A 71,508-nucleotide genomic window follows, 5' to 3' on the forward strand; every position below is an offset into this window, starting at 1 on the left:
CATTACTGATCAATGTTGGTCAACAGGTAGCATTCTGGTATTTTTAATATTAGATGATTAGCAAATAAAATAGGAGGGGACCTACGTTTTTTTAGAGCACTATGATCTTCAACACTGGCTTTAGTTAATGTTTGAGCAGTTTTAATTTCAGAGGTTATTTATTTCTTCCAATCCCAAAATAATTTCTAAAACACCGTAATATTTAAAAAGGAAAGAACCTGAACTATGCATTTCTCACCCAAATATTACTTTTCCTTTATTTTTCTCTTACGGACAATTTTTTTCCCCCAGTGGAAACTTACTAGAAGAAATAGCATGGGGAGGAATGGTATTTTGCATTACAGGAAGGAATGTAGATTTAGGTTTAAAACAGAGAAGGCAGGAAGTGGTAATTGGGAAGAATTTTTCAGTGCTTCTTTGTCTAAATTACTTCCTTCTATTTCCTGTCTTGGTTTAGTGACAAGGGGTTAGTTAGTACCCATTAGCGATTCCCACCTTGTGCTGATTTCGTCAGTCAAATGTACTCATTCACTGAGAGCAATCTGTACCTACCAAGGTTACAACCTACAAAGCTTTCCTGGTTATTTTTTTATTAAAATGATAGTTGTTAAATTGGTTAAGGAGGAAAGAACAGCTGTGTTTTTCAGCTTCTCGTGATCTGGATCTTTCTAAATTGTTCGGTAAATGGTTATGAATGAATCCAGAAGAAAGTCTAAAACTTTGGGGGAGCAGTTTTAAAAAATCAATTAATGTTGATTGAATATAAAAGAGAAATATGGTCCGTTCACCTGTCCATTCAGCAACTCTCCCACCCTCTGGTTATCCAGACTACAGGTTTTTTAAAAGTCAAATACAAGTAATGAACTTAATTCCTCCCCCAAAAAAATTATTATTGACAATTTAAAACAGAGAAGATGTGATAAAGTGATGAGAGGAAATGAGTATCCATTTTTCCATTCAAAATGATTCTTACTCTATATTTCCTGAGACTCTTTCCCCCTTTTTATTTCTAGAGCAAAATATGGTCTAGGACCTTTTGGGAGCCATCTCAGGGGTCTTCTAAATCAAAATAATTTGCCAGCCTAGGTTGGAAAAAAAATACAGTATTAAAACACTACTGAGAAGCAGTAATGGCAATGAATAGGTCAATTTGAATGTTTAATATGGTAAATATCGATAAACATAACCCACACAAAGAAAAGCTCTTTTGGCGTACACCATATTTTTAAAAGCAGGGAGGTGTCCTGAGGTAAAAAAAAATAAGATATTTAAGAAACTCTGCTCTGAAGGGAAAAAAACCATTTAGGAAGGAATTTAAAGAGCAAAGAACTCTGGTAGCAAATGGCTTGATTATCAGTTTTTCTGCACTGCATTTCTATTGCTGCTCTTAATTAAAAATAGATTTAATTTTCTTCTATACTGTACATTCTTCTGTAAAGTGAAATTTATCTCTGACTTTTAAGCTATTAAGCTGAAGACTGTAAGTAACTGCTGGAAACAGAAGATTGTTGAGAAGAAAAATGTAAGGGGTACCAGTCATTTTTTTAATCTGACATCCAAGCAGGGGGGAAAGAAAGAAAGAAAATAAGACTTAGACCAGTTTGCTTGTTACAAACCTACTACAGCACCCAAATGTGCCCATTCATATTTCTAGAGCGTGTGTGAATATTCGAACATCCAGCTTGTCTCTGAACATCTGGCGCAAATTTAAGCGTGATAAAAATTGTATTTTAGCAACAGCATATACGTGAAGTGAAGCCATTTTCTCAGGATGTTGATTGGTATAACTTACACTTACCAATTCGATTGTTGGGATTTTTTTTTTTTTAATGTGAAAACGTGGTCTGGTTCTTCCCATTAAAAAAGTTTTATTTGTTACGGATGAGCTGTTTTCAAAATAGGGAACAGATTTTCAAACATAAATGAGGAACGACTTGTTATCCGAGCTGGAAATGAAATACATAAAAACCTTACCTCTTAACCAACGATTGGCAGGAAGAGTGTTTTCGGGAGCCTGTTTGCTGCAGCACTTCGTCTCGAAGTATATTCAAAGTAGGTATAAAATCAGCTACCATATCCAAGGTAGTTTTAGCTGCTTCTGGCGCTCTATTAAACGAAGCAGTAATTTCGTTTCTTATTTGGGGGTGAAATTTAAGCGTCCTTCATTGTGGACCATATTCTATTGGTCTCTCTATAAATTAGCAAGGAAATCAGCCAATCCTAGAATTCAGAAGACAAACCTTGGTTACCCCTAGCCCTGAGGACACATTTCAGTCTGTTAAATATTAGCTTGTAATGAACTCATTAATACTTGAATGGTAGGAGTCCAATCTAGCATTGGTCTCTTACTGAAAGTCAGTGGATATAATGAAAGTCATTTACATGCTCATCAAAATCTTAACCGCTACTGTTTTAAGTTTATAAATGACAGATGAAACAGCAACAGCATATTCCCAAGCAGTCATGTGCTACTGAAATAACTTTTATGCAGTGGTGTGAAAAAGTCCTTAAATATTCATGGTAATACATTTTATTTTTATTTTTACCCTTGAAGCAACGAAAGGTTATTGGTAGTCATTATTCTCCAGGCTCGGTTTATGTTAAATTCCTTCTGACAGATGGATGACCATACACACTTGTTTAAAAATGAAATGAAAAATGGACAGCAATAGAGCAAACCTTGCCCCCACAATAGGACAAAATAATTATGATCGCAAATATTTCATATTTCGACTCTCAATTATTGCTATTCATTTGAAATTTGCTTGATCAAGTATACGATCAATAGTTTAAATCTAGACAGTCAGGCACCATTTAAATCATGTAATATAAAACGTTAAACATATTTGAAGGGCGATGACAGTCATTAAAAAGCAGCAGAATCAAATTTATTTTTTATGTTTGTTTCAATGTCTTCGGCCATCGGGACAACACTAGATATTTATAGGCTTTTATTAGAATTGCAAAAATGCAAGGTCAAATCTAAAATCAGTGATCGGAAAGAGAATCACACTGCAATCCTAAACCAGTTAATTCACCACTATAGTTAGTTACTGTAGTGGCTCAGTGGCTAAGACACGGTGGCTCAGTGGCTAAGACACTGAGCTTGTCAATCGAAAGGTCGGCAGTTCAGCAGTTTGAATCCCTAGTGCCGCGTAACAGAGTGAGCTCCCATTACTTGTCCCAGCTTCTGCCAACCTAGCAGTTCGAAAGCACGTAAAAAAGGAATGTAGAAAAATAGGGACCACCTTTGGTGGGAAGGTAACAGTGTTCCGTGCGCTTTTGGCATTTAGTCATGCTGGCCACATGACCATGGAGACGTCTTCAGACAGCACTGGCTCTTCGGCTTTGAAATGGAGATGAGTACCGCCTCCTAGAGTCGGGAACGACTAGCACGTATGTGCGAGGGGAACCTTTACCTTTACCTTACAGTTAGATAGGCTTGGCTTTGCAGATACACAAAGAATTATAACTATTGTGTTGGATTTGGAAAATAGATAGTGAAGAAGGATTTCTTTCCTGTTGCTCCAAGATTTCATGTACATGTGATTGTTGCATTTGATGGTGCTTAATTTTCCTCTGACATCTCACATTTTGTATAAAAGAATTCTATCTTATATTATAATGTGTGAATTGACCTAAATGTCGTGGATTCAAATCCTGAAACATAGTTCTTCCATTTAAAAAAAAAAAGTGTACAAAATGCACTTAACTAGTGGCACATCCACACAAAATCATTCTTATTCGATTATTTACCCAAAAAAGAGAGATGTTTCTAGCTCCTCAAATTCTAGGTTGTTTACAATAGTTGTGAAAGATTAGACAAAACATATTCAAGGAAGCTGCTTGTAAAACGCATGTATTACTAAAATCCCATTCAGAAATCTAAGTATTTGTAGGAATAAGCACAAAAATGGACATACATTTTGCGTGTGCTTTTAAAACAGTACTGTGCTGCATTCTATTCATATTTCTGGCTTCATCTGAGCCTATTTTTGTACTATGTGTTCCTCTTGGCTTTCCTTGTAAAATTCTGGTACGATTTGAGTGGCATTTCATTTAGCCGACAGAATCACAAATTCCCTCAGTTGTCATCTGTCTAGATTATAAAGCAAACGGCGCAATATTAAATTATAGAGATGAGGAGCGATCTGTCTGAGCTGATTGGCCTTATCAGAATAGTTCTTAGAGCACACTTTAATGAAAGTTAACAGTGTTAAAATGAAATGGTGGTTGGTTCCAACAGTTCTTAAAATGGAGTAGAAGAGCTGTCCAAAGCAGTTTTGGCACTTCTGCCCCTCCTATCTGTGAGCAGAGAGGTGACCTTGAAGTTACGTCTGTTTTTAATGATTCTAAAACAGGTACAGGTTGTCCTTGATGTACAAGCCCACAAACGAGCCCAAAATTTCTGATGCTAGGCGACACATCAGTTAGGCCAGTGGTGGAATTCACATTTTTTTTACTATCGGTTCTGTGGGCTTCGCTTGGTGGGCGTGGTGTGGCTTGGTGGGTGTGGTATGGCTTGGTGGGTGTGGTTTGGTAGGCATGGCATGGGAAGGATACTGCAAAATCTCCATTCCCACCTCACTCCAGGGGAAGGATATTGCAAAAACTCCATTTCCACCCCACTCTGGGGCCAGCCAGAGGTGGTATTTGCCGATTCTCTGAACTACACCCCTGAGTTAGGCGAGTTTTGCCTCATTTTGTGACCTTTCCACAGTGCCACAGTTATTCAGTGAATCATTGCAAGACACTGCAACCGTCATAAATATGAACCAGTTGTTGCCAAGCGTCTGAATTCTGGTCACATGACCATGGGGATGCTTGCAACGGTCATAAGTGTGAAAAACGGTCGTAAGTCACTTTTTTCATTGATGTTAAATGTTTGAACGCTCACAAAATGGACTGTCAAAAATCGTGGACTACCTGTCCTTCTATATACGGTATGTTATGCTTCTTTGTGTTCTGTTAGGATTTCTTCTAAAGGGTTTGTGTGTTCCTGTTGTGATGTGTATAAGCAAAGAGGATAGAATAGAATAGAATAGAATAGAATAGAATAGAATAGAATAGAATAGAATAGAATAGAATAGAATAGAATAGAATAGAATCACAGAGTTGGAAGGGACTTTGGAGGTCTTCTAGTCCAACCCCCTGCTTAGGCAGGAAACCCTGCATCACTTCAGACAAATGGTTATCCAACATCTTCTTAAAAACTTCCAGGGTTGGAGCATTCACAACTTCTGGAGGCAAGTTGTTCCACTTATTAATTGTTCTCACTGTCAGGAAATTTCTCCTTAGTTCTAGGTTGCTTCTCTCCTTGATTAGTTTCCACCCATTGCTTCTTCTCCTAACATTAGGTGCTTTGGAAATTAGTTTGACTCCCTCTTCTTTGTGGCAGCCTCTCAGATATTGGAACACTGCTATCATGTCTCCCCTACTCTTTTTCAGATCAAGGGGTCTGAGGGGCCTTTGACTTTTGTGTTTTGGTTGCGTTCCACAAAGTAAGGTCAAGTAAGGTCAAAGTAAGGTCAAATCTAGATTTAAAGATTTAAAATTAAATTTAAACCAAATTAATTCCAGTTAATATCTCAATATGCCATGTATAGAATATTTCCAAAGACAAATTCCTTGTGTGTCCAATCACACTTGGCCGATAAAGAATTCTATTCTATTCTATTCTATTCTATTCTATTCTATTCTATTCTATTCTATTCTATTCTATTCTATTCTATTCTATTCTATTCTCCAAATGAAGACCCCCGAAACATCTCCCAGTCAAAAAAACCCCCCACATCTAATGATGTAAGTGGTTTCATTGAGTCTGCCATAAAGCTTTATTTAACCAAAAAAAGGCTACCGCCACAAACATGGCTGTCAATTACAAATGTTTCGAATTCCACCGCTTCAGGAAAAAAAAAATATCAGAATTAAGGCAGGACACGTTTTGAGGATTTTGCTTCATGCAAGAGCATATTCAAATGTCCCTTTATCGAGGCCTTCAACTTCGCCCTCCCAGGTGGAGGAAGGCATACTGCTGTAGGGATCCAATAAGATTTTGAAGCATCTGATGATCAAAAGTCCCAGAAAGACACACAGGATCCCCACAAAGGCGAAACCGGTTTTCTGCTCCAGGGTCAGCGGGAAACTGGACACCTCATTGACGCTCATGGTCACTGACACGTTGTTGCAGTAGCTACTGCTCATCTCTGGGCTTCACATTCTGCTGATTCAGGATTCGCGCTTCCTCTGTACAAAACACAACAACAACAACAACGAGAGAATAGAGACTGTTTTGGATCTGAGGAAGGGGTCTCAGATGTCTAGCCACTCCCACCCAGCATCCAAGGATAGGAGGGACAGGCCAGTTTTGAGGGGATTCGATGGTCTCCTCAGGTTGGATTTATGAGAGGGTGACATGGATGGGTTCACAAAATGGCTGCCAAGACATCTACAATCGGACATCTCAACATTCATCAGACACAGCAACCTCTCCAGGATGCCTTCCCTTGACCCTTATGAGTTCTTGGTGTGACCCAAACATTAGTTTTTGAGATGGTGACATGAATGGGTTAAAAAATGGCTACCAAGATGTCTACAATCAGACATCTCAACATCCCTCAGACACAGCAACCTCTCCAGGGTGCCTTCTCTTGACCATTATGACTTCTTGATGTGGCCCAAATGTTAGATTTTTTGAGCGGATGATGCAGATGGGTTAAAAAATGGCTACCAAGATGTTTAAAATCGGACATCTCAAAATCCCTCAGACACAGCAACATCTCCTGGATGCCTTCTCTTGACTCTTCTGAGTTCTTGATGTGGCCCAAAGGCATTCTGGGAAATAAATATGAAGCTAGAGACTGGTGCTTTATTTTGCAGTATACCAGCTTCCAATTTTTTTTTAACATGTCAGATGAATCCAGGACACACCAAGGAAGGTATCTGAGGACCCATTATATCTCCGAGCCCACCTTACCTTCCCCCATGTGGCAGCAACTCTGCATTTTCCACCCATTTGTTCAAATCCTGCACTCCAACATGTCTGAAGGAAGCTGACATATCTCCTCTTAATTTACCCTCCCTCAGGTGCCTCCCAGATATATTGGTTTCCATTTCTTGTGTGGCAACCGAGGCACCTCTGTCTTACCAACTACCCTATTCATTTCCTATATCAAAATTGCATATAAATGCTAATACAGAATGGCATAACACATGATTAACTTATGACAGCTGCGGTGATGGAATTTGGCACTTAAGCACTGATTGAGACCCAGCTTTGGAGTAAACTTGATCTATTGGTGGCAGCTTATTATGAGCTGCCTTCATTCCTACAACAATTTCATTCCTGCAATAATTTTGCTAATTTAAATCCTCTACTGGATTCCTTCCTCAAGATTTGCTCCGCGTTCCTGCTTTCTTTTTCCCCCTGCACTCCTGCTTTATTCTTCATTTCATTCCGAATGGAGCTCAATCCAACTGATTCATGTCAAAAAATCCTCCTCCTCCTCCTTCTCCTCATTTTTTTTCTTAATAATCCTTCCTTCAAGAACTGAAAGGAATGGTGTATTTGTTTTTAGCTGATGAGCTAGGAGTCCCAGTTAAATGCAGTGATTAAGGTGACTCTATATGTTGATATAATAAATGCTACCTGATGCATTCACGTAAGGCACAATTCCAGAGTTTTCTGAAGTTTGAACAGCTGTAGAGACATAAAAAAGAAAAAGAAAAAGAAATTGTGAGACTTTTGGGTTAGGATGGCATTCTTTAAGTACTGAGCTGAATTCCAGATAAGAATTCCATGTAGAAAATCAAGCAACTGTTTATGACTTTATCATTATATTCAACCCACATACCTGAGTCCTTTCCTTTCCTTCTCTTCCCTTTTCTCCTCTCCTCTCCTCCTGTCTTCTTTCTCATTGTTTCCCTTTTCTCTCTTTCTCTCCTCTGTGTGCTTCCTTTCCTTTCCTTCTTTCCTTCTTTCCTTTCCTTTCCTTTCCTTTCCTTTCCTTTCCTTTCCTTTCCTTTCCTCTCCTCTCCTCTCCGCTCCGCTCCTCTCCTCACCTCACCTCACCTCACCTCACCTCACCCCACTTCACACCTTTCTTTCTGCTATTCTTCTAACCAGTATTTTCCAACCTTGACAACTTTTTAAGATATGCGGACTTCAACTCCCAGAATTCTCATGGCTGGCTGGGAAATTGTGGGAGTTGAAGTCCACATACCTTAAAGTTGCTAAGGTTGGGATGCATTGATATAAACCTTTCAGCTGACATGTTTTTCTTCCTTCTGCCTTTCAAGTACCGTAGCTTCAAATCTACAGTGGCCAGGCTTATATGACCCAAGGGGATTCAGCAAGCTGTCAATTCCGAGATGGCAGGATATGCTGGGAAAATTTCCGGCTGCCATCTGCTGTATATTTTTCACAGCCAATTTGCAGATGGACCTTCTCGGATTCCCCGTGTCTTTCGCCTGCCTTCATTGGTTCCGAATTTTCCTTTTTAGCTGCATTCCTTTCTCAAGATGATTAACAGTGGACTAAGCACTGTTATTAACATCTGCTGCTTGCAATTACTGCAAGTTCAAATCTCACCAGGCTCAAGGTTGACTCAGCCTTCCATCCTTTCAAAGGCAGGTGAAATGAGGACCCAGATTGTGGGGGGCAATAAGCTGACTTTGTATAAATATACAAAAAGTATGAAGGCTATTGCTTAACGCATTGTAAGCTGCCCTGAGTCTCCGGAGAAGGGCGGCATATAAATTAAAGCAAATAATAATAATAATAATAATTGGGATAACCCAGTCCAAATATCAAGACACTGTTTTCCACAGTGGTGTTTTTTTCCCTCTGAAAAATCATAAGCAAGCATAAAAAAAATCCGATCTGTGTTTACTATATATTTCCCAGGAAAATCATCTTAATGGCAGCAAAACCTAACAATGCCCCCGAGTATGGGCGCCCCTTAAATGGGGAAAGGGTGGTAAGAATCTCCCGGTCTGCTAGAAGCATGATAAACCCAAAACTACAAAATACTTCACTTAATCCTCCAGGGAAAAATTGAAGACAAACAAGGAAGAAGAAGAAGATCATGGCTTCAAAATCTAAGGGACCGGTTTGGACAAAACTCAGCAGCACTTTTTCGTGTGGCTGTTGATAAAAATAGGATCGTCAACATGATCGCCAACATCTGATGATGGATATGGCACAACAAGAAGAAGAAGTTCCCAACATCCCTTGGTCATCAGGTTATGGTTAACTGTGTTATTGTCTTGAGAGGTTAGAATAAGAGGTTCAAAGAAATTAGACCAGGGGTCGGCAACCTTAAACACTCAAAGAGCCACAAAGGTCCTAACCGGAAGCCCCCCGTTCAATTCTGGAGCTGACCAGAAGTCCAGTTCCCCCACCATAGAGTCTCCTCCTAGCGTAGCGTCCTTTTTCCTCTACCTGTTCTAACCAAAAGTCCTATCAATTGTGGAGCTGACCAGCAACAGGGAGCTGCAGTAGAGGGATGAAAGAGCCACATGTGGCTCCAGAGCCACGGGTTGCCGATCCCTGAGCTAGACCATAGTAAATGTTTTGCTGACGGATTGCTGCTCTTTTCCACATGGTCAGTGGTCAGGGATTCTGTGTGTTGGCAACAGAAACAAACACCCACACACCCACAAACCACAGACTTTGGAGGAGGACTTTTAGAAGTTCTTCATCTCTTCTGACCAGACATTATTACTCAAGCTCAGAGTTTCACCTGTTGCTCCACTGTCATCTCGTTCAGTTTACCGCTTAATAATTAGATTTCCTTTATTTTTAAAAAAAACAAACGTTGGAAGTAGTATCCAATCATGGACTTTTCCCCTACCATAAACTAATCCCACAATTTCCTTTTCCTGAAAGAGAAGGAGCAAGTTTTAAAAGATATGGAAGTATTTCATCCTGAGTTGTCTCATATTTCATCATTACTGGAGTTTGGAAGAGTGGTTTCGAAATGAAATTGTGTGGCCGTGAAGGTCAAAAGCAGCCTGTACTTCTTGCTCCAGTTCATTTGTATATTATGGCACGATTAAAAAAAACAACTCTGGACATTTAACAGAACAAAACATGCGCGCACACTTTTATTTTTTCCTTTAACGGAAGCACTGAATGGATGAAAATTGGAGTTCAGCCATCAAGTCAAGGATTTCAATTCTTTAGCCTTATTATTATTCTAGGACATGCCATGATAACATATAACATTACATTATGTTCCTTTCCAGGCTTGGTAAAGATTTCAGTGGTTCATTAGTGAAAAGAGGAATACATGAGGAAAAATGCTGCATCTTACTCCTTATTCATAAATTAATGGAATTGAATGGGATAGTGTAGTCCTATTACTTTTTAAAAGGCAATTTTTAATATGCTTATCAGATTTTTATGCCACCCTTTAACTTTCTTGAAAAATATAATCTCTCTCATCTATCTATCTATCTATCTATCTATCTATCTATCTATCTATCTGTAAGAGCCTTGGTGGCGCAGCAGACTAAAGTGCTGTTAAATAGCACCAGCTGCCTGCAATTACTGCAAGTTCAAATCTCACCAGGCTCAAGGTTGACTCAGCCTTCCATCCTTTTGAGGTAGGTAAAATGAGGACCCGGATTGTGGGGGCAATAAGCTGACTTTGTATAAAAAGAACACCACCTGAGGGGGGGGGGGGCTGAAAGCCCTATTAAGCAGGTATATACAAAAGTATGAAGGCTATTGCTTAACGCATTGTAATCCGCCCTGAGTCTCCGGAGAAGGGCGGCATATAAATTGAACCAATAAATAAATAAATAAATAAATAAATAAATAAATAAATAAATAAATAAATAAATAAATAAATAAATAAATCTCTATCATAATCTCCTTTTAACAACTCATAACGAAGTTATGAACGGAATTGAGTATTTACTGGCCGGATGCCCTTCCTGTCACCAATGCAGAGTTATATTCAGCAGATATATTCTCAATCTGCCCAAAGAAAGAAATATCTGCCTAGGATACCTAGGATCGAACTCACAGCCTCCTGATTGTGAGGTGAAAGCTCCACCTGTAGGCCACTGCACCACTCATCCATCCATCCATCCATCCACCCACCCACCCATCCATCTGACAACCTCTCTCTCTCTCTCTCTCTCTCTCTCTCTCTCTCCCTCCCTCTCTCTCTCTCTCTCTCTCTCTCTTCCTCACTCTCTCTCTTTCTCCCCCCCCTCTCTCTCTCTGCCCCATTCTCTCTTGCTCTGAAAGTGATGAACATACCTACTCCTGCCTCCTATTTTCCCCACAACAGCCCTGTGAAGTGCATTGGACAGAGAGAGTAACTGGCCCAAAGTTACCCCACTGGCTTTCATGCCTAAGAACTCGTAGTCTCCTTAAATCGAAACATACAGAGCTACTGTGCTGCGATGCACACAAAACCCACTTTTAAGACCGAAGGGCCAAGCCTGGTTAGTTGGGATATGAACCTCACTAAATATGGTGGGAATTACACAAAGCCCGAGCATGGACACAACCAGGCAGTTAGGATTCTTAACCACGATTCCAGACAGTCCAAGCAAGACACTTCCTGGTGAGCAAATCACGTTTTCCCCAATAGCAGGCTGCCACTGGCCTTGGAGTGCTGGGAAAATGCAATATTTGCCACAACTCAGATGCTAACATAGAAATGATGTTTTGCTTTACAGCAAGAAAGGAGCCACAATTCTCCACCCATTGAATGGAATTGAATTAGCATTGTTTCTCTTCTTCAGAGAGTTAAAATCCAACACCGACTACTTTCTCTGTTGTGTTTCCTGTTGTTACCCTGTAAATCGCCAATGTGTCTTCAAGGAAATCCACTAAATGGCTATTGTGTTGCATGTTCTAAGGAAGTCTCCTTTGAGTCCCGGGACATTTCCAATCAGGCAACATTTGTGTTGTTTTCACCACGCCATTATCCAAATGATTTGATACGGCCACCTCTCAGGATCCTCAATCTAGTTACAGTCCTAGAATTTGGGGGGGGGTGTCTCCCTTCCAAGATACTAACCAAGCCTGATCCTGCTTAGCTTCTGAGCCCAGACAAGGCCAACCCGATGCCAACTGCTGGGTTTGTTCAAAAGGCCATAGAAAACCGTATATTAACAGGTAGCAATTCCTGAACTTTTAATTTCATGAATTGTTTTGCCCAGTGGTGAAATCCAAATTTTATTATTACCGGTTCTGTGGGTGTGGCTTGGTGGGCATGGCAGGGGAAGGATACTGCAAAATCTCCATTCCCACCTCACTCCTGGGGGAAGGATATTGCAAAATCTCCATTCCCACCTCACTCCTGGGGGAAGGATATTGCAAAATCTCCATTCCCATCCCACTCTGGGGCCAGCCAGAGGTGGTATTTGCCAGTTTTCCGTACTACTCAAAATTTCCGCTACCGGTTCTCCGAACTGCTCAAAATTTCCGCTGCCGGTTCTTCAGAACCTGCTGGATCTCATCCCTGGTTTTGCCCAGTATTCTTGGAGATGGCTATGCATGCCCTAAAACCATATCGTTGTACCCAGCCTGGACTTCAGCCTAAATAGGCTGCTTATGAACAGACCGATGGATGCCATATCACCACAACAAGCTGTGCAAAGGCAGGAAAAAAAAACAAACAAAAAACAAACCAATTGTTGATTCCCACTTCAACCCGATTCCCTCTTGGGATAACGACTCTCTCACAAATGCTGCAGTTGTCACCGCATCCACCTGGGGAAGCCTCATGGAAACCAACCGGATCTGTTTTCCAGTAACACCCGGCGAGGCGACGGGTGGTTAAATCTCTCTGGATCGGGCGGGGTAACGGTAACTCCGGCAGCTGGCATTATAAATGGCAAATATTTACATGCGCTACGCTACCCCCCCCCCCCAGCGTTGGGATCTGCTTAATGGTAAACGGATCCTTTCTCTCCCCCCCCCCCCCGCCTTCTTCAGGACTCCGCTGCCAGATCTTACCTGGTCATAACCAGGCAGAGGCAGAGCAAACGATGCAAATAGCCACGATCCTGGATTAGGAGTCCCCAAAAAACCCACAAAGCAAAGTCGGGACATCCTGTTGCGTGGAGCAGGGCTCCGATGAGCGACCCCAAGCCGACCCACCACCCTTCCTCTTCCTGGCCCATCAGGCTCTCCAGCCCCTTCCTCTCTCCTTGTAAACCCCCCCACCCACCCTCAGCCCACTCACCCCGGTTCCAGCCAGACATCCTGAGCTCAGCGCACCGTCGCCTGCTCGATCCCACCACGGTCGAAGTTTCAAGGTCTTCAAGTCGATCCGGCTGCGACCTGTCAGCAAAGCCCGGCTCTCCGCTCACCCCCGCCCAGCCGCCAGACCATCTTCGGGGCTCATCTTCTCTCTCCTTTCCCCCTCCCCTCCCCTCCTTCTTCTCCCGAGAGGCTGGGCTCCCACGGCTGCTATTGGGCGCGCCTTCCGCCGGGTCCCACCTTCAGGGTGGGGGTCTCCAGCTCGGTCCAAGGCAAAAAGCGGGGTCTGGATTGGGGGGGCGGGGGTCGCCGCAGCGTGGAGGTGGTGATGGAGCAGGGTGGGGTGCGTGTGTGTGTGGGGGGGGGGGGTCGAGGTGAAGGCGAGACCCTCAGCCTCCTTCCCAAAATTATTCAGGTTCGCGCCCCGAAAGCGCGTGGAAAGTTCCTGCCGAAGGCTCTACGTGCGAGGCATTCCCAAATTCTCTGCAGCGGAGGCGGCTGGCCTGGCCGGATGGTTCCTTGGTCTGAAAGCCAGATGCCAGCCAGCCCCAACCCCGGGGAGACTCCTCGGCTTCCTGCCTGCTTCCCTCGGGAGCCCCTCGGAAGGGATCGCTCGATCTTACTGATTTCATTGATTGTGTGCGGGGTCTCGAACCGGCCCGAGGGAGCTCCGCCTTGTATTGGGGGTTGCCAAGCCGGGAAGGTGCGGGGAGGGAGGGGGCTTTGGCAGGGAGTCACCCGGGGTTACTAGGGAGGGTCCAAGGGGCTCGGATTACTCCCCCTCCCCAGTGCTGGGAGTGGTCGAGCTGGCTTTTGAATCCCACCTGGGGATTCCTTACAGGTAGTCCTCGACTTACAACAGTTTTGTGGGAAGCCACCCCCACCCCGTAAGAATGAAATATTTTGGGAAATATTAAAAAAAAGGCAGAATATTATTGTTGTTGTTAGTTGCGAAGTCGTGCCCGACCCATCGAGAACCCATGGACAATGTTCCTCCAGGCCTTCCTGTCCTTTACCATCCTCTGGAGTCCATTTAAGCTCACCCCGACTGCTTCGGTGACTCCATCCAGCCACCTCATTCTCTGTCGTCCCCTTCTTCTTTTGCCCTCAATCGTTCCCAGCATTCGGCTCTTCTCCAGTGAGTCCTTCCTTCGCATTAGGTGGCCAAAGTATTTGAGTTTCCTCTTCAGGATCTGGCCTTCTAAAGTGCAGTCAGGGTTGATCTCCTCTAGGACTGACCAGTTTGATCGCCTTGCAGTCCAAGGGACTCACAGGAGTCTTCTCCAGCACCAGAGTTCAAAGGCCTCCATTCTTTAGCGCTCAGCCTTCCTTATGATCCAACTTTCACAACCATCCATTGCAACTGGGAAAACCATAGCCTTAACTATACGCACTTTTGTTGGCAGGGTGATGTCTCTGCTTTTTAGAATGCTGTCTAGACTTGCCATAACTTTCCTCCCCAGGAACAAGCGTCTTTTAATTTCTTGGCTGCAGTCCCCATCTGTGGTGATCTTGGAACCCAGGAAAATAAAATCTGTCACTACCTCCATTCCTTCCCCATCTATTTGCCAGGAATTAAGAGGGATGGATGCCATGATCTTAGTTTTCGCAATGAAAACTAAGTGAATGAAAACTTAATGAAAACAGAATATGATATATTTCCCTAAAGGAAAAATGGGGAAAAAGGGAGGCAGAAACCAGCCCCTGTCTCCCTGCCCCCCATGCAGAAACGGAGGAAGCCAGTTTTTAGAAAGGCAGATTCAAGACAGGATATTTCAAGAAAGCCCTCGCAGTGAAGTTTGACAGCTAACAAAGGCAGAATGGTAGGATTAGAACAAGCAACTCCCTCATCCAAGATCCAACCCAGGACAAAAGACATTAGCCACAATAGGAATTGCCCAACACCCTTGCAGAACACAAGTCCCATCATTGCACCACTCCCTGAACAGCTCAAACTTCAAAGTCGCAGAAATTTATAAAGATCCATCCACTCAGCTGACCATTTTGTTCAGTTGACCCAGAACTGCGCGCTGCCTTTGTGGTTCTGTTCAATAAATCTTTTTTTTAAAAAAATGGATTTATATGCCGCCCTTCTCCGGAGACTCAGGGCGGCTTACAATGCGCTAAGCAATAGCCTTCATCCTTTTGTATATTTATACAAAGTCAGCTTATTGCCCCCACAAACTGGGTCCTCAATTTACCTACCTTAGAAAGGATGGAAGGCTGAGTCAACCTTGAGCCTGGCGAGATTCGAACCTGCAGTAATTGCAGGCAGCTGGTCTTAATAACAGGGTGCTTTAGACCACTGTACTACCAAGGCTCTTGATTTTTCCAATCAGCCTCCCTGTTGTTTCCAGTGTTTTCCTTCCAGCTTGGAACCAAGCTGCTGGGGGTTCACAGGGGTTCGGGAGAACATCTAGCTAAGATTCTGTGCAGTTTGGAGAATCCCCAAATCCCACTCCTGGCTGGCCCCACCCACCCCTCCCCTCCCCTCCCCGGAGTCCCCATGTGGCCCGTTTTGGATGCAGGTAAATGCAGGGTGCGTGCAGAGGGTTGGGGAGGGTGAAAAACAGGCCTACCGGAAGTTCAGGAAGGCCAGAAATGGGCCCAGAGGGCCTCCAGAGCCTGGGGAGGCCATTTTCGCCCTCCCAGAGGCTCAAGGAAAGCCCCCCGAGCCCGTGGAGGGCAAAAAGGGGCCCCTTGCCTATGGTGCAGGAGGCCGATTAGGCCATGCCCACTGTGGTCATGCCTACCCAGCAACCGGGCAGAGAACCCCTTGCTAATTTTTTTGAAGCCCACGCCTGCTTGGAACTGAACCAAATGGATTTTTCTTCCAACGGTTTGTTTGGTGACTAAAGTTAAACGGCACTGGGAAAAAAAATGACTTATGACTGTTTTACATTGCAGCATCCCTGTGGTGACGTGATCAAAATCCAGTCCCTTGGCAACCGACTCGTATTTATAACGGTTGCAGTGGCCCGGGCTCCTGTGATTCCCCTTTTATGACCTCCTGATGGGGAGGTCAATGGGAAAGCCAGCTGCATTTAAAGAACTGCGTTACTCGTTTAACAGCTGCAGGGATTCGCTTACCAACGGTGGCAAGAAAGATTCTAAAAAGGGGACAAAATTGACCTAACCGCTGTCTTGTTTAGCAACAGAAATTTTGGATTCGTAAACCAAGGACTGTCTAACCTGAATTTCCATGCAGAACTTGATAGTGAAGCTTCGTCCCCCTCTAAGTTGGATTCTGATGTTCCAATCCTGAATGCAGCTGAGCTGTGTTAGCCTGAATCCTGGCAGAGGTACTGGCAGCGTTTGACCGATGCTGGATCCAATGGATGTTGTTTTCCTGCTTCCATTCTTTCCCTCCCAGGCTGCCTTCCTTCCAGGAATTTAGGAGAAGAATAGCTGGGTTTCTACCTTCTGTGCCATTGCCAAGAAAAAAACAATATTCCTATAATAGACAGGCGTATCGGCTTATTTTGATGTTGCCACAGTCAAGGAGTCCTTGTGGACAGCTAAACAAAGAACAAAATTAGACTTCATGAAGCCAACCATTGACTTGAGATAACCCTCAGTTTGGGTTTGAACCCACTACCCAATTTCCGGAGTGGCCTAGTTATCAGGGTTCCGATGGATGCCGTAATTAAATCATGAGCCTCGAGCCAAGCTTCAAAAGAAATCCAGTTATTTATTAGGAGCTCCATGTCGGCAGGTACCCAAATGAAGCCAACTCTGACCCAACGTAATTTACGACCCTAATCATGACCCTGTTTCCCCCCTCCCCCCAGAGTGTGTCATCAATCACATTCGCCAACAGAGCAATTTCGCGGGTTGTAGAGACCACTCCCCTCTGGCCGCTGTCGGTAACCCTGGGAGACAGCCTTGAGAAAGATATGTCTGGAATGTGCTCCTGTCTGTGGCTGCCGTGCTGCTTTGTCGGTTTCCCATCCCCCCTTGCCTATGGCAACTCGAGAGCAGGCCAGGGATGCTTTGTGAGTTGACACTAGTAGTTAAAGCAATTCTTGGGGACCTATTTGGACTGCTGCAAATGTCCTGGGTGAAATAAAAGATCTGGACTTTGTGTCTATGGAGATTCTTAGTCATCCATGGTTGTCCCAAAGGTGCTTTTTCAAGAGGCAACTGGACTTTCTGGTTTTTCTTTTAAAATGTTTCACTTCTCATCCAAGAAGCTTTTTCAGCTCTGGTTCAAAGTGCATAGCTAAATAACTATGGAGATTCTCAGTCATCCAGGTCATGGTTGTCCCAAAGGTGCTTTTTCAAGAGGCAACTGGACTTTCTGGTTTTTCTTTGAAGATGTTTTGCTTCTCATCCAAGAAGCTTCTGTCAGCACTTCAACCTGCATTTACTCTAGTGCTGACATAAGAAGAAGAAGCAAAGGCATCTGGAAAGGGACATTTGACTTTTCACCTACTTATTTTCCCTGGAGATAATATCCCCTAGGAGATGGGATGGGAGGGGGGAAATTCCTTTGAGCTGGAGTAGATTAGGGGTAGAATGACTTGGAAGATGGCCAATGAGTGCAGGGGAGTGAGGAATGGAAAGGGAGGGTTTTAGGGCTGGAAGTCAGTGTTGGCTTTGTTTGGAGTCAGGTTAGAATGTCGTGCTTCATAAATAGGAGTTTTTCTTCAAAGACTTTGTTTGAAATGCAATTTATTTGAGACGACCTCGAAACTTGACAGCTTCTTCAGTCCACTTCATTGAAGAAGCTTCTTGGATGAGAAGTGAAATGTTTTCAAAAAACAAAAACAAAAACCTAGAATGAAAATTTCCACTCCTTATAGACTTTTCCATTAACTTGGTATTTATGAGCAAATAGTATAGAGGTGTTTTTTTTTTTAACGTTTAGGTGCTGATAGCTAAGGTTTCTTTTTTTTTTTAAATCAGAGTGAAATCAAATTGATCATGGTCTACTTATCAGCATAATGTGTACCTCTGGTGTTCCTGTTTGATGAACATTTACAATGTTCTCTGATCCTTACAAAATAACTCATCAACCAAAGGAGGAAAATTTCTGATTCAAATCATTTCTCCCAATTAAACAATGCTATGAAAGGAGAATATAAACTGGGTTAACAAAATCACAAATGAGGAGGTGATAAGCCGCCTGGGAAAGCCAAGGGAAATCATCAAAGCCATTAAAAAGTGAAAGTTAGAATATTTTGGACATGTGACATAACACTCAGAAAAATAGGGCATCCTTCACTTAATCCTCCACGGAAAGATTGAAGGCAAACGAGGTCCAGGCAGAAGAAGAGAACATCATGGCTTCAAAATCTAAGGGACGGGTTTGGACAAAACTCAACAGCACTTTTTCATGCGGCTGTTGACAAAAATAGGATTGCCAACATGATTGCCAACGTCCAATGACGGATATGGCACAAGAAGAAGAAATGAAGGGAGAATTTTCAGGGAGGAACCCCCCCCCCCCAAATTCTCCACCTTGGTGTATTGAAATTCAAAGGTCCCAAATGATCCATTCTGAACTATAGATCCACTATATATGAACACTATATGACTTTTTACTATGTTTTTGGTTGCACTTAAAATTTATTTTCTCCCTATCTCGCTACTCTGGGCAGCTTACAACAGTAAAAACAGAGAAGCAAGAAGAAGTGCAAGTAGTAATGTAATGGAACAATTAGAACAAACAATGAAAAAGGAATGGATGAGAATACAGCCATGTGAGATGGTGTGGAAACAGGGAGCCTATCTAAGGAATAGATAGATAGATAGATAGATAGATAGATAGATAGATAGATAGATAGAAAGATAGATAGAAAGATAGATAGATAGATGGATAGATAGAGAATACAGCCATGTGAGACGGTATGGAAGCAGGGATCCTATCTAAGGAATAGATAGATAGATAGATAGATAGATAGATAGATAGATAGATAGATAGATAGATAAATAACTGTATGAGGAAACCAAAAAAATAATGCCCCATCTACAGTCCATTGTGTGAGATTGACTGGCATGTCAATGCAATAATGAAATAAAATAAATGTCCATCTCAATGATGGACATTAATAATCACCATCAGGGATGGGGGCCCTGAGTAATCTAATGATAATTAACAGAGAGATACAATCAAGATCAAGTGAGGTACTAATAGCTCTCTATAAAGCCTTAGTAAGACCATACCTAGAGTACTGCATCTAGTTTTGGTCACCACACTATAAAAAAAGACATTGAGACTCTAGAAAAAGCGCAGAGGAGAGCAACCAGGATGATTAGGGGACTGGAGACTAAAACATATGAAGAACAGTTGAAGGAACTGGGCATGGCTAATCTAGTGAAGAGAAGGACCAGGGGAGACAGGATAACAGTCTTCCAATATTTGAGGGGCTGCCACAGAGAGGAGGGGGTCGAGCTATTCTCCAAAGCACCTGAAGGCCAGACAAGGAATAATGGATGGAAACTGACCAAGGAGAGATTCAACCTAGAAATGAGGAAGAACTTTCTGACAGTGAGAGCAATCAACCCATGGGACAGAAGTTGCCTTTGGAAGCTGTGGGAGCTTCATCACTTGAGACTTTCAAGAAAAGATTGGACTGCCATTTATCAGAAATGGTGTAGGTCTCCTGCTTGAGTGGGGGGTTGGACTAGCTGACCTACAAGGTCCCTTCCAACTCTGTTAATGTGTGATCTGGGCGACTATATATAAATTACTTTAATAAGTAAAAATAAAACAATGAGCTGGCGAGGAAGCAGCGGGGAATCGAACAGCTGATAGAGCAAGGCTCTCCCACACGCTCGCGTCTTCGAGGCGGGAGGGGAAGGAGGTGGGTGAAAGAGTCCCCGTCGCCATAGCAACAGAGTCGCCGCCCGTCTCGTTCCCAGGCTCCCCTTTCCCGTTCCCGCGATGTTTCGGTTCTCGCGAGAGCACGGCACACAGCCGCTGCGGAGCGAGTGGCTGAGGGGCTGGGAGGAGGAGGCGGTCTTCTTCTCTGCCCGCGTCCCCTTTTTTTTCGCACACGGCTGAGGAAATGGCGGAGGATGACAAGTACGAGGCCGGCTCGGCCGCGCCGCCGCCGATGGGAGAAGCTGAGGTGGCCACCGTCAACGACCACGACCGGCAGCAGGAGGAAGAAGCGGGCGGAGCGGGCCTGGCCGAGGGCGGCGGGAGCACAAACGGGGTGAAAATGTACGCGTGCGCGCGCGCCCTAAGAGAAAGAGTGGGGGGGGGGGGAGAGAGACGGGGGAGACGTTCGCGCATGCGCGCTCCCGTTCCGCGGGTCTTAGGGCCGGGAAGGGGGCGTGGCGCCCGGGCCCGAAGCCTCTACTCGAGGACGGGGATGCGGCGGGCCGCCTAGGCCGCGCGGCGAGTGGGGTTGGAATAGCGGTGGAATAGCCGGTCCTTTCTCCCCCACGGAGGAGCCCGAAGGCAGTCGCCTGAATATAAATTGGAAATTAAATTAAATTAAATTAAATTTCTCTCCCCCACCCCTCTAATTCTCCCTCTGTGTTTATGGACCACCGCCCCGTTCTTCGTGGTGGGAGAAGGCAGGCGGGCGGCTTGGCCGTTTAAAAAAAAAAAAGAAAAGGGGGGGTGCCTTCGTGGTGAGGAAGCCTTTTTGAGGGGCTTTGCGGATAGAAGGAGGGGGCGGGGGGGCCTGCCCTAAGGGGAGGGAGGAGGGACAGCCTTTCGCCCCTATAAAAGGGGGGTCAAGTTCATTGAGCTGAAGGGGGAGGGAAAAGACTTGGTTTCCCCCCCCCCCAGCCGGTAAATATGAAGCCCCCCATGCTAGTCTCCTCTCTAGCCTCTTGAAACGGAGGGGGTGGGGGTGGGGGAAGGGATGGTTGGAGCAGAAATTCTTCCAAGGCCGCAGGGCCTCCCCTCCTCCTCCTCCTGCTCCTGCTCCTGCCATTGTTTGCAGGCTCAAGTAAGATTGTAAACAGCAAAGCAGGGGAAAAGGAATGCGTAGCCTGTGGCCATCACTCTACAGCCCTGGACTCTAGGATTATGCAGGGGTGCAATATTCGGCAGGTTCTGGAGAACCGGTAGGCAAATACCACCTCTGGCTGGCCCCAGGAGTGGGGTGGGAATGGAGATTTTGCAGTATCCTTCCCCCCAGGAGTGGGGTGGGAATGGAGGTTTTGCAGTATCCCCCCAGGAGTGGGGTGGGAATGGAGATTTTGCAGTATCCTTCCCCCCAGGAGTGGGGTGGGAATGGAGATTTTGCAGTATCCTTCCCCCCAGGAGTGGGGTGGGAATGGAGGTTTTGCAGTATCCCCCCAAGAGTGGGGTGGGAATGGGGGTTTTGCAGTATCCTTCCCCTGCCATGCCCACCAAGCCACACCCACAGAACCAGTAGTAAAAAAAAAAATTGAATTCCACCACTGGTCCTATGGTATGAACGAAACACCTTGATTCTCGATGATAAGCCCCAGTTGAACCAGCCTCCGGTGGGATGTTTGCTGTTGGCTGGCCCAACCTGAATTCAAACCGGCTAGAAGGTTGCAACTACTAAACCAAAAAACATTGACCTTTTTTGGCCTTTTATTTTGGCAGAAGCTTTCACCTCCTGCAATTGTTTTTCAGCCTTATTCTGGGATGGATTCCACAGGTAACAAGCAAGCCGCCCTGCCCTTAGAAGGGGTCTGAGGGGACTTGCACATGTCCAGCTGATGCAGGATTATTATAATTAGGTAGAATGTGGATATCTCTCTGCTTTTGACCTTCCTTTTCCTTGAATAATCATGGATAGTAAAGGGTTTTGTTTTTTCTTCCCACTTCTATAAAGCAAACAAGTGGCATTTTATTCATAAAGAGGTGGCATTCAATATTAATCAAATGCAAGTTGCCATTTGAATTACAAGATATTGCTGTGACAGCTGTATCAGCCATCTGATACAATTATAGTACATTATTGTACTTCTAGGTACTTCTTGAAAGCTTCCTATCTTAACGACAAAAAACTCTGGAATGTAGGACCATTTGTAGAAATCTTATGCTAATTGTACAACAGCTATACATTTGCTCCTGTAAAAGGATGTTTGCTTTCATCAAGTCAGCTCTCCGGATCTGTTGAAAAACAAAGCAGTTATGTGACTATCTGCAAAGTTCATAGGAGAATCTGTTTTAATGGCAATAACACTGTCCCTCGGGATTATAACTTCATAGAAGAGAAATTAACTTTCTTTACTTTGCAAACAACTCATTTGGTCTTTTCAAACAAGTAAGGATGCATCTAAGCATGCCAGCCTGTGATATTTAGACACATACTTTGGTTTGGCTTCATGTGTTTTCATGTTTCATACATTCATGCACAGTTACAATCTGGATTCATTAATGTGGCAGTCCTTCATAAAAACATAAGATAGTGCAGATACAAATACATCTACCGCTGGTAAAATTATAGGTATCTGGCCTTAAGAGGCATTGCATTCATATGAAAAATGGAAAATTGCACACTTGTATACATCATTTAAAACTTGACCATGTTGAGTGAGAAGATCCAAGAGTACTTATATGACCACTTGGTACAGTATAACCCGAATGTAGCAGGGTCTCACAGTTGTTCTGAGAATTTCGTTCATGTTTAGGTGGCTTATTTGGTTAAACCAGGGGTCGGCAACTTAAACACTCAAAGAGCCACAAAGGTCCTAACTGGAAGTCGGTTCCCCCTCCAGAGTCTCTTCCTAGCGCGGCATCCTTGTTCCTCTACCTGTCCTAACCGAAAGCCCTATCAATTGTGGAGCTAACCAGCAACAGGGAGCTGCAGCAGAGGGATGAAAGAGCCACATGCGGCTCCAGAGCCACAGGTTGCTGACCCCTGGGTTAAATTATGGGATGTTGAGGAATTCTGGGAGTTGAAGTCCACATATCTTAAAGGTACCATGGTTGAGAAACACTGGCTTAAAAGCAAGTATAATCCTACATTCCAAAACCATCGTAACTCTGTTCTTTCCAAATGCAGGGAAAATGATGAAACAGGAAAAGATGAGACCCTACCAGCGAAAGCAAAGTATATTTCAAAACCAAAGGCCATCCCGTCTCTTGGACACAGGAATAGATTTCATCCATACACAAAGGAAAAGAGTGCAGGAGGCACTGGGGAAAAGAAGAGTGTTAATCGTAATAGAGTATTCATTAGCAACATCCCATATGACATGAAATGGCAGTCCATTAAAGATCTTATGAGAGAGAAAGGTAACTTACTTCTTGCCGTCTTCTCCACAGACACAAAAAAAAGGGACAATCATAAATATCTGAAATATTATAAAATCATTTAAATTTGGTGTGTCCTTTCCAACTTCTGCTTCATATGTCTATTTCCCCCTTTTTCTTTCGCTGGAGACATTTGCATTGCAGGACAGTCTGGTAAACGAACGAAGTATCCAACCTCCTATTCTAGTACAACAACGGACAGTGTAGTGAATATGCCAATTCTCATGAATGAATTTTTAAAGCGAGTGTGTTATGTCTAGCTATAGTTCTGAATATAAGCACTACTTAGTGTGTTCCTAAGTATGAAAGATAAAGGATACCTCTCAAAAAGATTTTTTCAGTATTTTTCCTTGGTGGAATCCGGCTGTGGAATTATTTCTGTCTGCCTTGTCACTTCTGCCATGACTTGTCTGTCTGGAGCTCTTATCAAGTGTGTGACTACTGTTGTAGTTTGACAGAACTATTTGAATTTCTCAAACTTCTTGCCACGGGCAGGTCTGGGACAGGTGAAATCTCAACTCACGAAATGTCAAAAGCTAGTTTTGTATTAATCTGGGAAAATACGATTGCTTCAAAATCATGCCAAGAATATTTGGTTTCTAGGTACTTTAATCAAAACAAACCTTTTAATTGTGCTAGGCGTATCTGTTGTAAGGTGACGTGACTACATGATTGGTTTTATGCAATGAAACTATTTTAGAAAGTGTGTGGCTTGCTGTGAAATTTTTTTGACTCTTGTAAATTGGTTATTCTATTGAAGGCAACCTCTTTACTATTTGAAGATATTCAGGGAGAAAGTCACCTTAAAACAGCTGTTGTTAGCAGGATGACAAATGTCACTGAAAAGTGTTTATTGTTGATGTTCTAATTGATAGGTGAAGGGACTATCTGTATATCTGAACTTGTTCACCAACCATATCATACTGGCCAAAATATGATCTATAGTATGAATTAGGTTAAACATAGTTGTTTTTTCTAGCTTTTGAGAATGTGGCTGTTGCATATTCCTGAAAATTAGCTAAATTATATAGCCCTTGACAGGAGGTATGTTGGTCTGGTTTTGATTGTTGGTGAATAATAGGTGTTTCTCTGTAGAGTTGTGCAAGGGACACAGCAAAGAAAGACACTGGTGTTTAAATGCATTGTCTCTTGGTATTTTCCCTTTGTATGTCTTATGTAGTTGGTGAGGTTACATACGTGGAGCTGTTTAAGGATGCAGAAGGAAAATCAAGGGTAAGTGCCATGGGCAAACATCTGCTAGAGGTTTAAAGTTCCTCAGCAGTTTTACTTTTGTATAATACTTGTACCAGTAACTGGAAAGTAAGTTTCATTTTTTTAATATTGATATTACAGACAGAGGTTTCTGTATCAGATACAGTTTGTCAACCTTTATTTAAATTTGTGTAGTTGGATGCAAGGGACAAGCCCTTTTAATATGTGTTTTAAATAAATGGCATTTACCTAATTAATTTAAAACAGCAGCTCACTCTAGGATTTCTGTTGTGTTCAGTGTGTTTTAAGTTGAAGACTGGAAAAAAAATTAACTGAAATGATAAATTAAGTGTAGCATTCTAACTAGAGGCTGAGTATAAATTTTGATGAGCCTAAAGAGTGCAGGACTATTTTGGATTATTGAACTTGTCTAGGTTTTTTTTAAAAAAAAACTTGTCTAGGTTTTTTAAAAAAAGAGAATGGAAGAAGTTGGCTGTTAGGTAGGAGATACCTGCAACAAGGGAGACAATTTTGTGCAAAGAATGTTTAAAGCTGCTTTGTGTCTTTCTTCTTAAAAGGGTCAAACGTTCAAACTATAGTAAGTCTGAGCCTCCTCTGTGAACACGAGAAATGCAGGTTTGACTCAAATGTAATCAGAAAAACCTGTTTGGTGTTTGATTATTTCCCCCTTAAGATTTTTTTTAACTGCAATTTTCATTTGACCCTTGGGAATTTTTATTAAATAAATAAATAAATAAAACCAAAGCTGGTTAAAGAGTAACTTTTTTAAAATCAAATGTTTCTTTTTAAAGAAGGCAACAACACCAACAATTGTTAATAACTGCCATCCTATTATAGAAAATGTGGATATTCCTCAAGATAACAGTCCAAGGATAGTAATGGATATTCTCAGGTTTTTTGTGGATAAAGCTGTCTGTGTGCCATTTCCACATTCTGTATATGATTTGGTTTAAGAGAATCCTAATAGAAAAAAACCTGCAATAAAACAAATTGAATGCCCACCTTCTTTGCCTTTCAAATTAACTAAAATGTTTTGAGTAAATGGTGGTAGGATAAATTATAGTTAAAAGTGGCCTTCCCACTCCAAAAATTTCTGTTCTTTATTCAGACTTTATTCTTCATTTTGTCTAAAATCTTAGTACAGCAATGACATTTACTGATTTATTTTTCATTTATTTTTGTTGTTTCCTACATTGACAAACCTCCTCGTGGATACAGGGTTGTGGGTAAGTGTGTTTTATGTTTTTTTCCCCTTAATATTTATGCTATTTAGAAAAGTAAACAGATCAATAAGCATTTAATTCTTTTTAATCCAGTGTGGTTGAATTCAAAGATGAAGAATTTGTGAAGAAAGCACTGGAGACCATGAATAAATATGATCTTAACGGAAGACCACTTAACATAAAAGAGGTATGTTTATATTTTTACCGCACAACATTGTAGCTTTCTTTTAAAATAAAAGAACTGGAATAGAGTTACAGGTATTTTGCAAAATAATAAACTTCCACAAAAAACAATAGATGTCAAAAAGTGCAAATTCTTTAAAATTGCAAATATATATGTAAAATGGTAATGCAAGTAGGTTCCAGCCTTAAGATTTAATAAGAAAATTCTCAGGCCCCTGAATAATGGAACTTGCAAGTAAGAGTGCTTTGTCAAGCACTATTGATTTCCTGTGAGACTTGTAATACATCTACTTGCAAGCTTTAAATCTAGAGTTGGTTGAATGATGGTTTTTAAACACTATATAACTTGAATCTGTGTATCTTCTGACTGCCTAATTGTGAACCAGGGTGGAAACGAATGTGGTGTCAGTATCTCCGGTCTATGAATCCTGCCTTCATGAAATACGTCTTCGGCAGATGATATTAACAGATAACTCTAAAATCATTGAATTTGATGTTTGGAAAAAAAACATTAGTTTGACTTACCTATTTTGGGTGATCTTTGGGCAGGGGTTGGCAACCGTAAACACTCAAAGAGCCACAAAGTCCCTAACCGGAAGCCTCCCGTTTAATTCTGGAGCCAACCGGAAGTCCGGTTCCCCCCACCATAGTGTCTCCTCCTAGTGCGGCGTCCTTTTTCCTCTACCTATCCTAACTGAAAGCTGTATCAGTTGTGGAGCTGACTATGGACAGGGAGCCGCAGCAGAGGGATGAAAGAGCCACATGTGGCTCCAGAGCCACAGGTTGCTGACCCCTGGAAGTAACACAATAGTAAGTGACAATGGATGATATTTCTTCCAAGGCAACTTATAGAAGTGAGGGAGCTAGGTCTCCATCAACATGAAATACGTCTTCCTTCCGCTGCCCCTGCTAAGAATGCCACCTGCTTTGTGGAGGTTCCATGGAATTTAAAATTGTCTTAATATTTATTACTATTGACTCAGGATCAGTTGATGCACATTTTCTTTATGTTATCTATTTTGTAGGATCTGGATGGTGAGCACGCCCGCAGGGCACTGCAGCGTGGGAGTGGGCCGTTTACAGGCGGACATGGTCCAGATATAGCACCTGGTTTAATGAATTTACCGCCTTCTATACTTAATAACCCAAACATTCCTCCTGAGATTATCAGCAACCTACAAGCTGGCAGGCTTGGCTCCACCATTTTTGTTGCCAATGTAAGTAATAGAAAAGCAGTGGAGATTCCTAAGCAATTGTTATCATTAAGAGCGAAGAGCTATGCTGATTTTAATGGGATGTTAAGCATTGATAGATATCCTTTGATGTTGTCTTTGCATGTTTTGATTTTCTCCAAGTTCTTAGATTTAGTTATTATCTTTTTAAAAAAGAATTTTTAGCTCAAATGTTTTTGGAATCTGCTTTCAAAATTCACGAAACTGCTCATGTGGATATTGTAATCGATGGGAAATGAATAATCGTGTTTTAATACTTTTCCTTATTAGCCTTTTTAATAACTCTTCATTAGGAAATGAGGGGTGTTGCTTCTTTTGTTCTGTCAGCATGTTGAAAAACGAAAGAACAGGTGCAGTTGCATTGAGAGCATGAACAGAATGAAGAGGCAAAATTTTGTTCGTCTATCCCATGGAATCTTTGTCTTTTTAAGCTTGACTTTAAGGTTGGCTGGAAGAAATTAAAGGAAGTCTTCAGCATTGCTGGAACGGTAAAACGTGCGGATATCAAAGAAGACAAAGACGGCAAAAGTCGGGGGATGGGAACCGTGACTTTTGAGCAGCCCATTGAAGCCGTTCAGGCAATATGTATCCTCACAAGCCAATCTGATCAAAGAACGATGTTGTCAAGTTTAGTCTGTGTAAGCAAATAAAAAACATTGTTCCTACCATATTTGACTTCAGAGAGGGCTTGGTTGCTTGTAAAATCTGCCAGCAATTTATCTTTTTGACAGAGAGCAAGCTTTTGAACCGTAACTGAAGTTTCAGTACTGATCCTATATTTTGGAGGGTATCTGTTGGAGGCAGTATTGGGGTAGGGATAGATTGGCAGCTATTCAGGGATTATAATAGTTTGTAGTGGTTTAAAAACTCTGTATTTCTCTTCTGGAATTGTACCTGTGGACACACTAGTATCCCTCATTGTTGCCCATGCCCAATGCCCTCTTGAAACTCCAAATTCCTGTACTGTTGGAATGTTTTCCTACTTTTTTAGAAAGGGATTTTTGTATTGGATCTGAGCAGATAATTAGATTTTCAATTTAATCAGAATTGGTGTGCACCCTGATCATTTCCCGAGGAATGGCAAGCATGTAGATTGAGAGTTGGTTTGGCTTGGGAAAAGCTTAATCATCTGAGGAAAACAAAGAAGCCGGAGTATTAATTCCAACTACTTTGCTAATCCAACTGTAAAAGCTGTTTATTAGTGATTTAATTATTATTTTTTGCTATGCCCTGGTGGTAGAAATTGCTCTCTTTTTGAAAAACTAACAGAATAATTAGAAAAAGTAGGAAGATGATATGGAAAACAAATAATATTTGTGATGTTGTGTGTCACTGCTGTGTGTAAGAAAAGTGTTCTGATAATAGAGCTTTTAAACTATGGTTGAACAAGACTTAAATCAGTGACGTAGTTGGCATACAAATTGTTTTGTTGTGATAATTAGTTTTCAGATAACTATTTCCTGTTAGGCGAAAGTGCTCATAGCTGGGATGCAATGCTACCTGCATTATGAAATGTAGGGAAGCTGATAATGAAATTCAGAAATCCCAGTTTTCCCTCAAACATCCCCCCCACCCCCCATAGCTTTTATAAACACCGGGGTTGAAATTCAGTGCTTTCCTGCATTGAAGAAACCGCACAAGTGGTTCACCGCCTGATTTGAATTAGTGTTTGAAAAAGGTGGCTTTATTTCATGACACCTGCATACTCTGTGCTTTTACCAACTCATCAGCAAACGGGCACCGTTTTAAAAGGGAATTAATCTGCTCTTGTGCCATCGATCAGAATTCTCAGTGTTGACATGCAGTTCAGTGCTTTCTACCCACCTGAAATTTGCATATGCAGCAGTGCAGATTGAATCGTTAAATTAGATCAGAGGTGGACAATCTGAAGCCCTGTGCCCCTTCCCCAAGAACTACTGAAGCATAATTTTAAATGTGAAAAAAGCGACAAGTAATTAAACGTGTTGACGGCAGAATCTTATTAGCTATATTTAATTATTTATAAATATTAATGAAATCAAATTTTGTCTTTCCCTTGCTCTGTCCACCCCTTCTTGGAATGTAGCTCCTGTAGTTCCAATTGATACTGTTGTACTAGTGATTGGTGATACCTCATATATATATGAACAGTAGTGTAAATGTGAGAGAAAGATGGGGGTTTTTTCGGTTGAATATCTCTCATTTTTAAAAGCAAGGATCCTTGACTATGTGCTCAGCAATGTTCAACGGACAGTTCCTCTTTGACAGACCCATGCATGTGAAAATGGTGAGTTGTGCCTTTCGGCTTTTTCCACGGAAGGGGTGTGTGTGTCCCAGCTGTGGAAACATCACTCAAAAACCTTGACTTTTTTTTTTTTGTTAGGATGACAAATCAATTCCTCATGATGATTTCCGCGCAGCTGATAGCAAGACACCTCAGTTACCTCGTGAGTATGGTCCTTTTTTTGCTGTTTATTGTCAGTTTACAGTGTGACTACTATTTTGAGACAACTCAGAAGCAACATACAGGACACAGAGGTTTTGTCATTACAAACAGTGGTTATATACAAGACTTCTATATACAGACATACACGTGGTAGGCACATACCAGGCGAGCAATCAATCTTCTTCAATTCTACACGGAGAACACGATGAGGAGAGAGAGACGCCCTCTAATGGCCTCCCTTATATAGACAGTTTCTTAAAGGGCAATAACCCTGCTGACTCATCCTCAGTCTTAAAGGGGCTGGTCAGTTTTAAATCTTCATTACCCTGACATTTATTAATCTTGCTTTGGTTACCAATTCACTTTTCAGAAAGTAGCTCTGTCTTTAAGTCTTACGTGGCCACAACACCATTCTGGAGAAACCATAGTCCTTAAAATTTTATGGATTTTTTTTTTTTTTTTGCTTTTGAAGGTGGACTTGGAGGGATCGGAATGGGACTCGGTCCTGGGGGACAGCCAATCAGCGCCACCCAACTAAGCATGGGGAGTGGAATGGGGAACGTGACTCCAGGAGGTTAGCAGATTTTCTCTTTTTGATCTTGAGATTAAGGGGGAAAATATCTGGACTTTTATAGAAGGTGCTAAATGTAGACTGACATGTTAGGTCTCTTAACTTAGACGAAGATAAAGGGGAAAAAGTAGATGCTGGCACTTTTTATGGTATTCTTTCCCCCCTGAACTAGCTATAACCTTCCCAATTCTATTATTTGTTTGGACATCCAGCTTTTAAAATTCAGTATCGGTCTAGATTAACAGTCACTTGAATGCTGATTAATAGGGAGGGGGGAGGGAGAGGAGAAGGAAGAAAATGTATCAGTCTATTTGCTATATTATAAATGCCTACAGATGTATGCTAAATAAAGAGAAAAGCTATAATTCTGCATTGATTCCTTTCATATATTTTAAGGAATGGGAGTGGATGGACCAGGTTTTGGAGGAATGAATAGAATGAGCGGAGGTAGGTATGTTCACCTGCTCCTTTATTTCTGTGTAAATGTTATGGCATTCATAAAAAACTCTTCACTTGCGGTTCAGGTGTTGGTGGTTTTGGTGGCATGAAAGGAATGGCAAATATGGGAGGATTTGGCGGAGTCAACCGACTGGGAGGTAGGTAAACATTTATTCATTACAATACAAAATGTAAAGCTATTGAGCAATCATGTTAAAAATAAAATCTTTCTAGGTATGGGAAGCGTAGATGACTTCAGAGGGAACCTCGGTAGCGGAATGAGTGGTGGCCTAGGAACAGGCATGGCTGCTGGGATGGGAGGTACGTTTAGCTTTATTTTACCTGTGGTAATCAGACTAGCCTATTCTTCCAAAGTAGACTTTTTTTTAAAAAAAATGGGCTATTATGGCTTAAGAGGTTACAATAAACAATATAGAATTAGGCTGTCTTCTACTTAATTAAAAAGTTCTGTGAAAAGTAAATTTCAGTGATCCTCTTACAGAGCTGTTTGAGAGGCTTCTCATTCACATTGATTGATTGATAAATCTATCCATCCATCCATCCATCCAATTTCTATAGCTGGCCATCTCAATCAATGACTAAGTGGCTTACAGTTTCACAAGTATAAAAATAATTAAAGCAATAAAGACCAATTTTTAAAACAAAACATCCAAAAATAAATATACACAGCAACTGAGTTCCTTAGCCATTTAACAGCAGTTAGCTCATTTTTTTTTTTTTCCCCCTCATTCTCTCAAGTTACCACCTCTGAAAAGCGATTTTGTACTATCGGAGCATCAGAATTGTGATTTGTGCATCTCTCGGGAATCGGGAGAAAATGCTGAAATGCTGTCTTTTCCTTGCAGATATGTTCCGTGGCGGCATGGGAGGAACTCTTGACAGAGACTTTGGTCGAAGCGAAATGGCCTTGAGCCGTGGTTTTGGAGACACTTTTGGGAGAATGGGTACGACTCTGGGCTACCAATCCCCACCCTCACCCCAAGAATCTAATAACCAGCATGCAGCAAGCAAGTCATTTTCACAAATGAGCATGATGCCACTTCATACTCAAAATCTTTCTTTTATCTCTCTTCTCAGTATGGTTTTTTTTTTTTTTTTTTTTTAAAAAAAGCTTGTTCCTTCACTCCAGAGAGGGACACTATGCAGGATCTTTTTTGTGCTATATTTTTGAGACAATAAAACTAAGTCAGAAGCCTTAATTTTTTTTTTAAATCTTAGGAGGTGCTTTTGCTGCTTAACAGCCTTACAGATGATTTAATTTGTATGTCAGAATAATTGTAATGAATCTTCTCTTGTGGTATTTTCCTGACACTTACAAAATGTAGATCTATCCTGTTTCCCCCAAAATAAGACATCTCCTGATAATAAGCCCAATCTGGCTTTTGAGAGCATGGCAATAAGGCCGAGCGCTTATTTCAGGGTTCAAAAAGATACAAGACAGGGTCTTATATTTGGGCAAACATGGTATTTGAATAGTATGCTCAGAAGAAGTAAGTGGATGATTATAAACCCCCCCCCCCCCGACGTTTGGAAGAGTTCCCCAGCTTAAAATGAAATGGATTTATGTAACTTCATTTTTTTCTGTCCTCGTTTAGGTGGTGCAATGGTTGGTGGTTTTGCAGGAGGCATGGGAGCTTCTAATATGGGCCCAGTAGGATCTGGAATGAGTAGGTTGATCTGTTCTAACAAAGAATAAATCCAGTTGTAGAAAGGCTTCTTAGCATTTAAGGTGGATCTAGGGGGAAAAAAATCAGCTGTTGCTCCCCCACCACAAAAATAGGATTTCCTAGATCATGGGGCTTAGTTGTAATCGGAGCTTATTAAAGTCTGTATATATATATCTATGTTTAGCTTTTAGCTCTATATATTAGAGAGCATTTCAGAAACCAAGCTGTTGTGTGAATCAGTTTTGCTGCTTAGGGGACGTGTATTTCTAGGGCAACTGTAGAAATAATGGATTTGAGGAAAATTGTAGGGACAATTCTAGCTGTATGATACTTCAGGTGCATATAAATTACACGGGTGGCTTAAATGTGTAAAAGGAAGATTCACTGAGTTGTCATGCATGGCTGTTTGATGAATGAAATGGGTGTGCATTAATGCTTTGCGTTGCAAGTGTGATTGTGTGCCTTCACCCCTTCTGGAAATCCTCATTCCTTAAGGGCTTTATGTATTGACCGTTCCATCCTCATGAAAACCATTATGCTTATTTTCGGAAAAACCAATGTTTTTTTTCATAAGACCAAAGAGAGCTGGCTTTATATCCAAGCAGATGTTAGAGGTTGAACCTGAGACCTTTACATCTGGACCTTAGAGATTGCATCTGAAGGGTGTGTGCAGTTTCACTAAGATACAGTCCTTCCCTGCACTGAGCAAATAGCAGGCACACAGGCTGAGAGGTCTAAATCATAGCATGCCTGTTTAGCATGGTGTGTGAAGCCATGATGTCTGGCCCCAGTTGCAGAATAACTAGAATATCTGGAAGGCTGCTGTAACCGAACTAATAATATCCTATAGAGCGAGCCTCTTTTTGGAATCAATGGATTGCTGCATGATTTAATGAGTTTATTATAAAGCCGTAGCTTTCACTCGCTACAGGGCATTGACAACTAAAATTATAGAGACAGCCTCAAAATAGATTGAGTTGAGATTCAACCTTGCCGTGTTTGGCAACTTCCATTTCCCTGGGCCGCTCACTGTTGCAGCCATAAATTACTGAGAGTTAACTAGAAAGATCGAATGGAAGACGGAAGAAAATTGATAAAAGTTGGCATCTCTACATGCAGCAGGATCAGCCTGGCATCTCTAGAGAACCAGTTTGGTGTAATGGTTAAGATAGCAGGCTAGAAGCCAGGAGTCTGTGAATTCTAGTCCCGCCATGGATACAAAGCCAGCTAGGTGATCTTGAGCCAGTCAGTTTCTCTCCGTCCTTAGGAAGGATACGGTAATAGACAACCACTTCTGAAAAACCTTGTCCAGAAAACTGCACGGACTTGTTCAGGAAGTCTCCGAAAATCAGACTTAATTGAATAATAATAGAAAAAGAAAATAAAAAAAAAACCCGTAGAGGGAAGTTAGTCATTAGTCAGTGCAGTTGACAAGAACGACGTAGCTCCCTCTGCTGAAATGCCTCTGCCTTTGCAAAAAAACAAAACAAAACAAAAAACAAAAAAAAACCCAATTCCACTTGATTTCCCCCCCCCCCCCCCCCTGGGATTCTAAAAGACTCACTTTTCCTCTCTCTGTTCTTCTCTGTCTTTGCAGGTAGTGGATTAAGTGGCATGAATAGCATGACCGGTGGAATGGGAATGGGAATGGGTATGGATCGGATGAGCACCAGTTTTGATCGGATGGGACCCACCATGGGATCTGCCCTGGAGAGAAACCTTGATATGGATCGAGGATTTGTGCCTGGCCCCATGGGAAGTGGTGTGAGAGACCGAGTAGGCACCAAAGGCAACCAAATATTTGTCAGAAATGTAAGCCTCTGAATTAAAACCGATGAGCAGCATAATTCTCCCGCTTTTTCTCCTGAAGGTTACTACTCTATGCTTATCTTCATTTCAGCTTCCTTTTGACTTGACCTGGCAGAAGCTTAAGGAAAAATTCAGCCAGTGCGGTAAGTATTAGGCACAAATAAGGCTGCCTCTCAGAGTTAACAAGCCACGACAAGTGTCTGTATCGGTGGCTTTCTGACCCATTCCTACTCTTCTCTTCCGTGGAGCCTCTTGATGTCTGCCTTGACCTGCAGCACCATGTTGCACAAGATGAGGGCAGGCATCTTGGGATGTCGTGTTCCCTTGAAGTGCGTGGTTGAGAAGAGCTGTCCCTTCTGAGAAGCTTTGAGTTCCTTTCTGGTATTTCCCTTGAGGAACAAACTGGCCAACACGAGCTTCCTTTTAGGCCAGAGGTCTTCAAACTTGGCAGCTTTAAGACTTGTGGATTTCAACTCCCAGAATTCTCCAGCCAGCTATGCTGCCAAGTTTGGGGACCCCTGTCTTAGGCCATGAATTATGTGACAGATGTATTTGCAGAGTTCGGGCTCAGGACCATCACTGTGATTTCAGAGGGTAGTAAGAGCACCCTAAATTATAGTTCGTTGATCCAGATGTGATTGCCCAAACTGAGGTTTTCAAACTGATTTAGACTTTGACTGGGTTTAGTTACATTGCAGTATTCTTCTTCAAGAAGCAACTGGACTTTCTGGATTCCCTTCTGTAGAAACTTCTTGGGTGAGAATTGAAACGTTTTCAGAGAAAAACCAGAAAGTCCAGTTGCCTCTTGAAAAAGCATCTTTGGGATAACCATAAACCTGGATGACTGAGAATCTCCGTAGACATTTACACTGCAATAATCTATAGTACTTGAAATACTGTAAATGTGTTTCATGGATAATGCTAATCTATAGCATGGTTGTTGTTGTTGTTGTTGTTTTTGTATAGTGTAATATGCAAATTATGCTGTTATGGCTTATAAATTACTGTAGTTAGGGTTAAAACTTTTTTTATCTTAGTGGTTGGATGCCATGAAAAAACCTGATATTTGATAAGTAAGACCTTTTTAGATATATCTGAATATTGCAACAATTTAGCTTTTGACATTCTTATGAAATAAAGACATCTGGTGGTAAATACTTTTTATATTCTGTTTAATAGATAAGTTAAAATTTATTTAGTTTCACACTGAAATCAGGTTCAGAACAAAAGACTGTTTTTGAATTTTAAAGGGAGTAGGGTATGTCTTAAATTTTTTTCTGAAAATGTCAAGGGTTTTTGTATCGTTTGAAAACTTGCACAAAGAGAAAAATGATTTTGCAATTTCTATCAAAAGACTTAACATGCAATTTATTTCTTTACTTATAAAAGATAAGTCTGCTTTCTTCAATATGTTGTAATCTGTAGCTAAAACTTGTTTTGGTATATATAAATGAATAGCTTTAAATATGTTTATCTTATATTTAATAGCATTTTACTAGAAAAATACATTCTTATCTGTTGTCCATTCTAAAACCTTAAAAAGCAGGAAATCTACTATGTTCTCCGTATTCTGTGGTAAAAATATAAAAAGTAAGACTTTTCACATGTATTCTTCATAAGGTGATATTTATATATAGTTTTAGACATTATGCTTTCTGTTTTTTTAAACCTGGCTTCTGTTTTTCTTTCTTAATGTGAATAGGGGCTTAACTAGATCAACTAAAAGTGCCCCAAGAGGGCCTCTTTAACATTGTTCTTATTTTATTTATAAGCAGTGTCTAAGTTCTGGCTCAGAATATCCAAAAGTATTTAACATTACTCAAACATCTCATTCAGCATAGCCATAGGTGTCATTATTTGGATATACCCCAGTGACCGAAACATTAAAGAGCCATTAAATTATTTCAGCTCTGTTTTATGTTAAAAAGTCCAGTCGTACAACCAAGATCTATTATCAATTACATGACAAACTAACTGTAGAAACAAGAATATTTGCTTTGTAGTGATGAAAGCAGGAAACATGGAATGGATCAGAAGGGAGTGGGGGGGGGGGGTTAAAGGGGTGGCATGTAGCAAGATTTGAAGTGATGCCCTAAGCATTGAGACCTCCTTCAGTGTGACTACATACTATGGCATAACACAATCCGCTAGCTAATCTAATCTTGTCTCTGTGGTTTAATCCTTTGCTTCAATAACTAGCTTTCCCAGGGTGGGTAAACTTGATTTTTTTAAAGATAAACCATTGATGGTAATTACAGGATTTCTACTTCTATCTGCACATGGTTGGCTAAACTGAGCTTTAACTTTTCAGGTCATGTAATGTTTGCAGAAATAAAAATGGAGAATGGAAAATCAAAAGGCTGTGGAACAGTCAGATTTGACTCGCCAGAATCGGCAGAAAAGGCCTGTAGAATAATGAACGGCATAAAAATCAGTGGCAGAGAAATTGACGTACGTTTGGATCGCATTGCGTAATTTATAAAGTACATGTTGGGGAACATTCCTTTAGACAGTTTCCTGTAGCTCCTTCCTTTCTTCCCTTTCCCAGTAAGTCATTTTTAGTAGCACTGTCTGCTTTATTTGAGTTGAAGATACAATACTTTTAAAACAACCCTTCATCCCCACCCCCTCAGCCTTTAACAGTATAGTGTTTAATATACTGTGTGAACTTGTTAATTCTTACTACATTTTGATTTTTAAGAGAAAACTTTCCTGACTTGTTCAGTGGCCTAAAACTGCCCCACCTTCTCTTGTACTCAGAAGTTGTGGCTGTTTCATGCCTCTTTAAAAATCATGCTAAGTGTTTCTAGTCATTCAGTTTAAATGAATGGTTCTACTGTTTTTAATAAAACAAGCCATTTTCTCTGTTTAATAAAAGTCTGTATAGTGGAATTTGTTTTTTGTCAGCTTTGCCTGTCTTGCGATTGTAAAGCCTGCGGGTTTTTCATTTCTCTCCCCATCCGTTTGTTTTACAAGCTTTAGTCGTTGCTGCTCTTATTAATTCTTGAATCGCATTCATCATTAACTGTGATTTTTTTTTTAAAAAAAAAAATGTCATGATGTGGATTTTTCTCTAAATAAGTTTTACAGCTCATGGAGATGTTGGAGTTTTTATTTCTTGGCGAAACGAAGAGATTGACCCTTTCCATTCCTTATTCCACACAATTGCGAATTTATACAAAACCAAAAGCCAAACGAATTAGTTGCCACAATTCTTTATAGGATTGTTTCCTATGATTCCAAGTTCATACAGAATTGATAACGTGGCAAAGGCTAAGTACATCAGAAGGGAAATGGCTCCCAGCTTTTTGTCTAATTTCCAGCCATTCAGATGAACAGCCAGGAAAATAAAAACAATGGAACAAATGAGAGAAATGGCCGTATAAGTCAATCCGCTGCTGTTCACAAGCACAGGACCCGATGGGTCAACAAAGGCGGTTTTTATAAACCAAGGTAATCCCAAGCACAATAAATCAAACACATTGGATCCTACAATGTTCGACATGGCCATATCTCCTTTCCCTGCAAGATAGAACATATTAAGCATGTCAACCTTAAGAAGTTTGCAGTAGTAGTGTTTCATTTGTTATTTATTAATCAAATCTAGATGAACGCCCAGCTCACAGAAAGTGACCCAATTTTATGTTTAAAAGACACTTGCTACATCTTGTCCACAGGACTGTCATCTGTGGTCTTAACAAGTTTGAAAATGCCTTCAGATCAATGTTAAGAGTGACACAGCGAGGGTCATCCAAAATAGAGTGAAATTAGTGTTTTGTCTTTTAATAGGGACCATTCACTTCCCAAGTAGAACAAAAGGCAATGGTCTCATCCCAGTAATTATTAGGTAAAAAGAATTGGAAGAGCCACTTGCACTTCTGAATGTCGTCAGCTTATTAAATTTAGCGAATGTAGGTATCAAAAGATGTCCCATTTCGTAACATGGTTACCAACTTCGCCATGATAGCTTAACAGATGGAAAGGGCTTACCTCTTCTAGCCACGAGAACACTGGCAATTGTGTCCGGAATGCTGGTTCCAGCTGCTAGTAGCGTCAGGCCCATTATAGTTTCAGGAATATGCAGGGTTTCCCCTGTAATCAGAAAAATCCAAAAGCAAATATCTCATTTCCTTGAGAATGAATTGGGAAGCAATCATACATATTATTTTAAAGAGAATCACATTTTAAAATCAAAAGGACCTGACTAGAATACAAGCAGCTTGGTAGCTAATGAACTAAACTAGAATTTTATTTTGAAAGCAGATAAACTGCATGAGTTGAACAGAGGAAGTTATTTAGCTTTGAAAAACTTGGTCATTGAATACTATGAAAAGCTATATAACCTTTCCTTCAAATACCAATGAAGCCTGCTATTCTCAGCCCTTCTTTAGAATAGCTACAACCAGCCTAATCCCTTCAGTTACTTTGGCATCTTTATCACATGAGCTGTTTGAAGTCATATGAGGCACTAACCTCCCTCAAAAATCTACTCTTGGAAAAAAATGCTTACATTCTCATAGGAAGAGGGGTCTGGAGCCTGCTAATAATCCTTCCTCTCTAAAAACCAAATTCAGATGAATAGCAAGGGAGACATTTGATTTGTAGAAAGTGAAATGCAGCCTCTCCTGCTATAAATATATATATTTTCATGTGGCACAAGCTTTTTACTTTAAAAGAGGCAATAACGGCTCACATTTTAAAGGCAAAAATCTAGATTTTATTACCCAACACTTGTTTCGAATTTATTTTACTCGCGTAGTGATAGATGAGAAACAATCTAAAGGTTGTTTTGACGTCCTTGGATAGGTTCCTTTTAGATAATGTAATTGCAGGCAAAGACTGCAACCCAGTGTGATGGGGCATCTGACATAAGGACTCTAGTTCCTTCTCGAACATACAGGGGAAAACATTAAATGGGGGATTATGGAAAAGAGTCTGTCACAGTGTCAGTTTGACAAACGCTGGGCTGGAAGAACGCAGTTCATGCATCATTCTAATCCTTAAGTGTCTTTTATTTCAGTAACCCAGCCATTGTGGCTTATTCAAGAACGCAGAGTCAAAATATGCCATGGGCTGATACTTGGCAAGTCAGTTTCTTTACTAGCTTAAAACATTTCCTGTCCAGATTTGCTCGTTTATAGGCCATACTCTTAATCAGTCTGAAGATTCTAGGTTTCATTTCCTTTTACATCATCCTTGTATTAGAATGGTTTTACCTTAAGCAGGTGTCCATCCCTGCAGTGTTTTGCATTAGATGCTCAGGTAAAACCTTTCAGGTGTAGGTTACCTAAGCCAGGAGCTACACATTTAAAATGGTCATACATTTTGGGACATGTCGACTGGCTTGACACAACCCTCAAGTGATTTTTTTAAAGAGACATACCCTTCCTTGGCTGTTCTAGATATGTACACAGCCCTCAGTATCGTGTGAATATTGGGCATTAATTCTTCCAACTCTAATCTGCAGTTTTACATATGATCTCTGCAGAGTAGTATCACCTGAAATCAAGTTTTGTATTTTGAGATGCCGTTTAAAAGTGTTGGTTGGAGCAGGCAGGCTAACTAATCAAACTAGCCCACTGAAAACCTACCCACTATGGTCACCATCCATACGAGAATGTACGTAAAAGCAGAAATCCACACTGCCGACATGAAGAAAGCAAGCATGAACCACTTTTTCCAAAAGGGTTTTCTGCAGTCTGGAATCGTCAAATATAGTACAGTGATGACAGGAAGGGCAAGCACCCACAGAATTCTCTTCAGATCTGCTTCAGGCATGGTGAACACGCTTGGGGGATCTGTCCAAATGAAAATAATTTACAAAGCGCTCTCTATTATAAATATATAGGGCTTTATTCCATTTTTTTTTTTTAGAAATTTAACAACAAAGCAAAAATTAGGTACCATATTTTTCAGAGTATAAGACGCACTTACCTACGCAGAAGCCAAAGGGTGGGGGCCAGCGGGTGGGCAGGACTACATTTGGTGCATAATATACACCCAAATTTTCACCGAAAAAGTGCATCTTATACTCCGAAAAATATGGTACTTGTCCTTGACTTGCCCCACAGATATCAGAAGCCAATGTTGGACTGGGGAGTTGTATACTTCATCACAACCTTTTTGCAAACTAGACATGACATAGTCTTGATACGTTTTACAGATGTTTAGGTATCTTTGTATCTAAACTTTACTTCCAGCATTTGAAAAATATGAAGAATTTAAAAAAGATACTACATGCTTCGTAATTTGGGGGTTAGGATTAAAAATAAATAAATAAATAGTAGCAGTTCTTGTCAGAGTTTTTAAAGAAGCCCTGGGTTAAAAAAAAATACCTTCAGAAATGGTATCAAGTCCGTGTAAGCTTGCTGAAAGTTGCGTGTAGTCAGACTCATGAAAAATGTCATTGTCTGGTCTCGATTGTCGCCGAACGAGAGGTTGAGTCTCGTCCCTCCATCCAGACAGCGGCTGGTCCTCGGCCTCTTCCGTGGTCACCAAGAAGCAGGTGCAACAAGGACTAAACTTGCTCATGAAATATTGGTTGATTTTAATGTCAAAGCAGAGTACTAAAATATAGATTCCATATATTAACAGGAGGGAAGCACATTCATACCTAAGACAAAGTAAAAACTTTGCGTCAATGTGGGCTTAGCAGGTTGTGTGAAACCACACACTATGGTTTGATGTGGTAGGCAAACCTAGATTTTCAGTTGGGTGAAGATCTGGGCTATTCCCAGGCCATTCCAGCAGTGGAATAGGATTATCTTGAAACTCCAAAAATCTATGGAGCCGACTAAAGAAACCTGTTAGTCAGAAGCGAACCAGCAATAAAACCCAGTTAACTCATTCAATCTTGGTTTCACATGATAACAGCTGCAGAACTAAAAGACTTGTTCACTCCATGGGAAGACCTCATAAGGCTGTAATTCATGCTAAAGGTTACCCAACTATGGATTAACTGATATGGTGATCATTTTTGTCTATCTCGTTTTTTCTACGGGTTTCACTTTTTCTTCTTTATACTGTAACTGCTATTCTAATAGCAAATCCTTCATAAAAGTTATGGCATTACATTCTTGATTAAATTATCTTTCCATTGATATATCATTTTATGGTACTCCTCCACAAAAAAAAAAAAAAAAAAGTGTTATTAGCTAGTTTTAGAAAATACACTTTTCCCAAAAGGCTTCCTCAATTTTGGTCACTACAGTATGCTGCCCAACTCACTGTAACAACCCAGAACCGCCTCTTCCCCAAATATTTAAAGTGTGCCTTTAAGTGTAAACTACCAATCAATCCACGTATGAAACCAGCCAACCATGCACCTTAAAGTTAGTGTGGAAAAGCAAAAAAAAAGTAAAAATAAAAAATGTGACGACCAAAAGAATCTGCAATGCATATATGAGCAGCTGTTGTTCAGGTGCTGTTTCACCTGAATAAAATAAGTACCGGGAGCGGTACTTTCGGGGAAAACTTACCAATAAACTTGGTTGTCCACAATCATGGCAAGAACGGCCCCCGCACTAATAATGTAAGCCAAGCAATCTCTGAACAATGGCCAGCAAGAGAGGTGTAAAACCTACAATTCAGACAATGCAACATTTGGATTACGTGAGCTTTTTCAAGCCTTCGTAACAAACCAAGGTATTTGTATTTTGTATTATTTGTATTTATTGAATTTGTATACCGCCCTACTCCCGAAGGACTCAGGGCGGTGAACAGCCATAAAAATAAAACATGAAAGTACAAAATTTAAAATAGAGATAAAACAAATTAAATAAATTTGGCTGAACCATATTTAAAACCCCAATAATTTAAAACCAAATTTAAAATTCCCATTTAAAAGCGGAGAAGTTTAGGTCAGGCCGGCTTGCTGGAATAGGAACGTCTTAAGCGTGCGACGGAAGGTACGCAGATCCGGAATCCTCCGTATCTCGGGGGGGAGCTCGTTCCAGATAGTAGGTGCCCCCACAGAGAAGGCTCTCCCCCTGGGGGCCGCCAGTCGACATTGTTTGGCCGACGGCACCCGGAGGAGCCCCTCTCTATGGGAGCGTACTGGTCGGTGGGAGGCTATTGGTGGTAGCAGGCGGTCCCGTAAATAGGTGCTTCGAGAACGCAAGTGCCCTGTTGGATTGGACCTTGATCCATCCAATCCAGCTGTGCATTCTCCTAGGGACCAACTAAGTACAGATGGAAACCCACCATCTCCCAGCAGATGGCCTTCAGAGGCAGTGCCACCACCATGAAGACTTAATAACCACTGATCTTCATGACAACAACAACAACAACAACAACAACAACAACAATAATAATAATAATAATAATAATAATAATAATTTTATTTATATACCGCCCTCCTCCCGAAGGATTCGGGGCTATGTACAGCCAAAATTAAAACATAAATATACTGCCATCAGCCATGCCTTGGTTGAACGTGACCCAAATTTCAACCGAGAATGTCTTAAACATGTCAACACGCCCAGTAAGCAACTTCATTCTATTTAACCTAATTTATTTCCATCTGCAATATGGAAATTATTGGATACAACTTGTTATAGGACAGTGATGGCTAACCTTTTTCTTGTCGTGTGCCGAAAGTGCGTGCGAGAGAGAGAGAGACAACGCACATGCGTGTCGGCACCCATAATGCAATGTGCCCCCCATGTATGCATGCATAATCCCATGCTCCCTGCCACCCCCATGCATGCACATGCGACTCCCCCATGCCTCCCCACGCATGCGCGCACGACCCCCCCTGCCCCGTTTTGGGCCTAGCAGGCCTCCCTGCAGCCTCCCAGGGCCAAAAATGAGCCATGGGGGTATGCACCACACACCCTGTCCCCCACGCATGCATGTGTGCCTCCCGTGTATGTGCCACATCTGCATGCGCCCCGCCCTCCGCCCCTCCCAAAAATCAGCTGGCTGGCAGGAGGCGTGTGTGCATGCATGGTGGAGCTGAGCTGGGTGACGGCTCACTTATCTGCAGAGAGGGCTCTGCGTGCCAGCTGTGGCACGCATCCCATCGGTTCTCCATCACAGTTATAGGATGTATGTTCCCCTCTATCAACTTTCTAAAAATACCAAGATCTCAGTAAGCTTTTTTTTTTGGTTATCCCCGAGCAATAACATCCTACCTGGGAAGTACCATCAATTGGCCCCCAAATTAATTTCCCTTTGCAGTTAAGTGGAAGGCGGAATCATAAAAGAGAGCACTCACCATGCCAGCTAAGAGTCCACAGGCTGCACAGATGCCGAGAAGATTGTAGATGGCGGAGCCAAGGATGGTGCTGACTCCGATATCTCCCTTTGTGACAAAGACACCTAAAAAATGGAGCATTGGTGAATAGGACTGACTCTTGCTGTTGCAAAGACTGAACTGGGTGCTGGTTAAGGGGATGGCTTACCAAGAAAGGCGGTGACTAATTCAGGAGCAGAACTGCCAGCGGCCATGAAGGTTGCTCCTGCCACGTCTTGAGAGAGGCCAAGAGCTACAGGAAGAATCAATGGGGACAAGAGAAAAGAGGCATGCAATCTTCAGGGACGGGTAAAAATCAAGGAACAACGTTTTCATTTCTGTATTTCTCTTTCCTACTTCTACATATATCCCTTCAATGTCCAATGGCTTCAAGCAACTTACAAGATATTGATATAATAGGACTAAAAACAGCCACAGATGATAGTTATACTTTATATACAGAGAGAGAGAGAGAGAGAGGGAGGGAGGGAGGGAGGGAGAGAGAGAGAGAGAGAGAGAGAGAGAGAGATATGATAGGTATAGATGATAGATAGATATAGATGATACGTAGGTAGGTAGGTAGGTAGGTAGTAGGTAGATAGATGATATGATAGATAGATGATAGATAGATGATAGATATAGATGATAAGTAGGTAGGTAGGTAGGTAGATGATAGAGATAGATGATGGATAGATAGGTAGATGACAGATAGATGATATGATAGATGATAGATATAGATGATAGATATAGATGATACATAGGTAGGTAGGTAGGTAGGTAGGTAGTAGGTAGGTAGATAGATAGATAGATAGATAGATAGATGATAGATATAGATGATAGATAGATATAGATGGTAGGTAGGTAGGTAGATAGATAGATAGATAATAGAGATAGATGATAGATAGATATAGATGGTAGGTAGGTAGGTAGGTAGATAGATGATAGAGATAGATGATGGATAGATAGGTAGATGACAGATAGATAGATAGATAGATAGATAGATAGATAGATAGATAGATAGATAGATCAGCCTAAAGGCCATTCATTGGAGGAAGGGAAAATTGTAGTCAATAACTGTGGTTGAAAAACCATGAGAATACACCCAGTCGTGTAAAGGGAGTATGAAGAGAAATGAGCAGGGATATTGGTAAAGAATGTGTGTGTGTGTCAAAAAAAGCTGAGATAGCAATGTGAAGTCAAATCACTTCAGGTTTGATTTAATGCATGGTATGAATTCACTCCCTGTGAACTGTAAACTCGATATGTTACACAGATCTGGCTCACTCTTCAATAGGCTGTGTTTAAACCATTTTAGAGTAAACCAGGTTTTTTCATCCACCACGGCTGGCCAGTTCTCCTATTTATTTATTATTTTGTTGCATTTCTATGCCGCCCCACTCTGGGCAGCTTACAACAGAGAATAAAATTATTTTATAAAATTATTATATTCCTAGCCTAGAAATTCATTGGTTAGCAAAGAAAAGCAGACTGGGATTTTAATTCTTAGCATCAACCACATTTTAGCCTAGTACGTCGTGAGAGCCAACTCCATGTGTTCAATGTATCGGTTATTGTACATACAAACCTGGTCAGATGAGGGAGAACTCGGTTAACCATGTGTTTTTATATTGATTTATATAGTTTTTTAAGTGTGGTAAATTACGCACACTGCATGCATGTATTTGAAGCGAATAACCAAATAAATTGAAATAATGAAGAAAGGAGTTAGTCACGGCTCGACCGGCCCATTATGTGGATGCTGCCAATATTCTTAGAAATTTGGCTTCGTCCGGAACACATTTCATAGCTGCTTTCCCAAATCCTTTTTATCTACGGAGGAGATGAATACGCTCCCAGCGCTCCGACTCTATAAAGGAGGCCCTTTGTTTAGTACTGATCAAGCCCAAGAGATAATCCTTGAATTCTTTTGCCAGCCATAATGCTCCTGTTTTCGGGATCCTTTCCCCCTAAAATAAGCCACAAAACACTGCATAACTTTTCCTAAACGGCAGTTGTCTCGTGCCCAGAATTGTCTCGAACGGCAATTTGGGAATTTGGGGAAGGGGGATAAGAGAGCCTAGGGCAGACTTACTATGACTGATCATCTCCAACGCTGGGAGGAAGTAGTCATCGCAGACAATGGCCACCGCCAGGAACATGTAAAAAATGATGATAAAATAGATCACGATGCCGCCTTCTACTCGTTCTTGCGGTGTGAAAAACCCGTCGGGGAATTCCGACGATGGGGAGAGAACACACCGGCTTTTGTTTTCTGTAAAAGAAGTTAGGAAATCCTAATTTCATAAAAAGCACATCTCAGCTGCCTTAGTAGATTTACTTTGAAGAACCGGAGGGCAAGGCAGAAATGACAAGGATGGTCTCCTCCTTTTCTGGGAGAAATAGCTTAAAAAAAAATAAAATAAAGCGTATGGCTCCCTTCACCCCAAATGTATTTATCCTTACTGAAAGTACTCTCATCTAATTCAGGTAACAGTAACAGATTTGGAAGGGACTTTGGAGGTCATCTAGTCCAACCCCCTACTCACGCAGACCTGTACTTCCTCATTTCTGATTTTGTCAACCAAATCTTGAGACCATCTTATCCTTATCAATGCTCCTGATTGAGGGGATCCCATGAATTTAAACCAGAAATTCCAGAATGAATAGAATAGAATTCTTTACTGGCCAAGTGTAATTGGACACACAAGGAATTTGTCTTGATGTATACGCTCTCAATGTACATAAAAGATGCATTCGTCAAGAATCATAAGATACAACACAACACTTAATGATAATCATAGGGAATAAATAAGCAATCAAATCACATTAGGAAACAGTCAATATAAATCTTAAGGATACCAGCAACAAGGTTACAGTCATAGTCATAAGTGGAAGGAGATGGGTGATAGGAACGATGGGAAGATTAATAGTAATGCAGACTTAGTAACTAGTTTGACAGTGTTGAGGGAATTATTTGTTTAGCAGAGTGATGGCGTTGGGGAAAAAACTGTTCTTGTGTCTAGTTGTTCTGGTGTGCAGTGCTCTATAGCGTCGTTTTGAGAGTAGGAGTTGAAACAGTTTATGTCCAGGATGCGAGGGGTCTCTAAATATTTTCACAGCCCTCTTTTTGACTCGTGCAGTATACAGGTCCTCAATGGAAGGCAGGTTGGTAGCCATTGTTTTTTCTGCAGTTCTAATTATCCTCTGAAGTCTGTGTCTGTCTTGTTGGGTTGCAGAACCAAACCATGCATGCATTGTTATCCCCTTCATCCTCCTAATTCATTTCCTGTGCCTGCAAGGACCTATCGGAGAACAACTTGGCTGCACCGAGTACAATTTACTCACAAGTAGACGAGTCCAGAAGAGGGGAACCTTCCCCATTCCCAAAGGACCCCGTTTCCCGAGGCAGTGCGCCCAGAGGACACGGAGGGGCAGCTGCAAAAGGGGTAGAGGAACTCGCCCGGCCTTACCTGGATCTTGGCGGAGGTGTTGAGCGCTCGCCCCCGGCAAAGGAAGCCCCCCTGCAAAGCCTCCGGTCCCCCAAAGCAACCCCAAACCCAGGGCGACCACGCAGGGCGCTCGGCGGCTTTTGGGGTGACGCTGAGCTGGATACATCTTGCAAGGCTGGAACCTCGCATTAGGCAGGGCGGGCGGGCAGGCAGGCAGGCGATCCGGCTCAGGGGCTGCGGGGGCATCATGTGAGTCCGCTGGGAAGGCCTTGTCGGGCTCGGGGGCCTAAGAGGGAGGGAGGCTTAAAGCCCTGGAAAGAAAAGACTTTGGGAAGCGGCGCGAGATCAGCCAGCCAGGGTTGGCAGCGACGGCGGAATTTGGCGCAGGGGAAAACAAAACAAAACAAAACAAAACAAAACAAAACAAAACAAAACAAAACAAAACAACAACTGCAAGCTTTCGGGTCCTTCAGAGCTCTTCGTCGGGGAAGAGAAAACATTGCGAGGCTAGAAGGGATTCAACTTAACGCCTGTGCGGTGTCCATTTCGACAGAGACGAGCTTCATTTCATGTTGGAATTCGCGCTCGTGCGCCTTTGCGCACGACTTCCATTCTTGTTGGGTTAGTTGTTACTCAACGATTCTTTGAAGTCTTAAAATTTTGGTGATCTTGTAGCGGTTGGCGAGCTTGTCTTAGCTGAAAGGCAGACTCGGAAGGAGCTTTTGGCCTGAAGGTGCTCCCAACCTGAGTTGAAAAATGAAGAGAAGCAAACTCAAGGTGTAAACTGTAAACTCAATGATGGTTGGGTTGGTAAGACAGGGAAGGCAGGAAATTCCAGAGGGGGGGGAAGAGAGAGAGGGAGAGAGAGAGGGAGAGAGAGGGAGAGAAATATGGTTTGGGCCTCTACCTCCCCCAACTCTCCTTTGATGAGGGGAGAGGCGGTAGGAAAAAGATTCTCATTTATTTATTTGATTTATTAAACAAATCTATATAGCTGCCCATGTGTGAGTCCCGCAATTCACACCGAGATGATTCCGGACAAAGAGTACAAAATTTAATTTAAACATTTTTTAAAAAGTTTCTTATCCAACTGAGGGAGGAAAAAAAAAAAACCCGGCAGCATGCAAACAGCAAAACTCCTTAGCTACTTCCTCCCCAGCTTGTTCAGATGCCCTTTTTTCAACATCACAGCTATCCGTGTAATTAAGGATTAAATGTTAATACACTCGCCTGTTTCAAGACACAGGCTTTTTTTTAAATATCTGTCTAGGAATAATGACGGGCTATTGAAAGGCGAAATGCCAAGTTATGGCTCTATTGAATTAGATAGCTTGCCAGCTTTGGTAAATATTTTCATGTCGATTTTGCACGCTTGTATTTTGATACCGTTAAAATAATGGTGCATTTAAGTCCGGCTTATCAATTTGCATGGAGACATTTGGGCCTATTAGTTGCAGGGAATAAGAAGGCGGGTGGAAGGATCACCAATTGCTTCTTGAAATTCTAACTCCAGTGGACAAAATTGACATACGTCTTGTGGGTCAGATGTGGGGAGAAGGCTATGCTTCCCCCCCAACCCCACCCCAGTCCTCCAGGTTGATTCTTTCCACGTAGGAAGGTATGGAGAAGACTCCTGCGAATCCCTTGGACTGCAAGGTGATCAAACTGGTCGGTCCTACAGGAGATCAAGACTGACTGCTGACTGAAGGATATTTGCAAAATGTCCATTCCCATCCCACTCTGGGGCCAGCCAGAGATGGTATTTGCAGGTTTTCCGAACTACTCAAAATTTCCACTAACAGGTTCTCCAGAACCTGTCAGAACCTGCTGAATAGCACCCCTGTCTGGAAGCAAGCTAAACACCGTCACACCTTCTTCGAGCTTGCGAGTGTTAGTCTAGCGCTTATGATGTTACCTAGTTTAGGTAATGAAACCGTCAACTTGCAAAGCTGCAAGAAAAGCACTAAACTTAGAGACCACCAAGGCCTCTTCCTCCTCCTCCTCCTCCTCCTCCTCCTCCTCCTCCTCCTCCTCTTCCTCCTCCTTGCAAATCCCATTCCTTACTAGCACTGATGATGTTACCTAGTCTGGGTAATGAAACTGTCAACTTGCAAAGCTGCAAGAAAAGCACAAAGCTCAGAGACCACCAAGGCCTCCTCCTCCTCCTCTTCTTCCTCTTCTTCTTCTTCTTCTTCTTCTTCTTCTTCTTCTTCTTCTTCTTCTTCTTCTTCTTCTTCTTCTTCTTCTTCTTCTTCTTCTTCTTCTTCTTCTTCTTCTTCTTCTTCTTCTTCTTCTTCTTCTTCTTCTTCTTCTTCTTCTTCTTCTTCTTCTTCTTCTTCTTCTTCCACTGATGATGTTACCTAGTCTGGGTAATAAAACTGTCAACTTGCAAAGCTGCAAGAAAAGCACTAAGCTCAGAGACCACCAAGGCCTCTTCCTCCTCCTCCTCCTCCTCCTCCTCCTCCTCCTCCTCCTCCTCCTCCTCCTCCTCCTTGCAAATCCCACTCCTTACTAGCACTGATCATGTTACCTAGTCTGGATAATGAAACTGTCAACTTGCAAAGCTGCAAGAAAAGCACTAAGCTCAGAGACCACCAAGGCCTCTTCCTCCTCCCCCCCATCCTCCTTCTCCTCCTCTTCCTCCTCCCCCCCCCCATCCTCCTCCTCCTTGCAAATCTCACTCCTTACTAGCACTGATGATGTTACCTAGTTTGGGTAACGAAACGTCTGTAAGAAAACCAGCAAGCTCAGAGAGCACCAAGGACCCCCCTCATTTCAACCCTGAGCTACAAATATTCCCCTTTATTGGTGCCTTCTTCATTTGGATCTTTTCAGAACTATCAAAAACCGAGCAATTTTTTTTTTTAAAAAAATGCACTCCCCCTTAAGTCAGGTTGTATCTATTCCAATTTTTCTAAAAAAAAAAAATCTTAAAATGTTTGTGGCTCTCTTCAGTGTTACCATTCCTGATGGTTTTACTCATTTACATGTACATGGCTGTTTTTTTTTTTTACGGCTTTCCCTTCCATTCAGAAATCTTTATAGATTTTACCATTAACAAAGCAGAACATCGATTATAGGGTAGTACACAAAGACATTGAATATTACCCTGCCATTCTGTAAATATCCAAGAAGGTGATGACTTGTCAAAACCAGCTTTTCCTTTAGCAACTAAATGAAACAAGACGGATGGTTGTATGCCATTTTGACATGGAACTGGTATTTTAAACTAATTATGGATAGAGCGCCTGGGAATTAGCCTCTGATTTAAGCCATTTGCATTTGAAATATTGGCTCCGGCTAGTCTTGAGATTGGTTCTAAGGTGGGATGGCATTGTCAGATTTGTCATGGTAGAATAGAATAGAATAGAATAACAGAGTTGGAAGGGACCTTGGAGGTCTTCTAGTCCAACCCCCTGCTTAGGCAGGAAACCTTGCACCACTTCAGACAAATGGTTATCCAACATCTTAAGTTTAAGTTTATTTATTTGTCAAGCATATATAAAATTACAGGTAAAAAGTATAAACATAATTTGAATACATGAAAAGAGTAAGTAAAAAGGAATATTAGGACAGGAACTGTAGGCACGCTGGTGCACTTATGCACGCCCCTTACAGACCTCTTAGGAACGGGGTGAGGTCAACAGTAGACAGTTTAAGGTTAAAGTTTTGGGGGTTTGGGGAAGAAACTACAGAGTCAGGTAGTGCATTCCAGGCATTGACCACTCTGTTACTGAAGTCATATTTTCTGCAATCGAGTTTGGAACGGTTTACCTTTGAGTTTGTATCGATTATTTGCTCGTGTATTGTTGTGGTTGAAGCTGAAGTAGTCATTGACAGGAAGGACATTGTGGCAGATAATTTTATGTACTACGCTTAGGTCAGACTGAAGTCATCTTAAAAACTTTTTAAAAACTTCCAGTGTTGGAGCATTCACAACTTCTGGAGGCAAGTTGTTCCACGGATTAATTGTTCTAACTGTCAGGAAATTTCTCCTTAGTTCTAAGTTGCTTCTCTCCTTGATGAGTTTCTACCCGTTGCTTCTTGTCCTGCCCTCAGGTGCTTTGGAGAATAGCTTGACTCCCTCTTCTTTGTGGCAGCCCCTGAGATACTGGAACACTGCTATCATGTCTCCCCTAGTCCTTCTTTTCATTAGACATACCCAGTTCCTGCAACCGTTCTTCCTATGTTTTTGCCTCTAGTCCCCTAATCCTCTTTGTTGCTCTTCTCTGCACTCTTTCTAGAGTCTCCACATCTTTTTTATATCGTGGCGACCAAAAATGTTTCCCCTTTGAGGCAGATAGAAAGCTGAGAAGGGGAAATCTGTTGATAAATGCCAGGTTTCTGCAAGTCTTGTTGCTCCGTTCTTTTCAGAAAGAGAGGACGACACAGATCATGTGTCAAGAAAGTGGGAAGGAGGATATATCTCAAATGTCTATGGAGATTCTCAGTCCTCCAGGTTATGATTATCCCAAAGGGGCTTTTTCCAAAAGTCAGTGGGACTCCCTTGGTTCTTTTTTTTCCTTGGAAACCTTTCACTTCTCCTCCAAAATGCTTCTTCAGTTCTACAGGAGAGGTTTCTTGGATGAGAAGTGAAACGTTTGGAAAATAAAAGAAACAAACCAGGGAAGTCCTTTTGGAAAAAGCACTTTTGGGATGTATTTCATACTCTGTGGAATATTCTCTCCCCCTCCACGCCCCCGGAGATTAAAATAGCCTCAATCCTGTTGGCTTTAAAAAAAACCTGGCTATGTACCCAGGCCTGGGGCTCAGTGTGTATTAAGAGCTTGATTTCTTGGCTTTACTGTTAGTTGATTAACTATCTTGGCTGCTGTAGGTAATTAATTTTTGGATGCTTCAATTGTTTTTGATTATTTTATAGTTTTAGAATTGTAAACTGCCCAGAGTCACTTGGCTTGAGATGGGCAGCTATTGAAATGGAATGCATGAATGAACGAACGAACGAATGAGTGAGTGAATGAATGAATAAATCAATAAAATAAACTTGTATCCACCTTATACCTGTTCTAGACCTAAATGTCTATAGAGATTCTCAGTCATCCAGGTTCATGGTTGTCCCAAAGCTGCTTTTTCAAGAGACAACTGGACTTTTCTGGGTTTTCTTTAAAGACATTTCTCTTCTCATCCAAGAATCCGGAGATACGGAGGATCCCGGACCTGCGCGCTTTCCGCCGTGCCATCAAAACATTTCTTTTCCAGCAGGCCGGCCTGGCCTAACCTCTCTTTCAAACTTAAAATTTTTAAAATTCTTAAATTTTAAATTTGTCTTATGAATTGGGGTGTTTTAAATTTCGTTTTTCGGGCCAATTATTTAATTGTATTTTAATGGTTTTTTAACATTTGTATTATATGTATTTTATTTGGCTGTTCACCGCCCTGAGTCCTTCGGGAGTAGGGCGGTATACAAATTCAATTAATAATAATAATAATAATAATAATAATAATAATAATAATAATAATAATAATAATAATAATAATAATCTTCAGCGAAACCTCTTCAAAGAATAACAAGAAAGTCCAGTTGCCTCTTGAAAAAGCACCTTTGGGTGTTCTAGACTTACTGTCCAGGTAGCCCTCAATTTACAACGATTTGTTTAGTGACCGTTACAACAGCACTGGAAAAAAGTGACTTATGGCAGTTTTTCACACTTACAACAATTGCAGCATCCCTCATGGTCAAGTGATCGAAATTCAGAAGCTTGGCAACTGACTCATATTTCTGAGGACCGCAGTGTTCTGGGGTCAAGTGACACCCCCCACTTTTAGAATAGAATAACAGAGTTGGAAGGGACCTTGGAGGTCTTCTAGTCCAACTCCCTTCCCAGGCAGGAAACCCTACACCACTTCAGACAAATGGTTATCCAATCTCTTTTTAAAAACTTCCAACGTTGAAGCATTCACAACTTCTGGAGGCAAGTTGTTCCACTGGTTAATTGTTCTAACTATCAGGAAATTTTTCCTTAGTTCTAGGTTGCTTCTCTCCTTGATTAGTTTCCACCCATGGCTTCTTGTCCTGCCCTCGGGTGGTCAATGCCTGGAATGCTCTACCTGATTCTGTGGTTTTGTCCCCAAATCCCCAAAACTTTAACCTTAGACTGTCTACTGTAGACCTCACCCCATTCCTAAGAGGTCTGTGAGGGACGTGCATAAGCGCACCAGTGTGCCTACCGTCCCTGTCCTAATGTTTTTTTTTTAATTTGATTTATATGCCGCCCTTCTCCGGAGACTCAGGGCGGCTTACAATGCGTTAAGCAATAGCCTTCATACTTTTGTATATTTATACAAAGTCAGTTTATTGCCCCCACAAACTGGGTTTTCTTTTATTCGTATCTTTTTTATGTATTCATAATTATGTTTATGTATCTGTCATAAAATACATGCTTGACTAAACAAACAAACAAACAAATAAACAAACAAACAAAGGCAACTGGACTTCCTTGGTTTTTCTTCCCCTTGAAAACCTTTCCCTTCTCATCCAAGGAGCTTCTTCAGTTCTGAGAGCTTCAGTTCAGTTCTCTTTAGAGAACTCTTTATGTATTCCACCCAGTTCAATTCTTTTTCGACCGTCTCCCCTCGAAATTAGATCTGTGATGCTTTTATTTAGACAACGTCCTTGCGGGTAACACTTGGTGATTTTGTTGTAGCAAGCAATCTCCGAGAACTGACGCAAAAAAAAAAGCTGAAAGGGGGGCTAAATTTAGCAACAGATGGAGCAGTTGACAGAGCCTTCTCCCGTCGTCTTCTTCTTCTTCTGGCCATGTGCCATTTGTTGAATCTTGGCCGGCAAACAGATTTGTCGCTAATATATCATGATTTAAAACCACGAAGAGAGCAGCTGCAGCTTTGATTTGGTTCATGCTTCTGCTGGGCTGTTCTTGCGCACCTCAGTCGCTTCTGAAGCAGACATGAGCTTTCTTTCCCCCAAATCAGTGGTGGATTTCAAAATTTTTTACTACCGGTTCTGTGGGCGTGGCTTGGTGGGCATGGCATGGCTTGGTGGGTGTGGCAGGGGAAGGATACTGCGAAATCTCCATTCCCTCCCCACTCCAGGGGACTGCAAAATCTCCATTCCCACCCCACTCCAGGGGAAGGATACTGCAAAATCTCCATTCCCACCCTACTTCAGGGGAAGGTTACTGCAAAAACTCCATTCCCACCCCACTCCAGGGGAAGGTTACTGCAAAATGTGGAGTTCACAGCAGATTGTTTTTTTTTTTTTTTGACGTCCTGGGAGAGAAACATCTGCCGCTACCTAGGATTGAACTCTCAATCTTCTAAGTGGGAGGTGAGTGTCTTCACCACTAGACCACCATGCTGCTCTAAAGATGTTCTGCAAAGCATATAAAAAAAGGACGGAGAAAGTTTCAATCACACCTCATGGCTCTCTTTTTTTTAAAAAAAAATCTGTTTTGGGGATCTGTAGCCCACACAACATCACTTTTTTCCCCTTTATTAAGATTGGTAGCATAAACCTTTGCTGCAGTCACCCAACCTACTTAAGGTTTCCGTGCCACAACAAACGACTGGCTTATTGGATTAGATTTTAGTGGGATGCTGAGTCTTCCCTTCTGTCTGCATAAATGCATTTATTCAACATTTCTCTCCTCCTCTCCCTCAAAAGGTCTCCCAGGGCAGCTTATAAATATCTGTATAAGACGCTCCTTGACCTTAGGTTTATCATCTAAAAAACATGGTGCGTAGGAAAAACAGATGAAGAGAAAGGGGGAGAAACCCCCCCCCCAAGATTTTCTCTCATGCTCAGCTCAGATAGAAACAATTGGGGGGAAAATGGCCGCCCTTTGTTCATTAGAACTGAAGGGCACAGACGCCCCAGTAATTAATTAATGCATTGATTAAGAGAAGGTCAAAGGCAATTGATCTCTATGTAGAGAGGATGAATGAGTTCTTTGTTTCTTTTCTCTCTCTGGGATAGCTGTTATTTATTTATTTGTTTCTTGGCTTTCTATCCTACCAGAAAGTGCCTGCACTTCTGTTTTCTCCCCCACCAAAAAACCCTACTCTGTGAGGTGGGTTCGACTAACTTTAGTTCCCCAGGAACCTTCCATGGCTGAAGGTAGACTAGAACTCATGTTTCTCGGCTCCTAGTCCAGCATATTCACCATTTCACCAACCTGTTGTGGCCTGTTGGCTGTCGGCCCCTCCAGCAGCTGAATCAGATGAGGAGGAAGAGATGGATGTCAGCACGTCAAGATGCATTTATCCTAGTGCTGACATAAGGAGGAGAACGCAAATGTCTGCAACTGGACGGTTGCCTTTCACCTACTTATTTTAGCTGGAGATAATGTCCCCTAGGAGATGGATGGGAGGGGGGAAATTCTTTGAATTGGAGCAGTAGATTAGGGGTGAATGATTGGGAAGATGGCCAATGAATGCAGAGGAGTTGGGGAAGGAAGAGGAGGGATTTTGGGTCAGCATGTCAGTGCTGGCTGCATGGAGTCAGTGTAAAAGTTGCCGTGCTAAATAAAATGGAAGTTTGTTTCAAAAAAAGATTTTGTTTGAGACGCAATTTATTTGAAGACGGCCTGAAAACCTGACAATGTGGGAGTCAGGGCCAGCATCAAGGCAACCTGAGAGCTCCGAGAGGGAAGAAGGAATGGAGCTGTCAGAGATAGAGACAGAGGCAGAGCCTGGGCCATCCATCAGCCCTCAGATGGAGAGTCAACAGCCCCCAGGTCTGTACGTGGCTGATGAGGAAGAGGAGGAACATCTGGGTCCAGTGCCTGATGCGTGGATGCGCGGAAGGCAGAGGAGAGGAGAACAGTGGAAATCTATGGGCTGGTCCTTGGGACAGAAGAGCCACACCTGCTAGTGAAGCCCCATCCTAGCTTTGGGGATAAAAGGCAGGGCGCAGAGATGAATAGGTGTGACAGACAACTATTCATCTCCCTGCTGGACAGACTTGTTAACCTGCTGTGAGAGAGTGAGAAACTTTTTTCCGGGGCTGCTGGTGCTTCTAATAAAGGGAACATTTAGTTAACTACAGATGGTTTGTCATGTTTAGGAGCTGGATCAGAATGCAACCTGGCTCTTTTTAGGTGTTGGAATTCCATTCTGACCTAATTGTCTCTGCCTTGAGAGGTTCTGTCTCTGTGTCGACATTCTGGGGTCTGAATCCGGACCTTTAGGGCAGTGTTTCTCAACCTTGGTAGCTTGAAGATGGGTGGACTTCAACTCCCAGAGTCCCCCAGCCAGCAGTGCGCCTGTAGAATAGTGGACTAAAGCACTGTTATTAACAACTGCTGCTTGCAATTACTGCAAGTTCAAATCTCACCAGGCTCAAGGTTGACTCAGCCTTCCAACCTTTCAAAGGTAGGTGAAATGAGGACCCAGATTGTGGGGGCAATAAGCTTGTGACTTATTTCTAGGATCTTACCCAATAACTCCAAAACACAGGATGCAGTGAACCAATGCTCTTTATTGATCAATGTTTCTATTACAGATATTTGGCTGGAAGTGGCCTCTGGACTCCTGGACCATGTCTTAAGTACCTGGGAGGCGGAGCTAAGGTAAGGAGGGGTCAGGGGAGGATCTGGGTGGATGTAGAGTTAACCCTTATCATACCTGAGATGGTTAATGGTGGGCATTTATACATAACAAAGTGACTTTGTATAAATTTACAAAAAGTAGGAAGGCTATTGCTTAACGCATTGTAAGCCGCCCTGAGTCTCTGGAGAAGGGCGGCATATAAGTTAAAGCATTATATATATATATATATAAAATAAAATCACCCTCCACTCCCCCACCTCCCACCCCAGTGATAGCTGATCACACGAGCCATTTGATGGGCTCCATCCCACTCTGGGTTCCCCAGGCCTGCTGGCAGAACCAGGTCTTCAGCGCCTTCCGGAAGAATATTAGAGTGGGGGCCGTTCTAATCTCTGGGGGAATGATGTTCCAGAGAGAGGGAGCCACCACGGAGAAGGCCCTTCTTCTGGGTCCCACCAGGTGTATCTCCCTCAGGGATGGGACCCGCAGCATTCCCTGCCTTCCCGCTCTGATGAGTTGAGTAGATGTGACCGGCAAGAGATGGTCCCTCAGATAACCTCAGTTATCTAGTTTGGTAATGAAATCTCTGCAAGAAAACATCCAAGCTCAAGGAGCACCAAGGACTCTACAATTCAACCATGAGCTACAAATATTTTCTTCTTTCAGTACCATGTATTTCCCTTCTTTAAAACAAACAAGCAAAAAAAACCCTGAATGCTACAGCCTTCACCCGTGACACTAAATGCTAAACCATGGTTTACAAGTTACAGTGGGAAGAACCAAAACCCATTGGCCAAGCCAATGATGGATCTGTGTGATCCGACAACGCAAATCAGCTTGTTCACATTTCCTTTTTGAAAACTGCTCTGCTTGCAAGCTTCCAGGAATGATTACACAGGTCTGATAGCTATTTTTTTGATTAAACCAGGACCATAATTCATATTTAGGGAGGCTGAGAAATTAGGCTAACCAAATTGCTCCTTTCCCACATCGTGATTGCTTTTCGTCCAGAAATGTGCTGAATAGTTACAAACATGGCTTCTTTCATAACTCTGATAAACTGGTCGAATGCGCCGGTAGCTTGTAGCCCAATGATTGCAAGGTTTCAATTTCCACCTTTAAAGGAGAAGATTTGTAGCTGGGGGTCGAAACGAGGGGCCTTTGGTGCTCTCTGAGCTTGGTGGTTGTTTTCTCGCACACATTTCATTACCCAAACTAGGCAACTTCAGCAGCGCTGATGAAACTGTGCCAGTGCTAGTGACTAGCATTGATGATGTTACTATTCTGCCCCAACTCCAGATTTCCAAGGATATTGACACACCTTATCAAAGTTATAACGTATCAAGAATAAACAAAGTCCGGCAAAGGTTGGCAACCAGCCCAGAAAACAAGATACGATAAAACACTCACTCTCCAAAATATTCTGTAATAATTACACGTTGTTTCCAGCAAGAAATTACTAATTGTGTGCGACTTAAATAGGCTAAGGGAGTGGCCAATTATCCTCAAACCTTACTCTTGAGGAGACCTCCTCCTGAGTAGGCACTCCTGCCTTCTGGCAGCCCTGCGTGCTCGAGCATTGAGGAGAGGCTCCTCCACTTCACTCTCTCCACTTGAAGGAGCCTCTGGAGGTTCTGAAGGCCCAGGCTGAGTCTCTGCCTCTGGCACCACATCCTCTTCAGCCTCCTCGCTGTTCGACGCGAGCGCCGGCTGCACAGGCTGCTGGTGCGACACCACACCAGCCTCCTCGTCGTCGGGATCAGCCACGATCCATGCAGGCCACTGGCGGGCCGCAACAGTTACCAAGTTTGGGTAATGAAACGTTTGCAAGGAAAACAACCAAGCTCAGAGAGCACCAAGGACCCTACAGTCCTGCTTCTCTATGCAAAACCCACTCCCTTCTAGCACTGATGATGTTACCTAGTTGGGTAAGGAAATGTCTACAAGAAAACAACCAAGCTCAGAGGCTACCAAGGACTCCACTCTTTCATTTCACTTTGCATGCATGTGTAACTACTCCACCTTCCGGCTCTAGACTGTCAGTAGAAGTCTTGAAAAAGTCAACCAATAGCCAGTATGCGCCATACGCTTATGTGAATAGTAGTTCACACTATTATGTACAGTATATAGTATAACACCGTGATGGTGAACCTATGGCACGGGTGCCACAGGTGGCACGCGGAACCATATCTGTGGGCACGTGAGCGTTGCCCTAGCTGAGCTCCAGTGCGCATGTGTGCGCCGACCATCTGATTTTTGGGCCTTCCGGGCCCACTGGAAGTCAGGAAACGGGCCATTTCCGGCCTCCGGAGGGCCTCTTGGGGAGGTGGGGAAGGCTGTTTTCACCCTCCCCAGGCTCCAAGAAAGCCTCTCTGTTGAGAGCGAAAAACAGGCCTACCGGGCCCACCATTAACCTTTTTGCCATCACGTGCCAAAAGCGGGGGTAGCGTGGGGAAGTCGCATGCACGTGCATGGGGGTGCGGGGTGTTTGGGGGGGGCATTAAATCATGGGTGTGGGCACGCGTGCGTGCAACTCCACCCCCCCATGCTCCCCACGCTTTTGGCCCGCGATGGCAAAAAGGTTAGCCATCACTGGTATAACACACACACACATACACAGTTATACAAATTGGATAATTAGCATGCTTTTGAAGCTGGGAATTATTCATCAGCCCCATAATCATATGTCTGGATTTTACAGCTGGAGAAATCGTTAGCTCCCTTCTAGCACTGATTATGTTACCTAGTTCGGTAATGAAATGTGTGCGAGAAAACAACTAAGCTCAGTGAGCACAAAGGACCACAAAGTCCTCCTCCTCCTCTTCCTCCTCCTCCTCTTCCTCCCCTCCCTCCCTTTTCCCTCCTCCTCCTCCCCCCTTCCAACACTGATGATGTTACCTAGTTTGGGTAACAAAATGCAAGAAAACAGCCAAGCTCAGAGAGCGCCAAGGACCCCTATTTTCTACCTTAAACTCTGCAGATAGATGTATAATTATATTATTGTAATAAACAGCCAGAGGGCTCCAGATGGCAACAGAAGAAAGGGAACCATTTCCTCCCACCCACATATTTCTCTCCCTCTTTTTCTTTTATCTTCAGGACACCTCTTCCATTTTATCTGGGCTACCCCCCCCACTTTTTTTTTTTGCCACCCATCCCACCCTGTAACTTTCTAATTGAGAAGGACAAAGCATTTGGGGTCTCAGCCTCCTCGTAGTTGTTTATCTATAATGAAAGGGCCTCTTTGATGAAGCTCTCTGCAAAAGCTGCAAAAATTGGCTCGCCCCGGAGATAAAAGAGGACTTCTTTGAGCCTCCTTTGAAAGGGGGGGAAAAAATAGTCCTATGGAAAGGCTGCAAGAAGATTTCTTTCTCGCTACTCCAGCCTTAAGTACTCTTTAAAAAGTATTCTTTCTTTAAAGACGCTTTTGATCCGGTGATGACGTTAGCTTAAGACAGTTGACTGCTGGCAAGGAATTCTGAGATGTATATTGTCTCAACGCAGACATCTGGAGGGTGGTAGATTGAGGATGGAAGATGTGGGGGGGGTTTAAATGAACAGCCTGGAGGATCGTAGAAGCATTTCAGAATAATGAGGATTTTAAAGAATTGATGGGAAGGCTTTTTTTGTTTTTAACTTTCTGGCATAATATATTCTTGGAAAAGTACTGTGATGTACCCAGTAGTGGGTTTCACTTACCTTCGCTACTGGTTTGAAACTGTGAGCTCGTGCACAGAGTGTCCATGATGATGTCTGGGTGGTGGGCGGAGCCTCCCGCCACCGCTACCAGTTCGCCTGAACCGGGGCGAACTGGTAGAAACCAACCACTGTATGTAGCTATGCTTCACATCCAAACAGCGGTGTTCCCTGTGACACTCTATGGAAGCAACAGGTGGACTTTGGAGAAGCTGGCACAGAAAGAACATTGTTGCTTTTGGAGTTGGAGAAGGACACCATGAGCAGCCAAGAAAATAAACCGATGGGTCATTGAACAACTCAACTTAGAGTTCTCACTTGAGGAGCAAATGACCAGGCTGAAAGAATCCTACTTTGGACACATTATGTGAAGACCTAGCCTTCTGGAGGACTCCTGCGAGTCCCTTAGACTGCAAGGCGATCAAACGGGTCAATCCTAGAGGAGCTCAACCCTGACTGTTCTTTAGAAGGCCAAATCCTGAAGATGAGACTCAAATACTTTGTCCACCTAATGAGAAGGAAGGACTCCCTGGAGAAGAGCCTAATGCTGGGAACGATGGAGGGCAAAAGAAGAAGGGGACGACAGAGAATGAGGTGGCTGGATGGAGTCACTGAAGCAGTCGGCGTAAGCTTAAATGGACTCCAGAGGATGGTAGAGGACAGGAAGGCCTGGAGGAATGTTGTCCATGGGGTCGCGAAACTTATGAAGAACGGTTGCAGGAACTGGGCATGGCTAGTTTAATGAAAAGAAGGACTAGGGGTGACATGATAGCAGTCTTACAGTATCTCAGGGGCTGCCACAAAGAAGAGGGAGTCAAGCTATTCTCCAAAGCACCTGAGGGCAGGAGAAGAAGCAATGGGTGGAAACTAATCAAGGAGAGAAGCAACCTAGAACTAAGGAGAAATTTCCTGACAGTTAGAACAATTAATAAGTGGAACAACTTGTTTCCAGAAGTTGTGAATGCTCCAACACTGGAAGTTTTTAAGAAGATGTTGTCTGAAGTGGTGTAGGGTTTCCTGCCTAACCAGTGGGTTGGACTAGAAGACCTCCAAGGTCCCTTCCAACTCTGTTATTCGATTCTAAGATCTCATTCTTCATAGTCAATATATTTGGGGAAAAACTCAGAGCAACATAGATTTTCTTCCGGTGGTTCTGTAGTGCATGGTCAGAATTTTACCATGAACTGGTGGCTCCCTTTGAAGAAGAAAACAGCATTGCAAACCCATCCATGATCTGCATTTTTATTCCCAGTGTGTCCTGTTTCCCCTAAGGAGTCCTCCCTCCTCCCTCCTTTCTTTAACCGTGGCTTGCAAATTGGTGGCTGTTGTTCTAATTACATTCGCCTTGCAACTTTGTGCTCACTGAAGCCTTTGATAGCAACTCTGAAAGAACATCCCATAAATAAGGATGCAATTACGTTCGCTTGGGAAATCGACTGACCTGCCAGGAACGGCGAATTGACTCAGGATGGCTAGTTTGGGGGATGATAGAAGTCCACCATGATGGTGAAACATGGATAGGAAGAAAGACCGAAGAAGAACAAGAGAGGTAAAGCAAATGTGTAGGAGGTCAGTAGTGGCAAAAATTGTGCAAACCTTTTGGGAAAAGTGTATTTTTGAGGTTTGATGGCTAATAACACCACTTTTTTTGGACTTTCAAGATAATCATATTCCACTGTTGGAATGGCCTGGGAATAGCTCAGACCTTAAGCCAATTGAAAATCTATGGAGCCGACTAAAGAAACTGGTTAGTCAGAAGCGAACCAGCAATCAAACCCAGTTAATAGAAGCAATCCTTCAATCTTGGTTTCACATTAGACTTGGTTTCACAAAGACTTGTGGCAGTTCGGAGAACCAGCAAATGCCACCTCTGGCTGGCCCCAGAATAGGGAGGGAATGGGGATTTTACAGTATCCTTCCCCTGGAGCGGGGTGGGAATGGAGATTTTGCAGTATCCTTCCCCTGCCATGCCCACCAAGCCATGCCACCAAGCCATACCACGCCTACCAAGCCACGCCCACAGAACCAGTAGTAAAAAAAAAAATTTGGATTTCACCACTGGTTGATCTCATCTTTTTTAAGTAGACCTTAAATCTTAACCGGTCCGAAGCCTTCCACTGAGCTTCCCGGTTGAGTGAAGATTTAAACCTAAGTTTTCGTAGGCTTAATCAGATGCTTTTATCACTCCCCTTAGTCCTTGAGACATAAGGGAGCAAGAAATGTGGCACAAAGTTCAACGTGAGAATTGTCGCTACAAGTTTCAGGAACAGGAACAGCTTTAGGAAAGAGGAACGGGAGAACTCCATGGAGACCAATTCTTTGCACAGATGATCACGATAGACTAAATGGGAACTCATGTTCAGCAAGGATATGGCTGAGAGAGTAACAACCAGATACGCTGTTATTCATAATAAGAAATGCCTGGAGTCCAGCTCCTTAGGTTCGCTTAATATAACTTCTGCTCTACTTTCTGATTTTTATCTGCAGGGCTGGATTAAACGTACAGGTTAGTTCTCTGCATTATTGTACGAAGCCATCAGGAAGTTTATTTCATTTTGACTTAGTGGGCTCAACCACTGTAGTTGTTCTGCCCCAGCTACGGACCCCAAAAAACGCAACACACACAAACTCTATACAAAGCTCATTTACTCAAAGTAACTTAGTCTTTATCATTCAAAGGCTGTTAATGAACTGTCTTAACAGCCTACCAGAATTCTAAGATAAGGAAATCACAGTCTTACTAGAGTTGGCAGAAAGCCCAGAAGCAGTTTTGCAGACACGAAAGAGAGTGAGCTAAAGTTGTTTTCTACAGCTTGTTGCAAGCTGCGTTCTTTCTTAAATAGGCTAAGGGAGTGGCCAATTAGCCCCAAGCCTTACTCTCGAGGAGACCTCCTCCTGAGGAGCCACTCCTGCCTTTTGGCAGCTCTGCGTGCCTGTTCATTGAGAAGAGGCTCCTCCTCTTCATCCTCTTCACTTATAGGAGCTTCTGGAGGTTCTGAAGGTCCTGGCTGAATCCCCGCCTCTGGCACCACATCTTCTCCAGCCTCCTCACTGTCCGACTGGAGTGCCAGCTGGACAGGCTGCTGGCGCAGCACCACACCAGCCTCCTCATTGTCAGAATCAGCTACAATCCGTGCAGGCCGCTGGTGGGCCACAACAGTAATTCATGATCATGGCTTAGGACCATGTTGTCCTAATCAGGCAAATGTAACTTTACAGCTTCTTGACTTTGAAAAGTCAGAGACAATGAACCCTCACCCCCCTAAAAAAACCTCTTTCACCCACAGTATGGTTTTTCTCAAAGAGAAATCAGGAGCAAAAGCAAGCCAATGCTGCAGCAATCTTATCGATCAATGCAAAAAATAAAAGAGCTTTAGAAAGCACTTACTTCCCTTAGGAGGAACCTAGAAAGATGTAAAAGAGGACTACGTAATGAATTTAAGATCATCAGGGATGGATGGGCTGCTGGGGGTTCGCAGAGGTTCCGGGGAACCTCTAGCTAAGATTTTGTGCAGTTTGGGGAACCCCCAAATCCCACTTCTGGCTGGCCCCACCCACCCCTCCCCGCCCCTCCCAGGAGTCCGCACGCTGCCCATTTTGGATGCAGGTAAGTGCAGGGCACACACAAAGGCTTGGGGAGGGCGAAAAACAGGCCTACCGGAAGTTTGGGAAAAGCCTCTGGAGCCTGGGGAGGCCGTTTTTGCCCTCCCAGAGGCTTGAGGAAAGCCTCCAGAGCCTGGGGAGGGCAAAAACACCCCCCCCCACGCCGTGGTGCAGGAGGCCGACTAGGCCACCCCCACCATGGCCACCCCCACCCAGCAACCAGGTAGAGAACCCCTTGCTAAAATTTTTGAAGCCCACCCCTGAAAATCACCGCAATTCAGTGAAATCTCTCAGCATTTTCATTTGTGGTCTCTCTCCCTGTATCCTGGTATCTTAACTGCTCAGTTTTAAAGGATGGCTCATCATTTTGGAAAGAGGTACGGGCTGCTTGGCTGGGTTCACACACCACAATCCACCCTTAAGCTAGACTTAACACATTACAGTTGTTCTAGTCACATTGCTGCATGCGCAACAATCAAACAAATGAGCTGTAACTTTACGTAGCATATGATGAGTTCCCACAGTACTGCACACCACAAACGACCTACTTTTGTTTTACCCTAGTTTTATTTGTTGTGCGATCCCATTCATGAAGCCCAGGGTCAACAGGAGGAGTTCAGCTAAAGTATTTTTGAGCCCTGCCAAACCATCCTAAGGTCTCAATTGCTTCAGGCAGAGCCAGGTCTCTTACCATGAGCTCTCCAGGGTCCTGAAAAATGTCCCAACGTTCTCAAGCCAAACCTATTTATATCTTTTCACCTCTAAATCCATACCTGGCTTTCTTGAGATCCTTTAGGATGAGGTGGTTGGTTTAAGGGTAATGCAAAATATACACCTGCATTGGGGCCTCAAAAGGTAAGAGTTCTTTAGGCAGAGTTAGAGCCTGAATGGACTACGGCAGTGGTGAAATCCAAATTTTTTTACTACCGGTTCTGTGGGTGTGGCTTGGTGGGCATGGCTTGGTGGACATGGCAGGGGAAGGATACTGCAAAATCTCCATTCCCTCCCCACTCCTGGGGGAAGGATATTGCAAAATCTCCATTCCCACCCCACTCTGGGGCCAGCCAGAGGTGGTATTTGCCGGTTCTCCGAACTACTCAAAATTTCTACTGCTGGTTCTCCAAACTGCTCAAAATTTCCACTACTGGTTCTACAGAACCTGTCAGAACCTGCTGGATTTCACCTCTGGACTACGGGCAAATGATCCCAAGTTATGAAAAGGGTGACCTCCATCATTTGCTGATCAGCGCATGTCTCCTGTTGGTCTTGAGCTGCTAAGAGTTTCTGGCAAGCTGATCCACCCACAAATCAACACAGCTCCGTGTTCTCCTGAGCAAAATTTTATTGCATGGTGTTGTTTGTATATCTAGGTACTTATTTAATTTTTAATTTAGGTCCTGTAAATATTATGTTTGTTTTTTTTAATTTGATTTATATGTCGCCCTTCTCCGAAGACTCAGGGCGGCTTACAATGTGTTAAGCAATAGCCTTCATACTTTTGTATATTTATACAAAGTCAGCTTATTGCCCCCACAAACCGGGTCCTCAATTTATCTACCTTAGAAAGGATGGAAGGCTGAGTCAACCTTGAGCCTGGGGAGATTCGAACTGGTGTAATTGCAGACAGCTGGATGTTAATTACGGTGCTTTAGTCTGCAGAGCTAAACCAGGCTCTTACGTGTTTTGAACACGTAATTCCGGGGAACTTCTGGAGCAGGGGTCACCAACCTTTCGGATCTCAGGGACCACTAAATTCATAATTTTAAATCCCGCGGACCACTAATGTGAATTTTAAAAAAAGATAAATAGTATTTAGTGCAATATAAAAAATGCAAATAATTTTTCTGTGGACCACCAAAATTTTCTCGCGGACCCACCAGTGGTCCGCGGATCACTGGTTGGTGACCACTGTTCTGGAGGGCCGTTGAGGTGCTCAAGGACACTCCTTGTTTGATTTTGTGGATCATCAGTCTTTCTTAAAACAAAACGGATAACATTTAAGAGTGCAACAGAACATGGCTGGCTGGGGACTTCTGGGACTTGAAACCATCCATCTTAATATTGCCAAGGGGGAGAGAGAGAGAGAGAGAGAGAGAGAGAGGGAGGGAGGGAGGGAGGGAGGGAGAGAGAGAGAGAGAGAGAGAGAGAGAGAGAGAGACTGCTTTAGAAAGTAGAAAGTTTTAAGTGTACGACGGAAAAAGAAAAGAAGAACGAAGAAGAAGAAAGACGAAAAGGGAAAAGGTGTGCAATCTCTCTTTGCTATATCACTTCCTCTAATTTAGATTTTTTTTTTTTTTGCCAGTCTACGTCTGGAGAGTAAAAAGGACAGTTCATCTTGTGGGTTTTCACTGGGCTTGCGGGCGGAAATGGCAAACCGTGAGACACCAGGTGCATTTGAAACCTGGCGAGTTGTGAATCACTGCATTTTCTTCTCTGAAATCCCAGAAAGAAAGAAAAAAAAAATTAGATACATAATATGTGACACCAGCCTCTCCATCTGGATTCATTTGGTGATCTCTCTCTACTGGCAGCATAACTCTGGGCCACAAAAAAAGAAAAAAAGAAAAAAAATGAGATGATGATAGATAGACTTCTGAGTAAGGGAGGGTGAAAAGTAGGCGGAAATGGAGAAATTAATGTGCAGAAGGCGAAAGAAAAGCTTTGTAAACATAGGAAGCCCAGTAGCAAATCTCCTCCCCTCCCCTCCATTTTCTCCCTCCCCTTTCCCCCTCCCCTCCCCTCCTCTCCTCTCCTCTTCTTTCCCCTTCTCCCCCTCCCCATCCCCTTTTGCCCTCCCCTCTTTTCTCCCCTCCCCTCCCCTCCCCTCCCCTCTTCTTTCCCCCTCCCCTTTCCATCTTCCCTCCCCTCCTCTCCCCTCCTCCTCCCTTCCTCTTCTCTTCTCTTCTCTTCCCCTCCCCTTTCCCCCTTCCTTCCTCTCCTCTTCTCTCCCCTCCCTTCTTCCTCCCCTCCTCTTTCCCCCTCCCCTTTTGCCCTCCCCTCCCCTCTTCTTTCCCCCTCCCCTTTCCCCCTCCCCTCCCCTCCTCTCCTCTCCCCTCCCCTCCTCTTCTCTCCCCTCCCCTCCCCTCCCCTCTTCTCCCCTCCCCTCCCCTCCTTGTGCATGTGTGTCTGTGTAATACTGGTAAATTGTCAACTGGAACAGAGAAGAGAGAAAAGTAGTAGATAATTATCTCTATTGCTTGTAGGGTAAGAACATTAGAAAAAGAATCTTGATAAGTAATTGCCATGATTTTTATGTAGTGTTGTTAATGTACTTAGTGATTTACAAAGTAATGAACAACAACAACAAAAAAAAATGTGCTTTTCCTCCGAAGGAATTTGGTTAAATTTTAACCAAGGAGAGACAGCAGAAGGCATTAATATAATAATTACTATAAACAATAATAATGTTCCCGCAACGTAATCCATAAAGAGGGAATTTGTGGAGGGAAGGGATTAGAGTGTTTGTTTTTAATCAAGATTTATGGCGAAGAAAAAGCAGCTGTGACATAGAAACACACAAAAGGAAAAAAAAGAAAGACAAAGCAAAAATAAAAACGGCCTCTTTCTCAGAATTATTTTTTAACTGGACTTCGATTTGGGAGCAATTTCAACCGAGAATATATTCAGAAAATAAACTGCCTTCTAAATAACCTTTCAAAAAAAAAAAAAAAAACCAACCCAGAAATCAAAAGATTATTTTGAAAAAGAGAAAGTTGTTCCTCACCCTTTATTTCCTGCAAAAAGGCGGGTTCTTAAAAGCAGCATCCCAAATGGGTAAATTGATAGTTATGATTTAAAAAAAAAAAAAATATTAGAATTATTTTCCCACTAAAGCTATATCAGGAGAAATAAAGAAGAAGAAAAAAAAAACCCCTACGCAGATGAATAACTTGCATGAAGATAAATTGAAAGCAACAATGCAACACATCCTCATCTCTGGGGTTAGGAATGTTGGCTATTTTCTTAATTTGCAAAGTCGGCTGGTTTTTTTTGCTGTGCCCTTGTCAGCCATTAGTGTAAATTAGTGAAGTTCTTCTCTACTGGAAAGGCAGGGAAGTCAATAGACGGGAGAAGAAAAAAAAAATAAGCACATTAGTAAAAAGCTGCAGAAACAAGCTGATATTGTTTCACCAGTAAATATCTGGTGTGTGGCTGAGACTTTCCAGTGAACCTCCTTAAGAGGAAACACTTCAAACCCACTTGCTCCTTCTCCTCCGTGAAGCTAACAAGAGCAACAAAAATTTGGATGATATTTAGAACATGGATAGATGGTTCTGGAACCATATCTGATTCTTTAAGATCCATATTTTCATGCCTCAGTCATAATATTCTAGACTAGGATTCTCCAAAGTAGTTCATATTTACCCCAAATGGTCCATCTTGCTTCTTCATAATATAGTATAATATAATATAATATAATATAATATAATATAATATAATATAATATAATATAATATACTATACTATACTATACTATACTATACTATACTATACTATACTATACTATACTATACTATACTATACTATACTATACTATACTATACTATAATATAATATAATATAATATATAATACTATACTATACTATACTATACTATACTATTATAATATAATATAATATAATATAATATAATATAATATAATATAATATAATACAATACAATACAATACAATACAATACAACACAACACAACACAACACAACACAACACAACACAACACAACACAACACAACACAACACAACACAACACCAGAGTTGGAAGGGACTTTGGAAGTCTTCTAGTCCAATCCCCTGCTTAGGCAGGAAACCCTACACCACTTCAGACAAATGGTTATTCAACATCTCCTTAAAAACTTCCAGTGTTGGAGCATTCACAACTTCTGGAGGCAAGTTGCTCCACTGGTGAATTGTTCTAACTGTCAGGAAATTTCTCCTTAGTTCTAAGTTGCTTCTCTCCTTGATTAGTTTCCACCCATTGCTTCTTGTCCTGGCCTCAGGTGCTTTGGAGAATAGCTTGACTCCCTCTTCTTTGGGGCAGCCCCTGAGATATTGGAACACTGCTGTCATGTCACCCCTAGTCCTTCTTTTAATTAAACTAGACATTCCCAGTTCTTGCAACCGTTCTTCATATGTTTTAGCCTCCAGTTCCCTAATCATCTTGGTTGCTCTTCTCTGCACTCTTTCTAGGGTCTCCACATCATTTTTACATTGTGAAGACCAAAACTGAATGCAGTATTCCAAGTGTAGTCTTACCAAGGCATTATAAAGTGATATTAACACTTCACGTGATCTGGTCCTCTTTTGCGACTTTCCAACGAACAAAGGCAATGGGTAAAGCCAGATTCACTTAAGAACCATGCTGCTAACTTATCAACTGTGGTGTCAGGATTCCAAGTAACACCCCCAATGAAAGAAAACTCCGAGGCCTGAGTTTCCTCAAAGTTCCATTTTATTAGAGATGTCATATTGGCACATGTGGCAAAACCTGAATCTGAAAGCTTCCAGGTTTTCCCCACCCAAAAGGAAGTCCAAGTCCCTGCCCAGCACCCACATGTCCATCACATGGTCCAATCAATGCACCGTCCCAACTGGAGATGCCTTCAGCCACACCCCTCCAGGTGCAGGGCAAGATGTCCTTGACTCTCTGAGAAAGGAATGTTATTATGACTACGTATCACTCCTGCTCCATACAATCCCCCCTCCCAGTTTCCTGCAGTAGTAAATGTGGCAGGCCTGAAGGCCCAATGCAAAAGATGGCTTCCAGGCCTGACATGCAGTGATTCTCTTAACAATAGTGGCAAGAAAGGTTGCAAAATGTTGGCAACACTCACTTAACACCTGTCTCGCTTAGCAATGGAAAAATTTGGGCTCAACGCAGTGGTGAAATTCAATTTTTTTTTACTACCGGTTCTGTGGGCTTGGTGGGTGTGGCAGGGGAAAGATACTGCAAAATCCCCATTCCCTCCCCACTCCTGGGGGAAGGATACTGCAAAATCTCCACTCCCAACCCACTCCAGGGGGAAGGATTTTGCAAAATCTCCATTCCCACACCACTCTGGGGCCAGCCAGAGGTGGTATTTGCCGGTTCTCCGAACTACTCAAAATTTGCGCTACCGGTTCTCCAGACCCTGTCAGAACCTGCTGGATTTCACCCCTGGCTCAACGGTGGTCATAAGCGGAAGACTACCTGCAATTTGACGTAACGCTTGTTTGCTTTTAGAGCCCTTGAGTTAAAGAAAGGGATAAAGTGTCCATTGGTATTTTTTTTTTTATTATTATAAAGGGGCATCAATTTGATGTAGAACTCTGGCTCTTGTTCGTTTCCATCCTTTTAGAGAGGTTCCTTCATCAGTTTTATGATGGGTAAGAAATGTGTCACTCTCTCCTCCGGCTCCGTTACGGCGATAGAAAATTAACTCGCGTTCAAGTGGTCATTTCAGATTAGGTTTAAAGATTGGAACAGCAGTGTCCTTCCTTTTAACTGATAGCTGCTTTCATTCTGCACAACAGTGGCATTTGGCTTGTCAGCTCTTATAATATGAACAGGAGGGCCTTTTTTTCCTTTTCTTTTTTTTTTTTAAAAAGAAGCTCCTTTTGTGAAAATCTGGACACCACAATTTCCTGCTCGAAGTCTCATAAGCATCTGCTTTGAAATGCAGCCCCTATTGTTCGCCTTATCGAAATTCATCTTCCTCCTCCGCCTCTTAAAATTTCTGGCTCCAATATTTCTTCAAGTAGAAATGCCTCAAAGCGGAATTGCTTGTCTTTTCTTTTCTCCCCCACCCCCACCCCCCAATTTATGGAAAAGAAGAAGGGGAAAAAAAAAGATGATTAGGTAGCAAGTACGATTCACGATGCGCTAAAAATAGTGTTTGTGTGTTTGTCTGTGTAGAATTGCACGGCTGTGATTTCCAGTAGGAATTGTCGACCAGGGGGGGATGATGACACGGGATGTTCGCAAACATGCCAATGGTGGGATTCAAATTTTTTTTACTACCGGTTCTGTGGGCGTGGCTTGCTGGGTGTGGCAGGGGATTGATACTGTAAAATCTCCATTCCCTCCCCACTCCAGGGGAAGGATACTGCAAAATCCCCATTCTCTCCATACTCCAGGGAAAGGATATTGCAAAATCTCCATTCCCTCCCCACTCCAGGGGAAAGATACTGCAAAATCCCCATTCTCTCCATACTCCAGGGGAAGGATACTGCAAAATCTCCATTCCCACCCCACTCCAGGGAATGGATACTGCAAAATCCCCATTCCCTCCCCACTCCAGGGGAAGGATACTGCAAAATCTCCATTCTCTCAGGAAGGATACTGCAAAATCCCCATTCCCTCCCCACTCCAGGGGAATGGATACTGCAAAATCCCCATTGCCTCCCCACTCCAGGGGAAGGATACTGCAAAATCTCCATTCCCTTGGGAAGGATACTGCAAAATCTCCATTCCCTCCTGATCAGCTGGGACTTGGGAGGCAAAGAATAGATGGGGGCGGGGCCAGTCAGAAACAGTACCGTGTTTCCCCGAAAATAAGACCCTGTCTTATATTTTTTGAATCCCGAAATAAGTGCTGGGCCTTATTTTCAGGGATGTCTTATTACTCTGGGGCGTGTGGAACAAGATGGGGCTCCTCTTGCCATCTTACATGATTTCCAGCTCTGTCTCCATAACCTTAACCAGAGGAAATGGAGGGGACCAATTGTGCACATGTTTAAATATTTTCAGGGAGGGCTTATTTTCAGGGAGGGGACTTATTTTAGCGCATGCA

The 71,508-nt window shown here is 42.5% G+C and overlaps 3 protein-coding genes across 4 annotated transcripts; 1 reads left to right on the forward strand and 2 right to left on the reverse strand.

Moving 5' to 3' along the window:
• Window positions 1-5,865: 5,865 nt before the first annotated feature.
• Window positions 5,866-16,514, reverse strand: CTXN2 (cortexin 2). 2 transcript variants are annotated; one of them, XM_070953741.1, is made up of 3 exons: window positions 16,421-16,514; window positions 7,649-7,699; window positions 5,866-6,246 (listed from the first exon to the last, which is right to left on the reverse strand). In XM_070953741.1, exon 3 carries the CDS (start codon window positions 6,202-6,204, stop codon window positions 5,959-5,961), a length of 246 nt encoding a protein of 81 aa, XP_070809842.1. In that variant the 5' UTR covers window positions 6,205-6,246; window positions 7,649-7,699; window positions 16,421-16,514; the 3' UTR covers window positions 5,866-5,958. The 2 variants fall into 2 exon arrangements, with proteins under 2 accessions (XP_070809842.1, XP_070809843.1); XM_070953742.1 differs by lacking the exon at window positions 16,421-16,514 and adding an exon at window positions 13,212-13,284.
• Window positions 16,515-20,174: 3,660 nt separating this feature from the next.
• MYEF2 (myelin expression factor 2) lies at window positions 20,175-37,322 on the forward strand. The gene is made up of 18 exons (XM_070953518.1): window positions 20,175-20,399; window positions 23,176-23,408; window positions 24,607-24,659; window positions 25,878-25,885; window positions 25,976-26,069; window positions 27,091-27,282; window positions 27,729-27,882; window positions 29,514-29,563; window positions 29,660-29,723; window positions 30,195-30,296; window positions 30,690-30,740; window positions 30,818-30,889; window positions 30,966-31,052; window positions 31,598-31,696; window positions 32,348-32,419; window positions 34,017-34,231; window positions 34,320-34,371; window positions 36,540-37,322. The coding sequence occupies exons 1-18, from the start codon at window positions 20,242-20,244 to the stop codon at window positions 36,701-36,703; spliced, it is 1,920 nt and encodes a 639-aa protein (XP_070809619.1). The 5' UTR covers window positions 20,175-20,241; the 3' UTR covers window positions 36,704-37,322.
• A 105-nt stretch (window positions 37,323-37,427) lies between these two features.
• SLC24A5 (solute carrier family 24 member 5) lies at window positions 37,428-47,161 on the reverse strand. Its single transcript, XM_070953689.1, is given in 10 exon segments — window positions 37,428-37,750; window positions 38,219-38,320; window positions 39,820-40,026; window positions 40,564-40,841; window positions 41,707-41,807; window positions 43,446-43,549; window positions 43,633-43,716; window positions 45,556-45,735; window positions 46,934-47,119; window positions 47,122-47,161. Coding segments are annotated over 10 exon segments (1,605 nt in total).
• Between the last annotated feature and the right edge of the window lie 24,347 nt (window positions 47,162-71,508).

This window comes from Pituophis catenifer, unplaced genomic scaffold (assembly GCF_029215685.1).
Source record: "Pituophis catenifer annectens isolate HBS135680 unplaced genomic scaffold, rPitCat1.0.hap2 SCAF_14, whole genome shotgun sequence".
NCBI lineage: Eukaryota > Metazoa > Chordata > Lepidosauria > Squamata > Colubridae > Pituophis > Pituophis catenifer.

Coding starts and splice junctions, on each gene's coding strand:
- CTXN2 (XM_070953741.1), bottom strand. CDS start 6,204: ATGAGCAGTAGCTACTGCAACAACGTGTCAGTGACCATGAGCGTCAAT.
- MYEF2 (XM_070953518.1), top strand. CDS start 20,242: ATGGCGGAGGATGACAAGTACGAGGCCGGCTCGGCCGCGCCGCCGCCG. Junction 26,070..27,090: donor GACCACTTAACATAAAAGAG/GTATGTTTATAT, acceptor TCTATTTTGTAG/GATCTGGATGGTGAGCACGC. Junction 27,883..29,513: donor TGAAGCCGTTCAGGCAATAT/GTATCCTCACAA, acceptor CTATGTGCTCAG/CAATGTTCAACGGACAGTTC.